This window comes from Aegilops tauschii, chromosome 2 (genome assembly GCF_002575655.3).
Source record: "Aegilops tauschii subsp. strangulata cultivar AL8/78 chromosome 2, Aet v6.0, whole genome shotgun sequence".
Lineage (NCBI taxonomy): Eukaryota > Viridiplantae > Streptophyta > Magnoliopsida > Poales > Poaceae > Aegilops > Aegilops tauschii.
In genome coordinates, this window is record NC_053036.3 from 579,864,576 (window position 1) to 579,936,664 (window position 72,089).

The 72,089-nt window shown below is 43.0% G+C and overlaps 3 protein-coding genes across 3 annotated transcripts; all 3 read right to left on the reverse strand.

Annotated features, from left to right (window-relative positions):
- Positions 1 to 34,566: 34,566 nt before the first annotated feature.
- Positions 34,567 to 35,253, reverse strand: LOC141041297 (uncharacterized). The gene has a single exon (XM_073507433.1). The coding sequence runs from the start codon at positions 35,251 to 35,253 to the stop codon at positions 34,567 to 34,569; it is 687 nt and encodes a 228-aa protein (XP_073363534.1).
- A 20,858-nt stretch (positions 35,254 to 56,111) lies between these two features.
- Positions 56,112 to 56,888, reverse strand: LOC109736833 (non-specific lipid-transfer protein 3). The gene is made up of 2 exons (XM_020296053.4): positions 56,435 to 56,888; positions 56,112 to 56,310 (listed from the first exon to the last, which is right to left on the reverse strand). Exons 1-2 carry the CDS (start codon positions 56,776 to 56,778, stop codon positions 56,301 to 56,303), a joined length of 354 nt encoding a protein of 117 aa, XP_020151642.1. The 5' UTR covers positions 56,779 to 56,888; the 3' UTR covers positions 56,112 to 56,300.
- Positions 56,889 to 60,839: 3,951 nt separating this feature from the next.
- On the reverse strand, positions 60,840 to 61,637 carry LOC109736831 (non-specific lipid-transfer protein 3). The gene is made up of 2 exons (XM_020296051.4): positions 61,158 to 61,637; positions 60,840 to 61,033 (listed from the first exon to the last, which is right to left on the reverse strand). The coding sequence occupies exons 1-2, from the start codon at positions 61,565 to 61,567 to the stop codon at positions 61,024 to 61,026; spliced, it is 420 nt and encodes a 139-aa protein (XP_020151640.1). The 5' UTR covers positions 61,568 to 61,637; the 3' UTR covers positions 60,840 to 61,023.
- Positions 61,638 to 72,089: the final 10,452 nt, after the last annotated feature.

Below are 72,089 nucleotides of genomic sequence, written 5' to 3' on the forward strand. Positions count from 1 at the left end.
TTTTAAAATAACATGCTGATTTCAAAAATATCATGGTAATTTTAAAAATAGCATGGTACTTTTAAAAATATAATGCTCTTTTCAATATGCTACTTTTAAAATAGCATGCTGTTTTCAAAAATATCATGCTAATTTTAAAAATAGCATGCTTATTTTAAAAATAGCATGCTCTTTTCAATATGCTACTTTTAAAATAGCATGCTGATTTCAAAAATAGCATGCTGATTAAAAAAAATCATGTTCTTTTGAATATGTTGTTTTTAAAAATAGCATGCTGATTTCAAAATAACAGCCTCATTCTAAAAATATAACGCTGTTTTTAAAAATAGAACGATGTTTTCAAACTGATTTAAAAATTACATGCTTTTTTAAATATGCTGTTTTTAAAAGATAGCATGTTTTTTAGTATATACTGTTTTTCAAATTAAAAAAACATCATTTTGAAAATAGCATGCCATCTCGAAAGTAACAGAAACATCATTTTTTGCATTGCATTTCGACCCGCAAGTTTTTGTTTTGCATTGCATTTTTTTGTACGACACACATACAAACCGCATTTTCAAAATAACTTGTACTGGCCAACACAAAAACCTCGTTCAAAAATGAAAGTAGTGTCTAATCCATTTGAAACCCGGTTAGATTTGATTCTAAAAATACTAGTATCACTGTGGCAAAAAAAAGGAAATATAATTGCAGTCCATAAAGGTAATTATATCAAGGAGGGTACCAGGGTGCGTTATATATATAGACTTGCATAGCAAGTACATTACGCCACATAGGGTTCATACTACCACCAAGTTACTGCCAAGTTCCACTTACTGGACGATCTTCATATCCAGTCGGAGCCAAAAGTTATACCACCAAAGTACCAGTTACTACCAAGTACCAATTACTACTAAGTTGCACTTACTGGACCCAAAAGCTGATACTAGCAACTTGCAGTTACTGGCTAGTACATACAGATTATAAAACTAGCGTCAAACTACTGCCATGGGTCAACGAATCCTCGTGCCAGTAACCATGTTCACCCTAAGCCCACCTCCACTCCTTTCCATGAACCTGAAGATAGCCATTTGATCTTCTTTCATTCTGGCGCCCTCAACGACTTCTCTCCAGTTCTTCGTCATGATCACACGGCCGTCCTTCTTGCCCATCTTGAACAAGACCTTTTTATTACCTTCAAAATGTTCGTTGGTGACACGCACAACCATGGGCTTTCGCAGATAATCTTTGAGGTAGGCCTGACTGTAATCCTTTGAGAAGCACTGATTGCACAGGGAAATAAATAATGTTACATAAAAAATGAAGTATGATTTGCACACAAAAAAGTAAGTATGATTTGCACAACCACGCCCGTCCTCCTCTTTGTCTCTACATGATGGCATTTTCACTAGTGAAGTATGATTTGCAAAAAGAAAAGTCCAAGTGTTTACCATCTTGCTCTTCCCTCTGATGACTGCCGAGCGAGTGACGGTGCTGACATAGTATGGTATGGGAGGTTGGCACTGCTTTACTATGGATTTGAGATAGTCCCACCGATCCTCATTTAGCGATACATGGTTGCCGTAGAAGATGCAATCCTCGAAAGTTCCTTTTCTCACAAGGTATCCCGGACCTGTATAAAAAAAATTAAGATGACAGAGTAGTAAATAATTTCATACGTAAGATCTAGAACATCAGCACTGGGTTAATGATCAATGCCTACTCCAATGATCAAGAAATGAAGGACAAAGATAACCCAATCACATCCACCCAGCAATATCTCATAGAAACATGGGCAAATTGAATATTTGATTTATTTAAACTAACAACTAAACACTGCTCTATGTAAGCTCTAGTTCAGTCAACGTTGATTTGGAAGGTCATCTAGAACCCAAACAGAGTAATGTGTGGTAATCAAGTGTCACTCAAACATCAACTTTCGATATTTCACGGTTCATTTAATATCTGACCAGCCAAATAGAACTTTACCCCTTAGTGCCAAGATAGGATCGCGGTCCACATCTCCATCTCCATCAGAACTATCATCAGTGTCATAGTTGCTAGAGGTGTCGTCATCACCGCTATAGCCGTCACTCCCACGTGAAGTGCCATCTGAAGCATCATCTGAGGTGGTCCGGTGATCATTCTCTTCACTGCTGATGAGGATGGTTTCCCTTACCATTCAAACCTGTTGCATGCATTGCAATGAACAAATGTTAGTTATTGATATATGAAATCAGTCTTCCATTAGGACTTGTTAGCACCATATACAATGTGAATAATCTTTTCGCATACTTCTTGCTAAGTACGTAGTTCATGTATAAACATCTACACAAAAAAGCTAGTCGACAACTATTCGCACGACTAGTCAAGACTAGTGGTTAGACTCTTAATCATTGGGCAGACATAACCAATTAGGATATTTCAAGGTTACAATTTTGTGAGCCGGACAAGAAAACTTGGTAACCAACCAATTAGTAGCCATGTAAAAATGAATCATGATTGACTGCTCTCATCGAGCAATACGTGAAACTATAACTGATCTGCCTTTGATCACTGCAAATTTCCTGATGGGCTGTTGTGTGGTACCATCAGGTAATAAATATAAAGTCTTTAAATTGTCCCAACAAGACAAATAATGCATTTGCTGCTGTACATAACATTTTTAGAGGTAGCTGTGGAGGTTAATTTTCCAATTTCCAGTGAGAATAAGGACATGATAGAATCTCTCAAGTAAGATGACAGCATAGTGAAGGCTATGAGAACGAGCAAGGTATGCTGAGCAATAGTCACCCTTTTGTATACTTTCCATACCAACAAGTAAAATCATGATTATGAAGCATAATGGCAGAAAATCCAACAGTGAGGAATTTGTTGCAATGTGTACTGCTAGCTCACAGGAAATTTTCATTGACCCCAACAAGCCCATACCATATCTTGGAGATAGGCTGACATAATTCAAGTAAGCAATAACAACAATCAACAAAAATATGCACCAACCAAAAATATTACATGTGTGCACATATCATCAAAAACATGCACCAATCAAGAGCAGTCTATACTTGACAAATCCTTCAAAATATGCACTAATCATCATACTACCATCGAGTAATACATGAAACTATAATTGATCCTCATTCCATCATTACAAATATCCTCATGGACTGCTTCTGTGCTCGCCTTTTTAGTTTTTAATAACTAAGCATCAGCAAATACATATACACAGTCTTCAAACTATCCCAACAAACCAAAACATGTGTATGCTCCTGTGAATATACTTTTTCTATATCTAGTAGTGGGGGGCCATTTTCCAGGGGAAAAAGTACTTGATAGCATCTGTCAAGCAAGATGATAGCATAGTGAAGGCTATGTCGACGAGCAAGGTATGCTAGCCAACACCCACCTTTTTCTCTTACTTGCACGAAAGTGTTTACCCATTACTACCCATACGAACAAGTAAAACCATGATTACGCAGTACATTGTCAGATTATCTTGCTGTAAAATTACTTGTTGCAATATGACCTACTAGTTGACAGTAAATCTGCGAATACCCGAAACATGCACACAAGCAAGTGTCAGATTTTAACTTGGGCGGTGCTGCTAGATCGCAAAATTAAGGTAAGATCGACATTCGAAGGGCAGGGAAGATCAATCTTACCTGCGAAGTGGTACCAGATGGGGCTGGAGTAGACTTGTTCGAAGCTGGCACCACCAGAGCTTCGGGCGACGCGACCAGGATTGGGGAGAAGAGGTGCCGTTGTCGGATCTTGCTGTCGACGAAGCAGTGGAGAATCGTGGCCGGAGCAGGGGAGTGGGTGGCCTCGCGGATCCGGCCGATTTGACGACGACGGGTGCGGCCAAGGTGACGGCTTGGCAAACCCTAGCCGTCGCCCTCCGCGTCACCTCTCTGTCTCTGCAAAGAACGAAGTGTGGTGGGATTGGGAATGGGGGTGGGGTTGGGGTTGGGGCCATCGCTTGCTTTTCTCTCTGCCTCCCACTTGTGCAGGCCCACAAAAGGAACAAAGTGTTGGGCCAGATCAGATGCAGATTTGGCAGCTTTACCAATTCTGGCCAAACAGAAAAGATCAGCATTACCACAGGTGTTCTTTTGAAGAAACCCTAAAAATACACTGATGTTCATATTGCATGTGGATGAGTCTTTTAGTACACCAATTGATCTTGAATAATTTTAAGCACTCCACAGTATATATATATATATATGAAAATAATGGTTAACCAATAAAATGGTAAACTATTAGATGCAAGGTTACAAATATTTGAAAAAATCAATAATTGAATTGTATGCATTTTTATGATTAAATTTAATAAATGTAACATTTTTGCAAAAACTATGATAATTAAAATATTCATTGGTATTTAAAAAAAACCGCAAATGACTACTTATGCCAACCAGAACTTCTTCAGGGTTTCGTTTATTCATCTATTCTTTGGCATGCTGTTTCTCATAACGCCTTCTTCGGACCTTCTCTTTGTCCGACAAATTCCTGAGATATTGGGCTAGCGCCTTGTGTTTCGCCCTCACACCATGCTTCATTTGGTATCCTTTGGCAACTCCTTCGGCGTGCTCAAGAATACTAACGAAAGCCGGGACCAGATATTTGCCACAGAACGCGCAACGATACGCCATACGCTTAAGCACGTTGCACTGTCCATTCTGCAATTCTTCAAGGGTTTTCTGAGTGTGTGCATCCATCTCTCCTTCGGAAATGTCCGCATAATCATGAGAAGAAGGCTGCAAGTTTAAATTATGTATTATATAAGCTGCACCATTGTTTACAGTACCTAATATCCCCTAAGTTTCATACTCACTAGTAGAAAACTAGGCTTTGGTCATAGGGCAATATTCACATTAGTCCCGGTTCAGTCACGAACCGGGACTAATGTGAGCATTGGTCCCGGTTCGTGCGGCCAGGGGCCTGTCGGGCCTCGCGGGGGCATTGGTCCCGGTTCGTCCGGCCCCTTTGGTCCTGGCTGGTGGGACAAACCGGGACCAATGGGCCTCGCTCCTAGCCCACCACCATTGGTCCCAGTTGGTGGCTTTGAACCGGGACCAGAGGCTCACCCTTTCGTCCCGGTTCATACCACAAACCGAGACTAAAGGGTTGGTCCTAGTAGCGGTCAGAGTTTAGTCCGACCTCGCCAACCGAAGGGCGCTCACACCGGTTTATAAGCCCGTCCCTCTCTGCCTTGTTGAGCTCTTCTCAAAGTGAAAATAGATGCCCTTATACAGGGAATTTGACCTAAATTCAGAGTAAATTTCTTTGAATTTCATAGAAATTTATTATGAATTTAGGTTGAATTTTCTCTATAGGCGCATCTATGTTCATTTTTTATAGTAAATAAAATAAATAAACCTTAGTAAAATAAATAAAAATAAATAAACCTTAATAAAATAAAATAAAATAAACTATAGTAAATAAAATAAATAAAAATAGCAGCAGTAAAATAAATAAAAATAGCAGCAGTAAAATAAATAAAAATAAAATAAATAAAGTAAAATACATAAGTAATTAGAAACAAAATGGAATAAAATAAATAAGTTTTTTGTTGTAAGTAGAAACAAAACAAAATAAATAAAGCAAAAGAGAAAACAAAAAACAGGGAAAAAAATTATGCCACCTACTGGGCCACCACGGCCTGAATACGACTTGAAACCCATCCATGGGCCAGGATTCGGGCCCGCAGAAGGCCCAGTAGGCCCCACAGGCAAAGAGAACGGTTAGGCCCAAAAGCCTGCAGTTGAGAGGAGCTCGAGAGGGTGGGCGCAGCGGCGCTTATAAACCACTCTCGAGCTCTCTCAACTAGCGAGGTGGGACTAAACTTTTGATGCGGGGCAGCACAAGGCCTTTGGTCCCAGTTGGTGCCACCAACCGGGACTAAAGGGGGCATTGGTCCCGGTTCATGGCACCAACCGGGACCACTGCCCCCCCTTTAGTCCCGGTTGGTGCCACGAACCGGGACCAATGAGTTGCCTATATATACCCCATCGCCACAGCAGAGCACTCCACAGTGCTCTGTTTTTTCTGGCCGGCGAGGGGAGGGCATTTGGGTGCTCTAGCTCACCTCCTATGCACATGAGGTGTTCCATGAAATGTCTGAGCCACACTAGTTAATCTTTCTCCTCTCGAAACTCGACCTCCGAGCTCCATTTTCCCCGAGATTTGTCTAGGTTTAGCGGTCCGTCACGTCCCGTCCCCGTCTTCACCGCCGTCGATCGCCTGCGCCGATCTCGTTGCCAGCACCACCGTGGTGAGCCTCTTGTTCTTATCTTCTTTTTGAAAGAAAAAATTCTTACTTTAGATAGATACTTGTCTAATTTTGTTACTTTTATTATTCCTTCTTATTACATAGTGCGATGGTTTTGGTATCCGCCCCCGTCGGCCCTCATCCTGTCTATGATTCGGATGCGGTATATATTATCTTTTTATAACTATTTGCTTCATTTATTGTTTATGACAAATATGCCGACCAACATGACATAGATTTTATTTATCTAGGAGGTGGTTGAACCGGAAATTCCAACCGACCCTATTGTCGAGAGGTTACATTTAGTTGAAGAAGAAAACAATTACTTGAAGAAGAAAACAATTACCTTGGTTGCGATTATGATCGCATTTGTTTTCGCATTGAAATCTTTTACATAGTTTCAATGTATGGTTTAATTAATTAGATGCTCTGGAGAGCTATATATGTTGTTAGATGAGAACTATGTATGTACTTTGGTTTTAATGTGATGATGAACTTCTATTAATTTGGTCACTTAATTATCTATTCATGATGTTCTGTAATGGTTTTTGACACTCTTAATTATATATAATGCACGCAGATGTACCGGCAATGGATGTACGGTGACAGACACACCTCCGAGTACATTAAGGGCGTGCATGATTTTCTCGAAGTGGCTGAGGCAAACAAGCAGAAAGGTTTTATGTGTTGTCCATGCCCTACATGTGGGAATACGAAGTCTTACTCTAACCGGAAAATCCTTCACACCCACTTGCTTTACAAGGGTTTCATGCCACACTATAATGTTTGGACAAGGCACGCAGAAATAGGGGTTATGATGGAAGACGAAGAAGAAGAAGAGGACGATGACAACTATGTGCCCCCTGAATACGGTGATGCTGCAACGGGGGAAGCTGCTGAAGATCAAGAGGAACCAGACATGTGCCCAATGATGCTGCAAGGGGGAAGCTGCTGAAGATCAAGAGGAACCAGTGCCCGATGATGATGATCTCCGCCGGGTCATTGTCGATGCAAGGACGCAATGTGGAAGTCAAAAGGAGAAGCCGCTCCGTCTGCTCTGCCGGCGTCTAGCAGTACAGCTGCCAGAGGCGGGAGGCAATACAGATTCGGTCCTTCTCTGAAGACTCCAGAGAAGTTACCATACGAGAGGACCGAGGAGGAGAACGCGAAGATCGTGTGAGCCGAAGTGAAGAACTTCTTTGAAGGGGTGAAAGCAAAGAAACATCCACCTCCGGAGGAGAAGGTAGATCCGGTGAAAGCGAAGCGCACTCTGGATGCCCTGACAAAACCACCACTCCGCCGAAAGGCAACTATGAGCGCATTATTGCAAAGATTTGTCGAAGCGGAGCGGTCGGGAAGTACTGTCAGTGATCAAAGGTTAAAAGAACGACGAGCTGGGAAAAAAATTGCCCAGCTCGGCGAACAAGCGAACCAATCATGCCCCCCGCTCAAGGTGTCTAAAGACATCGTTGCTAATGATCCGAGGATGGTGGCCGGTTATAGCAATCTTGGAGATTACCTGCCCGACGATGTACATTATGAAATCATGGAGGTGGACGAACACAAATACCATTACGGGAAGCCTGTCGTCAAAGATGAAAGATCTCTAACAACGAGGATGCGAATATTACATGATTGGTACATGAAAACCTGCAGAGAGTCTGATGGGATGAATACTTTAACGCTGAGAGTTAAACCGGAGCATGACCTCGTTGGAATTGAACTACTGAATGTTCCATTTGAGGAGTTCTTCCAGTTTTTCAATCAAAAGGCCCTCGATAAATCAACGATCACTTGCTACTGTCTATAAGTAGTACTACTTCTGTCATTAAGTCTTTCTATATAGGTCAGCTCTTTCATTGCATGTATTTATAATTATCCTCACTATATTATGCAGATTGAAGATCGCCGAATTGAAGAAAAGACAAATCGGTGATATTGGGTTCATTAACACAAATCTCATAGATGCATATACGGTTCAAAAACATGCCAAAGAAGCCGAGGCCAACTTGCTACGACCGTTGGTATTAAATCAAAACAAAGATATAATACTCTTTCCTTACAACTTCAAGTGAGTGTTACTGTCTTGTGCATATTCGGTTTCCCTTATTAGTCCAGGTTATGGTAATGTAATTGATGACTTATGCATGCATGCGCAGCTTCCACTATATTCTCCTAGAGATTAAGCTTGAGCAGGGAGTAGTAACCGTCTTAGACTCGAGATGAAAAGATCCCCAGGACTATGCGGACATGACTCAAATGCTCGAGAAGTAAGTTAAATCGATCATTATCCACCATATCAACAACTTTGTTCATTTCCTGATATCAAGTAATTGTTTTCTTTGTCTGGCAGGGTTTGGAGAAAATTCACCACAAAAGCTCCGGGACTGCCGAAGAAGCTGCAATTTAGACACCCGAAAGTAAGTACTATAGTAGCATGTTCCGCACATCTCCTAGTGATTCAAGCGCTAGTTTCATCAATACCATTTAGCATGCTTGCTTATCAGTTAGATTGACCTCTATTTCTTGTAAAGTGGTTGTGGCAGGAACAAGGGAATGATTTCTGTGGATACTACGTTTGCGAGTCTATCCGCCACACGACCTGTGAGCGGGGCTACTCTGACGAACAATATGAAGTGCGTAAGCAATAATATTCACAACTTTATTTTATTACCATCATTTGTGTCGAGTTTCATTTATTCATATATATATGTATTGACCCCCTTCTTCAAATTCGATGTTTCGGATGCGGGATGAACTCCTAGCAGAAGATCGTATGCGAGCAATTCAAGAGGAATTGGCGGCATTCTTCCTTGACCACGTGATCGCTGAAAACGGAGAATACTATGTGGACCCTGTGTTCTTACAATTTAATTAGGAGATTATATTGTAAGAGATAATTATTGTATATATGTAGCCGGTAGTGTCAGATAGATATACGAGAACTTGTTGTTCGACCAATCTCTCGGAGAAGGAGAGGTGGTCGATATCACTTCTCTCTGTATGCATATGTTCATGACGATCTTCTGTTTCCTTCATTTGCTTACTAGCTAGCGTGTCTAGTCCTCTCCATACGTCTATAGTACGTAGCGTCGACCAAGCACGGAGATAAGAGAGGATACTTCTCTCTATTAATTAGCTAGCTAACACAATATATGAAACACCTAAATTAACCCCCCAAAACCCCCCAACCCCCCCTTTCAAAAAAAAACCCCAGCCCCTGAAATGCTGACGCGTGGATGCCTATTGGTCCCGGTTGGTGACACCAACCGGGACAAAAGGCCCTGCCTATTGGTCCCGGTTGGTGGCACCAACCGGGACCAAAGGCCCCCCTGCCTGGGCTGGCAGCAGCGGCCACGTGGAGGACCTTCTGTCCCGGTTCGTGTAGGAACCGGGACTAAAGGGTTAGGGCTTTAGTAACGACCCTTTAGTCCTGGTTCGAAAACCGGGACAAAAGGCCCTTACCAACCGGGGTAAAAGCCCCTTTTTCTACTAGTGACTGTAGTGCCTATAAATTATTTTTAAAGTAAATATTTATTAACTTTGAAAATTTAAGGAGAAAAAAGCAATATCAAATCCATATGAAAGCATAAATCATATGATGTACTTTAAAAAATTGTCAATAAACATGCACAACCTTTATGATGTCTGACTTTTAGCATAAAACCAAAACGCACTAAATTGTGGAGTGGATGAACCATTAATTTCTCAAAGATTGATTGAATAAATAATGATCATTACGTACTGATGATCAACATTATATTTAGAGCTAGATTCCATTATGCCAATTCAAAAATGTATTGATGGTTTAATGATTAACCTCTAACCTTAAACTTGAAGACAGATCTAGGGTTAAAAAAATAAAATGACCGTAACAGAATTCCAGTCCATGCCGTGCATGTGCTGCTGCTTGTGATCAACGACGGAGTACTGCACCTCGTTGACACGATGCTTCTCTAGGTCGGGACACCGAGTAGTCCAAAGCTTTCTCGTGGGGATCCTGATCCATGCGATGGACGACGACGTCGGTGGTTAGCCCCGCAAGTCCACGATCTGTCACGACGGCGTCCATGACAGGCCCCTCACGTCCATGGCCATGATCTGTCACGATGGCCAATCGATCTCCACGAGTGGATTTCATATCCGGCGGCAGGGAGGCGGGCGTGTGAGCGGCGGCGATGGTTTTAGAGCGTACCCTAGGGGGAGAGATGCGGGGAGTAATTGGTAGTTACCTACTATAGCGGAAATACTTATGAGAAAAATTTATTGGTCGGCGTTGGGCACCTTCAATGCAGCGGTGCTTATTTAGGCGCTTAATTAGGATCCTGGAAAAAAAATCACAAGCGTAGGCGCTTGGGGCAAGAGCTAGGAACTGGATTTTGTACATCTACGTGATGCAATCCAAAGATCGTGTCCGGGGTGGATGGGTTGGGGATTGAAAATTGTGTACATAAACCCTAATGCTCAAGACTTGTGAAAACATGAGATCAAATTGTCATCAAGTGATCTAGTATTACTTGGACCGAGACTTTGTGATCATCATGTAGCCACGCCACAAACACGATGGTTCTAGTATTACTTGGATCAACACCTTAGGCAGCAAACTAGTGCATTTCCTTTTTGAGTCACCATCTTCCTTCTTGAAAACCACATGTACACACTCATCATCTATACCATAACACATCAGAATCTGTTAACGAGCGCTCACAAGCTTAACTAGCTTCAAACGAACCTAGCCAATCAGGGTTTTATGCTACTTAATCTAAATGAGCCGATGATTAATGAGCACGAGTTTAACAAGCAGAGATGCCAAACCACACACCAATTAACATAGTTCTACCTTAGTTCAACGCTTCCATATATACAAAAGCAAGCACCACTTAGTAGTACTGGTGCACATAGTTCGACCATAACGTTCACCAACAAAGTATAGCATAGGGTAGTACCTAGCATAGTTAAAACCAAAAGAGCATCAGTTCTAGCTGCGAGGGTGCGCACTTCCCTAAAGCCTCAAAGAGGCCTCATCAAGTACTCGGCATACGCGGCGTGCTTCACCCTGAAAGTGTAGCCATTCTTGATGCTGCCTTGGGATGTTCCGACTGCATGGTTGATGGTACTTCTCAGGTCGCCTTTCATCAGCTTGTTGCAGTAAGGGCATCCGTAGCCCCCCTTTCCGATTCTTGGCCTGACACGTTTCTCGAGCACACCACTGTCCAGCTCCCTCACCTTCTGCCTCCTATAGATCCTCTGGGTTTCTTGGTCGCTGTCGACGTCATCACTTAGGACCTACATGTAGTACCAAATGTTGCGTAAGTATATCTAATATGAGAATTCAGCAGGCACAGAATCTATGAAACATAATGTAATTGATGACAGCGTAAAATATCTTCAAATGATGTTGAAAAAATAAATGCATAACTTATTAGTTGGTACATAAGCAACTAAATGGGATAGTACCATATAGTAAAAAATGAAGGATCAACCATACATGTCGAAGAGAGCACTAGCATTGCCACATTTTGCCACACATTTTTCCCAAGCTTGCCTAAGGTTAGTTCATCAAAATGAGAGCCACAAGTTGGCAAGCCTAAGGGAACCTTGCCACACTTTTTGTGTGTATGCCATGTGGGACCCAAGTGTGGCTTGCCTAAGGTGTGGCTGGAACTAAACACTCACTTAAGTTGGTCAAACTTGCCTAACCTTAGGTATGGCAATCTTTGGCAAAGTTAGTCACAAACCAAACAACCTTTAGTGCAACAAAATTCACTTGTTACGTAAAAATGCATGAACTGATGATGTAACATGGCAGAGCAGCATACAGATGTACTAATGCAAAAAAAGACTTATAACTTACATGCATGACTAAATAAAATAGCTCGTGAGCTGTATCTATTTAGGGTTAGAATTTTGTGTGCTTATGATGATGGATATTGAAAGTCCACATGTTATCGTCGTGGAAGTTTCCCCTGTTGATCGATACCCCACCCATCAATGTTCCTGAACCATTCAACGTTCTAGGTAAAGTAGTTAATTATTATGAATTCTGACAATAAGTGATCCCAAATGTTGTACTTACAAAAAAGGGTTTTTATCATTTATGCCACCAGTTGTGTCCCACAACTAAGTATCACCACCAGGAATTTCTACTGCTAAAAAAAGCCATCGCTTCGTTAGACACATGCTAAAAAATGCCACTGCACATGATTATTGTGATATCAAATCTATCTTGACATGATATAATGGCATCAATACCTATGGACCAACATGCCAGCTCTCCCTCTATCTCACTACAATAAAGTGTGGGCCCACTTGATCCCAACAGCGTTCTTATTTTCCTGTAAAATTATTCGCTTACTTATTCCTCACAAGTGGGGCCACACTTATCATTGTGAGATAGAGAGAACTGAAATGTGGGCCTGGGCTTTTTTTTGTCATATTGGATGGTCAACAAGTTTTAAATGAAAATAACAATGTCTAATGGCATTATTGAGCAAACATCTAACAGAACGATGGCATTTTTGATACATCTAATGGCATTTTTGAGTAAGCATCTCACAAATCGATGGCATTTTTGAGCGGTTGTAACTTCTAAGGGAAAAACTGAGTAGTGGGATACAACTGGTGGCATAAATGATAAAAACCCTACAAAAGAACTAATTAAAACAACTCAAGTAAAACATTGATGATATCCAATTTCTTTCTAAAATAGCCATTGCTTAGAGATAATCAATGTTTAAAATCATTGGCACAACCACTTATGGAACATTTAAACCAAAGATCGATCAAGTGCAACCAAACATGTACTCAACATTTTAATACCTTATTTGCCTTGTACTGATCAGAGAAAACCTAGGATATTACAAAATAAATAAATAAAGGGGATAGATGACTAACCTCTTCTTCGTTCTCGTCGGCGACGACCATAGATGGGGGCAAGGGAGGCAACAACCGCGGCAGACGAACACCTGAGTGAGGCTGAGGAGCCACCACCTACTCCGGCAGAGGAGCCAGAGGAGCCACCTGTTCCGGATTATTAGCAGAATAATTTATATAGGTCAAAAACTGACATATACATGCCTCAATAAATGTAATCTAGCTACACAGCTGCGGATCCAGGATTTCATACTTGGGTGTTCAAAAATTTATATTGCAAACTAAAACCACAACAATATTTTCAAATGGAGGGAGTAATATCTAAAATTTTCATGTGAAAAGATTCTTAGTCCATCGTAATGACAGTACTGACATGAATGATAGAAAATGAAGATTATTTGCTTCATGACCATACAATATGACATTTTCATAAACAAGGCATGGTGTTGTTATCCTTAAGTTGCAGAAAATATTTTCACAATCACCTACGTAGGCAATTCAATTCCAAGGTCAAGCTACGTATTTGTATTAGCACAGTCAGCAAACCTAGGTGGATTTATTAGCGGAATAATTTATCTAGATCAAAATATTGCCTATGCAGGGCTCAACACATATAACCTAGCTAGTTACCTAACACATCTACAAAATATTGATATGGAGTCCATCGATCAAAGATAAAAAGAAACCCTGGCCTTCCCCAAAAATAGAGAAAAGGACTGACCAGAGCACACCTAGGATTTTACAAAAAACTAAAGGAGATAGATGACTAACGTCGTCTTTGTTGACGTCGCCGGCGACCACAGGCTCGGACACCGGAGGCGTCACCCGCGGCAGAGGAGACACCTGCTCCGTCTGAGGACCCAGAGCAGCTACCGGGGCCCACATAAATGGCTGTGCAAGGACAGTTTCATGCCGGTCAAGTACCATATATAAGAAATTTCGGCCAAAAAAATTTGGGTGCAGCACTGTACGTATGTACCGGTGCTGCTGCTATCAAAATTTGGCATCAACACATTTTGGATGCCCGAGAACCATGAGATCCGAGTGGTTGGTATATCTTAAATAAAGATAACCTATACAATGAGGAGCCGACCCCCACACCCATGGACCCATGTGGATCCGCCCTGAAACCTAACGGATCTAACGAATCTAGGTTGACACCTAGGATTGACCAGAGCACACCTAGGATTTTACAAAAAATTAAAGGAGATATATGACTAACGACTTCTTTGTTGACATCGCCGAGGACCATAGGCTCGGGCACAGGAGGCGTCACCTGCTCCGTCTGAGGAGCCAGAGCAGCTACCTGGTCCCACATAAATAGCAGAATATTTTATATAGATCAAAAAATGTCATATACATGCCTAAACTAATGCAACCTAGCAACACAGCTTCGGATCCAGGATTTCAAAGTTGGGTGTTCAAAAATTAATATTGCAAACCAAAACCACAACAATAGTTTTCAAACGGCTGAGATCAAGTTGGCTTTTGAGTCCAGAAGGCATTCTTCTGCCTCTGCTTCTGTTACTCAAGAAATTAAAGAGTTAGGAGTAATAGCTAAAATGTTCATGTGAAAATATTATTTTTCCATCATACTGACAGTACAGACATGAATGACAGAAAATGAAGATTATTTAGTATGACATTTTCATAAACAAGGCATGGTGTTCTTATCCTTTACTTGCAGAAAATATTATGCTGAAAATAAGCAACCAAATAATATATTTCAAGTAGGGATGATAACAAGTCAATAATATTACAACCTATGGTAATTGGACTCCAGGAATCAAGCAATTGGTGTTGAGCAAATTGAACGACAAAATATGTGTCTGCTGGATTAAGCATGAGAGGCTAGGTTTATACAAATTGACATGAAGTTTAGTGCATAAACTACACCACTTTTAGTCCATTTAGCAATAAAAGAACCATACATAAGAAATTTCGGGCAAATCTTTTTGGGTGGTTGGTAGATCTATCTTAAAATTTGGCATAAACACATTTTGGATGCACGAGAGCCATGGATCGGAGTGGTTGGTAGATCATAAAAACGAGATAACCTATACAATGAGGAGCCGACCCCCACACCCATGCACCCATGTGGATCCGCCCTTGAAACCTACCGGATCTAACGAATCTAGGTACGGATTTCATAGATGGAAGAAAAGCAGAAACCCTAGCCATGCCCAAAAATAGTAAGGGACTGAACAAGGAAGCCTAGGATATTTCCTAAAATAGGACTGACCTCTTCTTCGTCGTCGTCGCCGTCGACGTTGACCACAGGCTGCGGCAGAGGAGGCAGATGGCGTGGCAGAGGAGGCAGATGGTGTGGCAAAGGAGTCACCTGCTCCGGCGGAGGAGCCACCTGCTCCGGCATAGGTGACACCTGTACCGGAGCCTGGACATGGTCGACGATGTCACGGCCGCCCTGCTGCCAGCTGGACCCCTCGCCGGCAGGGAGGGGTTTCTCCATGTGCAGCTTCGCACGGCGCTTGGATGCTTCGTGTGCCATGGCGTCCGCCCTGGAGTCGGCCCTCCCTCCCATGGTGCGCTTGGGCATCTTGACGGCGGAGGTGCAGCGGCGGGAAGGGAGTAGCGGCGGGGTGGGCAGGCGAGTGGTGAGGCGTGGGAGGAGAAAACCCTCGTATTTGTGGATGGGGAAGAGGACGGGAAGAGGGGGGCGGCGATGAGATAAATGCAAATGGGGAAGCGGAGTGTGCTATGGGGAAGCGGAGCCGCCGATTTAGTCCTGGGCAGTCAAAAGGAGTTGTTGCCACGTTCACACCTCCCCGTGCGTTGTACACACCACCACGTCTTGCCATGTCAAAACGTAACTTCTCACTTCTCACTAAAATGAGCAGCCCGATCATGCACAGCCATGATTTAGGAGTAATGCAACTTCGCTTCAAAAAATTGTGTAATGTAACTGCTCCCTCATTACACAGAACAAAGTCATACATTGGGACAACTGAATTTGTAGGCTTGTTTCATCTGCACGTGTCATGTTTTATATTTGTCCTAAAATATGTCGTAAAACTTTACAAACAATGGAATGGCAAATGGATGTGACAAAACTTCGTTAGCAACCGCGCAGATTCGTCTGCCATATATCCGATGTCCGGTACCGAGGAGGGGAATGTTGATCCACGCGATGCCATGTGTTTCGTCTGGACCCATATCATGCACCCCAAGCCAACCGGGCTAAAACATGTGCCACTAGCCTTCTCGATCCAAACAACGAGCTAGTGTCCACCATGCGCAGAGATGCTCATGTGGACAGGTTTGCTAGCACTAGTGAATGACGTCGGATCTTGGTGCGCAATATGTGTAGCCGCGTGTCTCTTTGGCGTGCCTGGCATACCGAAGGGACTTGTCGAAGGTCCAAGGAACCGCGGTGGGGTCAATGCTGGATGTATGGTGTGGGTCAACTTGGCTAATGCTGCATGGTTTGAGTTTAGGTGGCTAGGTTTGCATGGCTGGGGGGCTAGATGGCTAATGAGTGCGCATGCGTCATCTGTACATTGTCAAGGTTGAATGGTGGTTGTCTACGTGGCCATGCGTGCATGCATGGTGCGGGTCCAGTTTGCGTTCGGCGCACGGGATGTGCCTTGGTGGGTAGGGCCCACAACTTGCGGCACAGAGTTCTGAAGCAGATGAAGGGGCGGGCCCCGGTCTTTGTCCACAAGCAGGACTTGTTCCCTCTCGATGGCTAGCTCCGGGATGCGTTTTGGTCTCGTTTACACACAACCTAGGTGAAGGCTTATGTGTGCCGCTCTCGATGTTCGACCACACCCACACCGCGAAAGGTCCCAAGAAATTTGGATCCCTCGTGAATTTGCACGGATTATAGCGGCGGCAGACGAGACCCGACATTTTTTGCCCTTAACAATGGCTCTGAGGCGGCCCTGCCCATTGGTCGCACATGGCACATATATGGACCAGAGCTTAGCATGGAACTGTCACCCCCAATCCCTGCTGTGATTTCATGTGGCCGCGGTATAGATCCTGAATTTCTGAGGATACTGCCCTAGAAATGCGGCAAATGTCCCGAATATGGCAAGCGCAGGCTCCGAGAAAGGCCGGGACCTTGCATGCGCTTTTGGATTGTTCTCCGTTGACCCGAGAGAGAGCATCGACGAAAATGGAGGAAAGGGCCCGCATTCATTGCACAAACCGGACACGTTACCTCAAGGTAGCTAGATCCAAACCATGCACCCCCGCCGTCTAGACCCACGTGGTGCACCACTTAGACACTAGACCCACATCACTTACACCGGCCCCCAAGCCAACCATTCCCCATGTAGACTCATATGCCGCACCCCGCAAAATAGCTTAGCACAAGACTTCCACCCCGATTCCCACAACATGCACCACTACACGTAAGTGTCGAAAAAATGGACTATCGCATTATCAACATTTTTTTGCCAAAACAAGTAAGCTGTTTTTAAATTGCTTGAAAATAGCAAGGTTTCTGTTAAATTATAATATCATTAATTACACATTATAACGTGCATTTTTTGTCCCTCAAAAAGGGGTGCATTCCTTTTTGTAAACCCACAAAATTACTTCCTTTCCCTCAAAAAAAGAATCCTTCTTCACCCTCTCACGATCACGTTCACGGTGGCCTCGCCCTATAATCTAGGAGTGGTCGATCCAATCTCCCCACGGGGGACAACTTCCACGCACTATGTATCTTGGTTGGTTGCAACAATCTCGCCATCATGGTTTTTTATGGGAAAATCACATTCTTTTGTTTTTCCTTCCAAAGATATGTGGCGAAAAAACATGGAACAAAAATTGTAGAAGGCATGGTGGGATACATGCACATGTTGTCTTTTTGTACTACAAGTGCACTTGTTGGCAAGTTGCATGTGCACGTGTCATGTTTCATTTTTTTTATTGAAAATTATGTTATACACCTTTACATAGACGCTTGAATTATTATTTTCGTATGTTAATAATTCCTAAATATTGAAATACAGCATGCACATAACACATGGCTTCCAAGCTTCGTCAGCGACCGCTTGGATTCATCTGGTATATGCCCGCTGTCTGGTATTGGGCAGGGGAATGTGGATCCATGCGATGCCATGCGTTTCATCTGGACCCATGTCATGCACCCCCAACCAATCGGGCCGACATCATGTGCCACTAGGCTTCTCGATCCTAACCATGCGCTAGTGTCCACCATGGGTAGAGATGCTCAGGTGCACAGGTTTGCTGGCACTAGTGAATGACGTCGTATCTCGGTGTGCAATATGTGTAGTCGCCTGTTGCTTTGACATACCTGAAATGCCGAGGGAAGGGACTCGTGTCGGAGGTCCAACGAACCGAGGTGGGGTCGATAATGGATGGATGGTGTGGGTGAACCTGGCAAACGGTGCATGGTTTGAGTGAAGCTGGCTAGGTGTGCATGGCTGGGGGCTAGATGGCTAATGAGTGCGCATGCGTCTTGTGTACATTGTCAAGGATGACCGGTGAGTGTCTACTTGGCCACGCGTGCATGCATGATGTCGGTCCAGTTGGCGTGCGGCGCACGGGACGAGCCTTGGTTGCTAGGGTCCACATCTTGCGGCCCGGGGTTCAGAAGCAGATGAAGGGGCAGGCCCCGCACACCGTTCATAGGCCAGACTCGTTTCCTCTCAATGGACAATGGCTCCGAGGCGGCCCTTCTCTTTGGTGGCACATGGCCCATATATATGGACCAAAGAGCTTAGCATGTGATTGTTACCCCATTCCCTGCTATGATTTCATGTGGCCGCGGTATAGATCGTGAATTCTCGATGATACTACCCTAGAAATGCGGCAACTGTCCCGAATATGGCACGCGGGACCCAAGAAAGGATGGGACCTAGCATGCGCGTTTGGATTGTTTTCCGTTGACCCGAGAGAAAGCACCGATGAAAACGGAGGAACTGGCCCGCATGATACACTGCATCACTAGTAGAAAACGAAGCTTTATCACCGGTTCGTAAGGGCCTTTAGTGTCGGTTCTGCAACCGGCACTAAAGAGTGGAGACTAAAGCCCCCCCCCTTTAGTACCGGTTTGGCACGAACCACCACTAAAGGCCCACCACGTGGCGTGAGCTCGCGCCGTGGTACGGGGGACCTTTAGTACCGGTTGGTGTTACCAACCGATACTAAAGGTTTTTTTGAAAAAAAATTCTGAAAATTTTGGAAAAAAAATTTGAACTTTTTTTTTGGATTTTCAATTTTCTGAATTATTTGATGATTTAGTCTCTAATCACCCCTCTTAACTACTCAAGTGTGGATCACTCATTCCAAATCGTCTAACTTCCCGGCCGGTCACCCATCCTCTCACTCCCCCAGCCCGAGCACGCTTAACTTCGGAGTTCTATTCCCTCTACTTTCCAAGTCTGCACTTGTTGTTTTCCTAACAAATGTAAGCTGTCAATCCTATTAACCCTCAATAGTTTAGCTTGAGCATCAGGTCACACGTTTCACCGTTTGAGTTTGAAACTATTATTCTAAAAAACAGTAATTATTTAGTAACCCTAATATTTCTTGAATAAGTTTGACCATAATTTGACCAGATTTGACCAAAATTCAAAAAATTGAAATAATTATTTAGTAACACTAATATTCTTGAATAATTATGTAGTAACATTAATACTTCTTGAATAAGTAGTTTGACCATAGTTGACCAGATTTAACCAAAAAACTGAAATTTGAGCATATCTTTTTTTCCTTTTGGAATTTGAGGATTCTAAAAAATTGCAAACAGGCCGTAGGCGGTCAAAATCGGATGCGGATTTTCGTGCTGAATTTTTTGATATATTATACGTTTTTTCTGACATCGTATGCAAAAGTTATAGCCGTTTTACATTTTCCCTACACTTTTTGCAAAACATGTCCAAAAATTGAAGTTTTCAAATTTTCGTAACTAGTAGATGTAGTAATATAACTACTTCTCGAAGGATTTTATTTTTTGAAGTTTTTACCATTTTCTTTTGATTTTTGCAAAACTGAAATGGCGATACACAGGGGGGGTAGAGTTTGAAAATTGCCCTATAGTCCCGGTTTGTGTCTCCAACCGGGACTATAGGTCAGACCCCTTGCCACGAACCGGTACTAAAGGTGATCGTGGGGCCCTGGCCTGACGCCAGCCTGCCACCACCCCTTTAGTACCGGTTCGTGGCACGAACCGGTACTAAAGGATCAACACGAACCGGCATTAATGCATAGCCGTTCGAACCGGCACTAATAGTACCATTAGTACCGGGCCAAAATCAATCCGGGACTAATGTGTCTCAAATTAGGTCCTTTTTCTACTAGTGCATGCACCTAGAGCCACCTGGGCCCATAACATGCGCCACTACACGTACGTGTCCACAAAACGAACTAACCCATAATCAACTTTTTTTTTGTCAAAACAATTTAGTTATTTTTATAATGGCTTGAAAATAGCAAGGTTTCTATTAAATAATAATGTCCTTAATTACAATAAGGTCCATTTTGTAACCACACAAAATTCCTACCTTCCCTCGAAAAAAATAATTCTTCTCTCACGATCACGATGGCCTCACCCTATAATCTAGGAGTCGATCCAATCTCCCCACGGGGGCCAAGTTGCACGCAGTAGATATTTTTGGTTGGTTTCAAATTTCTCTCCAAAACGGTTTAATATGAGAAAATCACCTTATATTTTTTTTTACTTCCAAAGAAATGTGGCGACAAAAGCATGGAACAAAATCGTAGGAGGCACGGTTGGATACGTGCACATGCTGTCTTTTTCTACTACAACTGGACCTGTTGGCAAATTGCATGTGCACGTGTCATGTTTCAATTTATTTTGAAAATTATGTTGTACACATTTACATAGGCGATCGAATTGTTGTTTTCATATGTTAATAATCCCTAAATATTGACCACGTGACACATGTGGTAAGCAATCCAAACAATTCAAAAAAAATCCCTAAATATTGAATTTAAGCATGCTCCTAGAAATTATCAGTCATAGAACCAACATCTCTTTCGTAGAGATTAAGGTACTTCCACATTAAATCTAATACAATAAATTCAAAGGATCAACTTAATACATTAATAACAAATAGGGATGTAGCCCAGGAATCCAACGAGTAGAAAGAAAAGGAGGAACAAAAGCTAGAAGAAGAAGGATCAGCCAGCAGCAGCGCCATCAGCCTCCTAGCCTCACAACTCCAGGTCTCCAGCCTTGTGAACTCCAATTTTTTTCCTGCGAAACACGAATGGCAAAGTTGCTGTTACAGGTTAGGACTTAGTGAAAATTACGGTTATGCTGAAACAGTTATAATGACAAACAGTGCTGACATGATGGTTACAACAAGCAAACAAAACCAAGCTCACAAGTGCAACTTACTTTTAACATCAAACAATTATATTAACATGACCACTTTAGAGCAAGATTTTACCATGCAACATAAACTTGTCATAGCCACAAAAGGCATGGCATGAAAGTATTGACAACATAATGCAAATAAATTTCAGGAAGCATGGCCATAGAAGTTATATTTTTAGTGGCAACCTTCAAGCAAAGTTGCATAGTTTTATAACAGAAAGGGCTGCTGTTATTGGTAGAGGCACACTGAGGTTGGCTAGCCATCGAGGATGACCAGTGGGCCGGGGGGCACATGACTGGGAGCATTTGTGTGTGCGTGACTGCTGTGGGACCCGGATGTCAGTGGCTTACTTTGAAAACAAAAGGGGGTTTTATAGTTTAGTGGGAACCATCAAGCAAATTCGCAAAGTTTTATAGCTGACAGATTTATACTTGCTGAGATGCACAGAGTAAAATGATGGCATGTTTGAGGCAATAAATAAATATGCTACATGGCTTGTCATGGCATCTAATTGCACAGAATGCTAGTACAAATCATGGAGAACAAGACATACAACATGAGCATCTCCATAAGAGCTGGTAGCTCTACCAAAAAGCAATCAACAACTCAAAAAAGGTTCAAATATAGTATCAAGCACTTAATAATAGCAAGACACATAACAAATTTTTGGAGTAGAAGTGCAGGTGAACATCAAATACTACCACTACAACAGTACAAATTTAGCCTAGGGTTCATATACATCATAATCCAGCCCCCAAAAGCATGTACTCAATCACTACCACCACAACTGTAAGCACGAGCAGTAGAAAGATTAGGAGTGGGGAAGCTTACTCTAAACAACGGTACCGCCGCCGTTCAGACGAGGGGAGCAGCGAGGGAAGCGTGGAGAACGGCGGGGAAGCGATGTCGCGACCACTGTCCTCCTCCTCTTGCGCTTCGGAGTCATCTCTGACTCGGTTGGAGGCTCCACAATCTGCAACGGCACCTCGTGCACTGTGGGTTCCTGATCCAGTGGACGCTCTACCCTGGATCTGAACGCCCACCACCTGCGCCTATCCCACGGGCTGGACGAATTGGCCTGCTCCATCGCCCACAGGAGGATCTCGATGTCGTGCCTCGGTTGTGCGGGCAGGGGAAAAGCTTTTTCTTCTCCCTGGATGTCATTTCCCTCAAAGTGGCCATTGCCGTCCAGTTCAACTGCCTTATGTTGTTAAACCAAGAACGGATCTCCATCAACCTGGCCATCTTTACCTGGTCGCCGCCGGCGATCTCCACGAAGTCGGCGTTCTCGCCGCCGGCGATCTGCTCCTCCATCGAGGTTCTTGCGTGGATGGAAGAAGGGGGTGGGATGTGGAAGAGGAGATGAGCAAAGTTGCGGCCGCGAGAAGGAGGAGAAGGAGAGGGAGGAGATGTCGCGGTTGTAATGGCGATAGGTGAGGGGAAGGACGATGGCGGCGGCGGTTCTGCATTGGATGAGAGGGGCGGCGCATGATTGTTTTCTTCCTATGACTTTTTTTGAGACAATTTTTTCCTATGACTAAAATGCCAGAGATTAAAATGGTTCCGAAAAAGCCCAACCACTGTAAAACTTTGTATAATAAATATGATAATTCGGGCCAACCAAAGCCCACAACATGAATTAATAGTACGCTTACAACTTAAATAACACCAAGACAAATATAGATGGATAGATTTTTTAGCTAAAAAAGATAGATAGATAGATAGATGGCCGCCGCTTCTCCACCAGGCTCCTCCTTGCTCCTCCTCCGGGCGCCCTTTACTGCTCCTCCGCGGTGTTGCTGATGGGGTACGGCAGAGTGTGCATGCGCTCATCGGTGGGGAAGACGTTGTCGTAGACCGTGAAGATGTTATGGGTGGTGAAAGCTATGAACTCACAGCCACACCAGAACACACGGCCGAGGAGGTAGAACGCATCGAAGGGGTTGGTGAAGTGGGCAAGGATAGCAACCACAACCCCGTTGTGGATGACCTCCTCGACTCGGTACATCCTTGGAGATCCCCGAGGGAGGTGCCCATAGCCGGCCCCAAGGAAGAAGTCGGTGAGCCCCCTTGCGCCCTCCACCTTAACATCGCCCACACACGAAGGGTGCTCTCGACGTACACCTCGGCGGGGTAGAGCATCTCCGGCACGGTGGGGGGGAAGCGGTAGGTTGGTCCGGTGTACTGCATGGCTGCGGCGGGCTGGTTCTTGGGGCTGTTTGTGGTGAAGAAGAAGAAGGGCAGGCGCAAAATGCAGGTGGGAGAGTATGGGAGATGGATGAAGGGTGTGAGAGGAAGACGAACATGATAGGTGGCTTAAATAGCCACCATGGCAGTAATGGGGTCAAATGTGAACAAATTTTTCACCCACCGCGGCATCGGGAGTGTACACGCGTGGGAAACTGTAGTGTGAATCAAAATGCGAAGTTTAAGTGCTGCCCTATCTGCCGTCGGTCGGGTCAACCGGGGACGGCTCTGCGGCCCGTGCTCCTTCGCGTATGTGCACGCATGCAACGTAGGCTGAAGCGGACGCATGCATGCAACCGCATGCAACGTAGGCTCGCTCGGGCGCATGCAACAGCGGCGGACATCGCTCGGTCCAACGGGTGGGCTTCTTTACATAGCCCAACGACACGATGCATGGCAGCCCACCCTCGAGCGCAGAAAAAAAACAGGCGCAGAAAAAAATGTAAGTATTATATGATTTATCGACGCGAAAGCCCTAGATAATCCTTACAACGTCAAAAAGCTACGAAACTTGGCAATGATGCTAGTCACGTTGGAACAAGGTTGTTGGTCCACTTCAAGGATGTCGACAAAAACATGCTTCGAGACGGACCCTTCCCGTCCCAAAAGGCCTCCCATGAAGCAGGTTCAGAATGACACCGAATTTTGCCAGGATGTAAGTCCAATGAGATCAACACTTGTTCATGTTGGCCAATGTGGGACTGACCGTCGAAGGAGATAAAGATTGATACTTGTTCATGTGGGCCCATATTTTTTTTACATTTGGTGTCAATAGAACACAAAAAACAAACATGACTATATGCTTTTAGGTCTTCACCCTCCCCAATTTGTTGGCCAACTCAGCAGGTTTCGCCTTAAGATGCCACCTCTTTCTGTAAGCTGCAATTGTTGTGGTTTTGGAATGCTGGTTCTCTTTCCTGCAGAACGGGCATTTATAGAGACCGTTACGCCGGTACACAATCTTTGCAGCCATGAGCCACTTGAAGATTTTCTTTCTGAAAGCTTCCCTCAGCTGTAGGTAGTTCTCCCATTCTTCCAATCTGCAATCTGGTATTAGAAGAAAAAAATCTCATGCCAGCGAATTGTACATTATATCAAAGGCAGGCATAAATGGATTGTTTTTTCTTTGTATTGGTTTCCTAAAACTTTGGTTATATGAAAGACATGCATAAAATGGAATACAAATGATCCATTCATCTAAATTTGCAAACCCTAGGACTGATAACCGTATGATTAGTAATAATAAAAAGGCGAACAGTACGATTGTCTATACGAATAGCGAGGAATAACAAGAGAGCAATTTCTAGGGTTAACCTCGAGAAGGCAAATTCTAGGGTTAATATCTGCAGACACTAACCAATTCGTCTTTGTTGGTGCTGTGTTGGACCAGCTGCGGCTGCGAATCGGCGGCGACGACGTCCTTGTCGACCAGTTCCTTCATGGGGTCCACATCCGCCGCACGGAGCGCACCAACCACGCACCCTCCCCCGGCAGGTAGGATCATCCTCGCCGGCAAGAATGTGGGCTTTTTGGCGGTGGCGAGTAGTGGGCGGCAACGAAGACGTGGGTGGATAGGCAGAGGCGATCGAACGCTGGAGGCGGGAGCGAGATTTGGGGAGTGAAAATTCAATTTGTTTGGGAGAGAGAGGTCAAGGCCGCGCACAATTCGTCACTTTTGAAATTTAGGTAGAAACATGCACGTATACGGCATCGTGCACACCCAGAGATTTGCCCGAACCAACCAATCAACCAACCAAGTAAAAGAAAAAGTGCACAATGTCGGTCCACAAACGTGGCAACATAAACCGAACACCAAAATAGTGTGTTAAAAAAACAACAAAATAGGAGGGACGTTTTTTTGTTTTGCGCAGTACTACTAAATACTAGAAGGGAGAACTACTGAAAAAAAATACTAGAAGGGACAGTTGGCACATTTAATTTCACATGGCATCTACTAGCTTTTTTGTTCATCGCTAGCTATGTTGTACCGATTAGGTAAAATGAATGGATAATTATTAAACCCTAGCTATTGTCAAGGTTTATCGGTGTGTGTCTACGTGGCCAAGTGTGCTTGCACGGTGTGGGTCCAGGTGAGTGTGATGCACAGGACGGGCCTTTGTGGTTAGGGCCCACATGAAGCGGCACCGAATTTTGAGGAAAGTGAAGGAACGAGCCCCACACACCGTCCGCATGCCGGACTTGTTCCCTCCCATTGGCTAGATCCAACATGCGATATGGCCTCGTTTACACTTACCCCGCGTGAGGGTTTATGCATGCCCCTCTCGATGTTTGACCATACCCTTCATGGGTCATATGATGAGACCACGCCAGGCCCCGTGATGCACCGCCTAGGCACAAACCGGGAGCGTTACCTCTCGGTAGCTAGATCCAAACCATGTACCCCCGCTGTTTAGACCCAAGTGGAGTAGCACCTAGACACATGACCCGCGACACTTGTGCCAGCCCCCGAACCATGCATCCCCGCCGTGTAGACTCATATGTGGCCATGTGTGCATGCATGTTGTGGTTCCAGCTGAGTGCGATGCACGGGACGGTCCTTGGTTACTAGGTCTAACATCACGCGGCAACGAGATTTGAGGCAAATGAAGGAACGGGCCTCGCACTCCCTTCACAGGACAGACGCATTCCCACTCTGTGGCCTGATCCAGCATGGGATATGTGGCCCCAGTTGCCCACAGCCTACATGAGGGCCTACGCATGCCGCTCTCGATGTTTTACCACACCCTCTAAGGGTCGTATGATTACACTTGCGCTAGGTCCCGTGAATTTTCGGCCCCTCGATAATTTGCATGGATTATAACGGCAGTTGATGAGCATCATAGCCTAGAGAACGGCGTCGAGGCCACCCCTCCCTTTGGTAGCATATGGTGCATATATGGACCAAAGAGCTTAACATGGGGCTTTCATCCCAATCCTTGCTATGATTTCATGTGGCCGCCGTGGATCTTCAACTTTCGATGTTACAACCCTAGAAATGCGGTAAATGTCCCGAATATGGGAGGGAGGGGGGGGAGAAAGGCCACGCAATAAACGATCCCCATAATTTTATGTTTGTTTTATCTGGCAAGACAAACAAGTTTTTTAGAATAAGGATTTTTAGCATGTTTTAATAAGGATTTTATAATTTCACATTATAAGGTGCTTATTTTTTCCTAAAACAAATGTGTTGTAAACGCACAAAGCTCCACATTGAGCCTCTCACCATCACGTTCACGTTGAACTCACCCTAAAATGAAGGAGAGGTAGATCGAATCTCCCCACGGGGGGCAACCTCCACCTAGTAGCTAAATATGGTTAGTTGAGAATTTCTCCCCAAGTTGTTTTTTGAGGCAAAATCACATTCTTTTTTTTCCTCCAATATTGTGGCGAAATACATGGAAGAAAAATCGTGGGAGGCACGGTGGAACGAGTGCACCTGTTTTTGCCCTCCAAAAGTGCACTAGTTGCCATATTGCATGTGAACGTGTCACCTGTACAAACAATTGAATTGTCGTTTTTATTTTTTTAACAATTCCTATATATTGAATTTCAGCATGCACCTACCCCATGTTAGTTAGGTCAAATTTGTTTTATCCAAGCTCCGCCAGCGACCGTGCAGATTCTTGTACCATGCACGTGCTGCTCTGGGCCTCTGGCGTCCGGTACCGGACAGGGGAATCTAGATGTGATGCAATACAATTCATGTTGACCCATATCATGCACCCTTAGCCAACCAAGCCGACAACATGCACCGCTAGCCACCTCGATCTAGACCATGCGGTAGTGTCCACGATGAGCAAAGATGCTCAGTTGGACATGTTTGCTGGCACTAGTGCATGATGCCCAATCTCGGTGAGCAAGACGGGTAGCCGTGTGTCGCTTTGACATGCTTGGCTTACGGAGGGAGGGACTGGTTGGAGAACTAACGAACCGAGGTGGGGTCAAGGGTGGATGGATGGTGTGGGTCAACTTGGGCAAAGGGGAACGGTTTGAGGCCATTTGAACAATGTATGCCATGGCTATGGTCATGAGCTACCTCACTTGCCTTACCACGAAATTTTTCATAAGGGGACAGTGTAAACCTAAAAATTTTGAGTTTATTTTTGGATATCCTATTTGTTACATTTATGGCATCGTGTACAACAAATTTGGGGTTATTTTGGAGATGGTCAAAAAAATCACTTCATTACAGACGGACCGTTTGGTCTCACTTAAGCGAGTTTTTCTAACAAGGTTGTTTTTTCGACCACATCCAAATCACCTGAAATTTTGTACACATGATCTTTTCATAAACATAGACAGAATTTGAAAGTTTTCCAATTTTTTTAGAATTTTATATAATTTATAGTGGCTCAGTGAAACTCAGGTACATACCTCTGACTTTACCCTAAGGGGACAGTGTAAACTTCATTATTGCTGAATTTTCTTTGATAATCATGTTTATTACATGGATGTGACTGTGTAAAAAAAATTGGGTGATTTGGAAAAGAAAAAGCCCACCAACTAACAGGAGATATCAAACCCCACGGCCTGCATACGACTAGAAACCCAACCATATGGGCCAGGATGCAGGCCCGTGGGATGTTCATTTCTCCTGCTAGTAGGCCCCACAGGGCATACACAGAAGTGGATAGGGAACGTGCTGTTTCAGTGAGAGAGGCTCATGCAATTGGTCTCTCAGCCGCGTATATAAGTAGGTGCGTGCGCGTCTTGCTTGGCGAGGTGGGACTAAACTCCCACCACCCGTCAGTTGCGCCTAGTGCGTCTCAGCGTTGGGCCAAATTTTGTTGGGCTGTCCCAGGCGAACCTCACCCGTGTGCTGGACCACGCGTCCCTGTACATGGTTGGGCTGGCCCATCATGTATGCATATCCTTTTTCTTTTTTGTTTTTCACATATTCTCTTTCATTTATTATTATACAGTTCTAAAACAAAGGTTGTTGTAAACACACAAAACTCCTTCAGCCTCTCACCATCACGTTCACGTTGAACTCACCCTAAAATCAAGGAGAGGTAGATCAAATCTCCCCACGGGGCACAACCTCCACGGAGTAGCTAAATATGGTTACTTCGGATTTTCTTCCCAAGTCGTTTTTTGAGGGGAAAATACATTTTTTTCCTCCAATATTTGTGGCGAAATACATGGAACAAAAATCATGGGAGGCACGGGGGCTACCTGTTTTCCCCCTCCAAAAGTGCACTTGTTGCCAAAATGCATGTGAACGTGTCATATTCCACATTTTCCTTAATACATGTTGTACACCTGCACAAACAATTGAATTGTCGTTTTCATTTTGTTATCAATTCCTAAATCTTAAATTTCAGCATGCACCTATCCCATGGCGTCTCATCCAAGATCCCACATCAACCACGCAGATTCTTCTACCATGCATGTGTGCTGCTCCGGCGTCCGGTACAAGAGAGGGGAATCTTGATCCGATGTGATGCGATTCATGTCTACCCATAGCATGCACCGCTAGGCAACCGGGCCGACAACATGCATCGCTAGCCGCCTCGATCCAGATAATGGGCAAAGATGCTCAGCTGGACATGTTTGTTGGCACTAGTGCATGATGCGCCAATCTTGCTGTGCAAGACGTGTAGCCGTGTGTCGTTTTAACATGCTTGGCATACCGAGGGAAGGGACTCGTCGGAGATCCAACGAACCGAGGTGGGTTCAAGGGTGGATGGATGGTGTGGGTCAACTTGGCTAAAGGTTTACGGTGGGTGTCTACGTGGCCAAGTGTGCATGCATAGTGTGAATCCAGCTGTGTGTGATGCACTGGACGGGCCTTTTTGGATAGGGCCCACATGAAGCAGCAACAAATTTTGAGGAAAATGAAGGAACGGGCCCCACACTCCGTCTGCATGCCGAACTCGTTCCCTTCATTGGCTAGATCCAGCATGCGATATGGCATGCCTTCCACATAGCCCGCGTTAGGCTTATGCGTGCCGCTCTCGGTGTTTGACCACACCCTTCATGGGTCATACGACGAGACCACGCCAGGCCTCGTGAAGCACCGCCTAGACACAAACCGGACGCGTTACCTCTTGGTAGCTATATCCAAAGCACATGCATACCCGCCGTCTAGACCCACGTGTGGAGCATCACGTAGACGTTTAGACTCATACATGGACATGCATCCTCTTGGTAGACGTTTAGACTCATGCGTTACCTCTTGGTAGCTAGATCCAAACTGGACTCACACCACTTACGCCAGTCCCCGAACCATGCATCCCCGCCGTTTAGACTCATACGTGGACATGTGTGCATGCATGTTGCGGGTCCAGTTAAGTGCGATGCACGAGACATGCCTTGGTTACTAGGTCTAACATCACGTGGCATCGAGATTTGAGGCAAATGAAGGAATGGGCCCCGCACTCCTTTCACAGGCCGGACCCATTCTCTCTCGATGGCTTGATCCGACATGCGATATGGCCCCGTTTGCACACAACCTATGTGAGGGCCAATGCATGCTGCTCTCGATGTTTTACCACACCCTCTAGGGGTTGTACAATGACACCACACCAGGTCCGGTGAATTTTTAGCCCCTCACGAATTTGCATTGATTATAACGACAGCAGACGGGCATCATAGCCGTAGAGAACGGCTTCGAGGCCACGCCTCCCATTGGTAGCATATGGCACATATATGGACCAAAGAGCTTAACATGGGGCACTCATCCCATTCCCTGCTATGATTTCATGGTGGCCGCATAAGATCTTGAACTTTCGAGGTTACAACCATAGAAATGCGGTAAATGGCCCGAATATGCGAGGGGGGGGCGAGAAAGGCGACGCATTTACCTACCCCCATTATTGAAGTTTGTTTTTTCTGGAAAGAAACAATTTTTTATAAATAAGGAATTTTCAGCACTTATTAATAACGATTTTATAATTTCACATTGTAAGGTGCATTTTTCTCTCTAAAACAAAGGTGTTGTAAATGCACAAAACTCCTCCTTGAGCCTCTCACCATCACGTTCACATTGAACTCACCCAAAAAGGATTTCCCTCTTTTTTTACGATTTTCCTTTGTTTTTGTTTTTTAGACAAAAGGATTTTGCTTTGTGTTTTTTTATTAGTAACATAGGGTTTTACTTTGTGACTGGTAAGCGGCCTGTGGGCCTGTTTGGTTGTTTCTTTATGAACTGGACCCACGGGCCGTTATTTTCTGTGCTTGACACGAATAGGGTCCGTGTCATCACCCCCATCGCCCACACACCCCCGCCCCCCCCCCCCCCTCACCCCACGCTCCCCACAAACCACCCCGCCGCGACCCCGCCGCCTACTCGCCTGGCCGCTCTCGACGGTTGGAGCACAAGAGCGCGGAGTGAGATTGGGAGGCCGCCAGCAAGCACCTAGCGACTACCGGCGACTAGGTGAAGTGAGAAACCCTAACTTGTAATCTTCGACTTCTTTGTTCCTTGTTGTGTTGCCGTTTCGGGAGTTGGATATGGTTTTCAAAGTCAAAGATTAGATAGTTAGGATTTTTAAATCGGAGGTTAGGTGGAAGGCGATGCAGAGATTGAAGGAAGTTTTCTACATCGGTGGCTAGCTGGGTATTTTTTCTAGGGTTTCGGTATTCCAGGGTTTTCATAACAATGAACAAGTGCAGATGCGTAACACAATAGCAGCAAATTTCAGCAAATAGTCCTTTAAAAACTTTAAAAAATATTGGCCTTGTGTAGTGGCGAATCCAGGAAGAAACCAGAGGGTGGGCTCAAAACTTATAAGCTGGGCTAGTGGATTAAATTCCTTTTTAGGCCAAAATTAGGTTGGGTTTAGTAAGGCAGTCATTAACTTGTAGTCCTCGATTGCAAGTCAACTAAACATTTCTCAGAATAATATTTACTGCAGTGTTTTTTTGCAGAATATGAAATTTGATCCAAATATTTGTATCTTTGTAGGGAAATAACAATAAACTCTTAATTCTGTTGCCCAAATTAGTTCATATTTTAAAGATTATAAATGTGAGGGCGTACAATATATCAGAGTTTTTAGGAATTATTTTAGTCTTTATTTTGTGTGGTTATGTAGTACCAGGAATAAGTGAAGTAAGTTCATTTTCTCCAACATGACAGACAAGTGGCTAATTGAGTTGGTTACCCTGACGATCCTTCGTCCGTCCAGAACAGATTTTCTTTTCTTTTTCAAGGAACATATTGTTGGATGCGGATGTATGTAGATGGGCTGTATGTTGAAGGTGTGCGTGTGTACATTCGGGTGGGCCGAGTAACAGCAGTAGTAGGATTTATGTTTTCATAGGACTTTTCTCAGAGATTACTGCTCAGTCTCAGACACTACCTCAGTTGTGCTAAAGAGGAGGAGGGGCCAATGCCGCGCGTTGACGCTCGGGGTGAGACCATGCTGCCGGTCGAGGATGAAGAGAAGGACATGTCTGAACAAGCTGTGGTGCGGCGGGCACGCGCTGCGTTGCGGGGTTATGAGGAGTGGAGGGCGAGCCACCCGCTCAGTTCAAGTGTATGATTGTTGATTACTGATGCAGTACCTTCGTTGATTATACTGTATGATTGTTGCCTAGTGTGTTTACATGCATAAGCCCTTTTCTTAAATTATCATCCTTTGCTTTTCTTCATTTTATTTTGTTTACACAGGTGGTGTGCATAACCTGTCGACAGGACTGCAACAGGCCCAATGCTGATGGGTTGACATTTACCATCAGGCTAGATGGGGACACTTCAGCTCTGGTATAAATAATCATGTCATTTTTTACTTGTATTGTGTTTGTTCCCCTCTACTTTGAAGATTAACAATATGTAGGAAATAAATAGCAATTAAATTCTACATCTACAAATCGTTCCATGCTACGCAAGGCACCAGTTCAGCGCCATCCCAGACAGTTCATTGCTTTTTCAAGCGAGAGGGAGCCGCATGTATGATTTTGGCGTGTACAAAGGGAATTCAAGGAAGATCATCTGTGGTGAAAACTGGTGCAGGTTTTTTGAAGACTTCGACCTGCGAGAAGGCGACCATGTCTCCTTCGATTTGACTGAAGACATTCCTTGGTGTACTGCTGCAACCTGCCAAGGACATGCGATCAAAACGAAGAGCGTAAAGATCCTCTAGAATTAGCTGTCATAACGAAGGGAATTAATCTTACGAAGCAAGAGGAGCGTAACCTACATGACCTTTTGGCGATGAAGAAAGGTTATATAGGTGCATTTTTTGTCCACCGCTTCACCAAGTCGAACATAGCAGGAAAGACGATGGTATGTTTTTGGTGTACTAGTATTTTCTATTTTGTATGCAATTTTCTTTGTTTTTTCATGGAGAGAAAGTTTAATGATATGCTATTGTAGCTGAAACCAGTGAATACACTGATGTGTGTTTTTGCATATCCTTTTGTTTCCCATAACTGAAGATCCTTATGTAATATATGTAGATGTAGCTGAAGATCCTTTTGTTTACTGCTCCTTCACATATTTGATAATTTTTCTTCCTATGACGGTGCATACAGAGATTACCGGTGAAAGTTGTCGACGCCCTGAAGACCCCAGGAGATGGGGAGATACTGGGAGATGGGCTTGCTGGCATTCGGCTGTGCAAGGACAGTTTCATGCCGGTCAAGTACCACAAGTGTGATGATGGCCGCATCATCTTCAGCAAGGGATGGAGTGATTTTGTTGACAGTGAAGAGCTTAAGGTTCATAAAGCCGTTCTTTTCGGTTTCAAGACCACCACCCGTGAAGATCTTCAGATCGAGGTGGTTATGAACATGCTGACCGAGGAGCCACAAATGTAGCACGACAACGCAAGAGTGTCCTTTACACTAGGTATAGTGCGAAAACTATTTTGATAGCAGTTATGTATCTATGGGGTTACGTCTTCATTATGTCTTGGGTGATGATGACTATGAGAGGAGGACATGTTGCAGTTAGAGTAAATGCTAGGATTCGGCCCTATTCAGGACTCAAAATAGGTCTTTCACAGGTGGTTGCTTTATTGGCTGCTGTTTCCCTGGCTATCCTCATGAACGATGGTAATGCAAATGGAATCGTTGAGGGGGTTTTATTAATATTTTAAATCATGGAGTTAAGATGGTAGAACTACCTATGAGTGTTTGCGTAGGAGATGCGGGAAGGGCATCAGTTGTGTTCTTGACTCTTTGGCAATGCAGGAATAATGTGAGATTACAAAATAAATGGTATAGTGATCTTATGATTCTTGTTTAGCTAATTTGCTTGTGCATCATGGGATGGTCTATATTGCAGATGAAGGTGGTAAACAAAGAGGTGCTGATGTTGGGAGCAAAGAGGTGTTGATGGTCTATATGCGCAGGCTAGAGCATGTAGCAGGTGAATTGTACAGTTCATCGCAAGTGTGGAGTCACAGGGTACTGCGGTGTCGCCTGCGCATCTCTGCCGTAGTTTTATTTTTTGGACCTTCATGTTAAGTCTGGCTGGGCTTGCTACCATGTATGATTTGTGCTGCTAGTTGATTACTTTAGTTTCTAGCTGTAGTTTGTATCAGGGGCTTGAAAGACCATGTGGTTTCTATTAATGGAAAATCAGAGAGGGCGACCCTTCTTTTGATTAAAAAATGAACTTTCTCTATGCAATTAAAAAATAAAATTTCTCTATTCAAACCCAGTTGAGAACAGTATTCATTATAAATCTGAAATAATCTTTTGGTAAAAATGGCTATCGCATTCTGTATCATAGCTAGAGAAACCGAAACAAAATAAACGTCTTAAGTATAATATCTCGTGAACGTGGATCAAATTAGGCAAGACAGCTAGAATAAAGGATGATTCAACTTGCAGGAAATTTGAACTTACGACTTACTAGCAGTATAATAAAGTTTACAGACTATCAGCTGGATAAATAGAAGAAACATTTTAGGTTGATTCATTCTTCCTTCCGGACTTCTTTGACCGCCTAGATGGTTTGGCGAGATGCTGGCGCTGACTCTCGAACCCCTTCTGGAAGTTCACCAACCGCCTGTATACGTCGTGGGTGGCATACGCGTCCATGGAAGCATAATAGATGTTCTTCAAGGGCAAGGGTGCTTCTGCCCATATATGGTGGTCATCTTCTGTGAGAGCGTCCTTCATCTTGTTGTAGTTGTGGTGGATGATGGAACCAGCGTAGTCAGCCAAGCCATACTTTGGCTTAATCGTCACTGGATCAGGCACTCTCCACATATTCTGGATATCCACAAAGTTTTGTACCACCAGACCAACATGCTTGAGTTTTTTCTCGTCATTGTTGATGTCCACCCCAACAAAGGTGTACTCCTCGTCGAGCAGGAAGGCGGCAAGCAGGCTGCAGTGCTCATCAGCAACGCTTATGGGGTACACGAGGACGTAGATGCCAACGCATAAATGGACCACGGCCGCCATCTGTGTCGGACCACGAGGCCAGGTGTACTCCACAGCTAGTGCAACCATCTTCTGGTCGTCGTTCCGCAGCCAGTATTTGAATATGCCAATGCAGTACTCAACAAAGCTAGCCTTGTTCGTGTACTTCACACAAATTTCGGTATTTCCATCTGCCCTAGCAGCATAATCATCCTCGAACACCATGTCGAAGGACTGTAATTGATGAAACCAGTATAAGACATGAAGCATGGCAATAACATGATAACAATAAGCCGAGATGAATATGACGGCAGATAGTATAGGAATTCTGGCGCTATTGAAAGTTTATGTAAACAAGTGCATGAACAATTTGAACTAAACAAGTACTCCCTCTGTAAAGAAATCACTAAAGCAGTGAACCAAAAGTTGTTATATTTCCTTGCAGAGGGAGTATATGCGAATTAACAATCAAAATTTACGCTCTTGAAATATTTATCTAAAGAACTGCATCAACAATCAAGAATAAACATGTATCTATGAATTGTTCATCGCCCATGCAGATGAAAGTGTGTGTACAAACTAAAGAAGCAGGAGAAAAACAAGAAATTGACAAGACAACGGACTAGACGTTGCATGCAGATGAATCTGTGTGCAAAATTTCATAAGGCAACGGACTACATCTTGCAGGCAGATGAATCTGTGCGCACAAAATAAAGAAGCAGGAGAACAAGAAATTGACAAGAAGAAGGCCATCATATGTGCTGCTACTGGAGAACTACTAACAAAATTGACAGGAAGGAGAACTCACCGTTCCAGAAGCCAGATTGTTGGGAGAGTGGGCGACACAGAGGAAGATGGAATCGAGAGGACGCAGAGGCAGAGGAACCGTTTTTGGAGAGTCGTGGCAGTGAGGACGAAGCGCCCTCGCGCATGCCCGTCCTAAATAATTGGGACGGGGCTCGTCCCGCCTGTTGGAGTCCTCGCTTCCTTTGTCATGTTCACATTTAAAATGGGCTCATCCCATAGGCCCGTATAAGAAAGCACATGAAGCCCAAACGCTTCACGGTTGAGATTACTGATCTAAACTTGCTAAAAAATTCTCAAAATAAAAAAACTAGCTAAAAAAACATTACGTGATCTAAAACTACCTCTTCGTGAGATCCCAAATTCCCAATATTTCCTTGTGGTGGGTTGTTAGAGAATCCCCTATAAATAAACATTACGTGATCTAAAACTACCTCTTCCTGAGATCCCAAATTCCCAATATTTCCTTGTGATTGGTTGTTAGAGAATCCCCTATAAATACGAAGCTTTTCACGGCATAGATCGTATACTTCCACCCCACGCCTCCGATACCTAGCCTTGCATGACTACACCGAATTACCACCCCACGCCACCCAAAGTAGCTCCCAGGTCGGTGAAGCCGACGGAGCCGTCATCTTCAAAGCCTGCGTCGGCGAATCCTGAGATGAAAGAGAAGGGCACATCAGAGAAGCCAACGAAAGAGAAGGGCACGTCGGAGAAGCCGGCGAATCAAAAGATGAAAGCGAACGGCAATGGAGCCGGTCGCCATCGAGAGAACCCTCCGGTAACGATCGAGATCCTTGTATTCAGTATACACCCTCCTTCCCAAGTCTGCATGCAATCCCATTATTTACGGCGCACTTCTTTTTGATCTCATTTAGTTACAGCCATAACGAACTATCCCTATTTTACCGAAGGGAGATGGGTGTCTAGAAAGGCTTGCACGAATCTTAGCGTAGAATCAATGACATAGGACTTAGATAAGCAATACTTAGAGCACATCTAGATGTGCTTTAGCAAAACTTAAGGGAGATCGTGGATACCTTCCTCTCTTAGTTTTTAGTCGTGAATGCCTCTCTCTGTAATGAAACTTGGGCTAATTTTCGTGCTGGAAAGTTCTACGTGCAACGATATGGGAAGGAAGGACTAGTAATTCAACTTTGTTTAAAACCAGCAACCGAATCAACAAAATAATCGTAGTACTCCTAAATGCCTAATCAAATACGCAGTAGACAGAATACAAAGTAGTTTTGTACGTAAGTTGCACGCCTCACTTATTTGGCATTGAGAACATCAAATGTATGTACTATATTAAATTTTAGGTTGACGAGAAAGAAAGGAGAAAACTAAAGAGAAAGATGGACAGTAGGATCACATGTTACATTCCTAATGTGGTGATTATCTATAAACTATTGATCTTGTGTTCATGTATGCAATTATTTTCGTAAGCGTGACGCCTGAAACTTTAGTAGTGTACATAGACCAAAGTCTGCTCTTTCTACTAAAAATCTATACTATTGTCAGTCAATTTGCCGACAGAGATAGCTTGTTTTTCTATGTCTGGTGTTCATTATATGGCCTAGAAGCTCTATAATTTCATGCAGTACTGTAGAGCACAATTTTGATATTGGCATAGATTAGATCTAGTCGGTTCTATGCGTGTTTAAATGAATACCATACAGAATCTAATCACACTATTTGTACATTCAGGGAACTCAGGTTGCTTCATTGCTGCAATACGAGAAGTTCATAAAAGAATTAAACACAGCAACTGACGTACATCGAGTTGATTGGACTGGGTGAACTTCTCAAGACTCCTGGCATGAGAATGAGACGTCTACTATGCCAGGCCATCGCTTATTCATATGATGCAGAGCAGGATGCCTTTATAATTAATGGGAGACCATGTAGGATCACACTAAAAGATGTGGAGCATATAACAGGCCTGCCCTGCATGGGGAAGAATCACGTCTCTTCAAATCACAATGATACTTTGGAGTTGTGGAAGGAACTGAAAGACCCCAATGACACAAAAGTAACTTTGAAAGGATTGCTAGCCAAGATGAAAGGCAACAACACACCTAATTTTGTCGGGCCATTTGTCTTGTACACCATAGGCAAATATGTATGCCCGACAACATAGCAGTATGTGGACAACAGATACCTTGGGATTGTTAGAAACGTTGAGACAATAAAGAGCGCCAATTTTGGACAGCTTACACTTGACCATCTTATGACTAGCGTCAGGAAATTTGTAAATAGTGGAGCAAATCTGGAGGGCAACCTACCACTGTTGCAAGTAATACAATCATTATTAACATACAATACATTTAATTTTATGAAAAAAATTCTAAGTTGTTTTTGTTGTAATGCAGACGTGGTACTACGAGAAGTGGAGGGTGCACCAATTGGACTCTACCATCTCGTATGCATCAAGGTTAAGGCCGCTGATCCAAAACTGGAGTGACAAGAAGGCACAGAAGGTTGACAACATAATCAACAAAAATTATATAGGGGTTGGAGAGGTAAAGTGTTAGTACTGTGTGCCTGGATTATCTACCATATGTTTTGAATGATACTAACGACACTAACATACAGTATGTCGATGACCTACTGCGGCCTTTCAATCCGCCACCAGTTGGGACGCCGGTGAAACCAAAGACTGACGGTTAGGTAAATGTTGAACATCAGGCACAAATATATATTGTAACTTTGCAAGTACAATCGAAGTCATATGCTTCTAACTGCTTGTAATTTGCAGGATAAGGCACTCATGGGCCGTGTATTGGCTTATTTGAAAGAAGTTGCCTCCATTGTGCGGGAAGCCAGTGCACAACAATTTGATAGGATGAGCACCCTTGAAAAAAAAATGGACGAGTGCCTTAGGTGTACACTTGCGAACGACAGACGCACGGACGACCTCATCACAGAATTCAATGTAAGTATACCATTATGAGTATCTATAATTTTTTTTACTATCAATACTCTCCACACTAACACATTTTTTTAAAGAACCACCGCTATGGAATATTTGATGCTGATCGCCCAGGAGTAGAGGACATACAGCTATCTGACCTGGGAGTACCTGCGGACCCAATGGAGGTCCCAGGAGAGAATACTACTCACCAGCAAAAACAAAAAAAAGACACGGAGGTCATTGCCAAAGGCATATCTGCTAAGGGAATACAAAAAGATAACGATGCCCCCATGAAGAATGTAGCTGAAGATTTGCAGCCTGCTCCTAATTTGCAATCGCGAAAGCATTCAAAAACCACCACAAGCCTTGAAGCTTTCATGATGATACACATTTCACATCTAACTGATTTTGTTTTAAGTTAATGCAGATTCGTAGTTAACATATGATCTTCCACGTTCAGGACGAAGAAGACAGAGTTGTTGCTGCAGCTTGCAAGGAGAGTCTCAAGAATGTTTCACAGCTTTATAAAGAGCTGGATGCTTCGCAGGGTGCTCCGAGTTTGGATTCGCGAAAGCATTCCAAAGCCACCACAAGCCTTGAAGCTTTCCTGGTGATGCACATTTTAAAGTTAACTGGGTTTTTTCGCGCAGATTGCAAGCTAACAAGTGCTTTATTTCAAATCACAGGATCCTCTGAATTTGAGGCACAATGAGAATGTGCGAAAGGCTGAAGAAAGAATAGATCAATATGATGAAGATGTCAGTATTGAGGTGGGGGGAGAGGCAGGTACCAAAAGCAAACACCAGTCTGCCAAGGCTAAGACAATAAGGGAGCCGGAAGAGACCCATGTCTTCCTAGTTTATGAGGAAAACTATGATGATTCGTTAGCAAAGCAATGACAAGATAGTGTGGTTGATTCCATGCTACCAACTCGTACGAGCATCCGGAAAAGAGTGGCATCTTCATTATTGTGCAATGAAGATTATGTTCTGTACGATAGTGATAAGAAGAGAAAGAAAAACAGGACTCCATCGGAGTCTACCAACGAAGGACACAAAGAATACAAAGAGGAAAAACCGTGCAAGCATTTTTAAAGATACAGACACAGGTGCTTCGAGGCTGGAGACTGGCCTTGACAAGTTTCGACAGAAATCCCTGGCCAAAATTGTCAACACCTCAGATCTTGATAAACAATTGGTGGTAATTGATGACATTGTTCTGCTACAGCAGCATTTGCAATGCCTCACCATGACAGATGGAGTTTTAGATGACAAATGGTTGGGTGACGAAGTAAGATATTTGCCAAATTATTTTATCAATTTTCTTTTGCACAGTACAATTCACTTGAATTTTGTTTTAGTTGGTTGATGCTGTGATTCAGATCATGCGTCATGATCATCCTAAGGACATAAGGGACGGGCAACTGGTTTACATTGAGAGGGTGGCCAGCGTCGCTATGCTCGAAAGAGATGGTAAGGTAGAGAACTGCCACGAGGCCGCTTTGGCAGGCATTCATGGAACAACAAAAGGAGACAACTACCTCAGACATGATCTGGTACCATCTAACCATGACATAAACACATTTATTTTTGTAATCATTATGCATGTTGATGTAATCTTTGCTATCCAGGTTTTTCTACCTACGAACATGGCGAACACCCACTGGTTCCTTGTGGTCGTAAACCCCAGAAGGAGGGAGATTCAGATTCTTGATTCGCTTTTCAGCTACGTAGGAACACAAGTGGTTCACGTGGTGAGATTTTAAACGTCTTTCAATATAACACAGCATTTAGCATCATACCTAACCTTGAACTGTGAGCAACTTCTCATACCATGTACTTTGGCAGATACGTGGGGTGGAAGCACATCTGAGAGCATCGTTGCGAATCAATGGACCACAAAGCCATGCATGGCAAGACATTAACGTGACCCAGTGGACAGTAAAGCATGTTCCTGTGCCAAGACAAGATGACAAGTCAGTTAATAGTATTAGCTTCTAAATATGTTTTTCATTGTTAATACGTGAAATGGTGCTAACAGAATTAATTGTTGTAGTTCTTCTTGTGCACTCTACATGCTGAAGAACATCGAATTCTTTACGGGAGAAGATCTTACGCTGCGTTATGACCAAGTACGTAGAGTAACACCTAAAATTCCGTCAATTTTGTAAACATATGGAAAAACATATGGAACGATACTAACATATCCTCCCATGCAGGCATACATTGACAATTATGGAAGAGAGCTGCTTGTTGTCCTTCTTAATTCGCCCTACAACAAATTTAAGTCCATGAAAAGGCTGAAGACGTACAACGCTATCCTATCGGATGCAGCTGCGATTGAAGATCATGAAGATGCAAGCAGTTAGTCCAGCAGTGGTTGATTCTTAGATCTGGAGTGTACACTTGGTTATGAAGCAGTAGAGTAGGGTGTGGTTTGGTTATAGTCCCAAAGAAGGTTTCCTAGCCATGTTCATAGTCCAGTGCGGATTAATCAAGTTGTAATATTTCACAGTACTGGTTCCAAATACTATTCTTGAAATAAATTTGGTCTGCATGGGAGACGCTGAAACATATATTTGCTTTTTACAACCAGAACTTTTAAAGCTTAGGAAGGTTAACTGAATTCTTAAATTTATATTTAAGTGTCATCGGAGTCTGGACAAGATTCAGAACAATTACATCGCTAGTTAGAAGTTTCAGAATTTTTTTAACATCGCTAGTTAGAAGTTTCAGAAAAATTTCAGCGAGTGCCGAAATATTTTGGCTGAAAGGCAAATATTGCAGTGAGTGCTGAAATGAATGAAGTTCAGTTATTTCATCGAAATCCCACCGAAGGGAAAACCATGGTGTCGTGCCATCTTGAGCAGCACCAGAAATGATTCAGTGTTATTAACAAAATTTGGTCTCACAGATACGAGGAAAAAAGGTATGATTTTGAGCATGCAAGATCGGATGGGCAATAAAATAGCTTCACAAGAGAGTAAAATACTTCACAAATAATTGGGATGGGGCTCGTCGCAGCCGTTGGAGTCCTCGCTTCTTTTCTCATGTTCACATTTCAAATGGGCTCATCCCATTATAATAGGCCAGTATAAGAAAGCACAAGAAGCCCAAACGCTTCACGGTTGAGATTACTGATCTAAACTTGCTAAAAAATTCGCAAAATAAAAAACTAGCTAAAAAAACATTACGTGATCTAAAACTACCTCTTCGTGAGATCCCAAATTCCCAATATTTCCTTGTGGTGGGTTGTTAGAGAATCCCCTATAAATAAACATTACGTGATCTAAAACTACCTCTTCGTCAGATCCCAAATTCCCAATATTTCCTTGTGATCGGTTGTTAGAGAATCCCCTATAAATACGAAGCTTTTCACGGCATAGATCATATACTTCCACCCCACACCTAGCCTTCCATGACTACACCGAATTACAACCGCACGCCGCCCAAAGTAGCTCCCAGGTTGGTGACGTCGGAGAACCGGCGAAGCAAAAGATGAAATCGAACGGCAATGGAGCCGGTCGCCATCGACAGAATCCTCCGGTAACGATGGAGATCCTTGTATTCTGTATACTCCCTCCTTCCCAAGTCTGCATGCAATCCCATTCTACCAAAGGGATATGGGTGTTTCTAGAAAGAAAAGAAAAAAGGACAAAAAAGGCTTGCATGAATCTTAGCATAAAATCAATGACATAGGACTTAGATAAGCAATACTTAGAGCACATCCAGATGTGCTTTAGCAAAACTTAAGGGAGATCGTGCATGCCTTCAGTTTTTAGTCATGAATGCCTCTCTTTGTAATGAAACTTGCGCTAATTTTCGTGCTGGAAAGTTCTACGTGCAACGATATGGGAAGGAAGGACTAGTAAATGGTGGAGCAAATCTGGAGGGCAACCTAGCACTGTTGCAAGTAATACAATCATTATTAACATACCATACATTTAATTTTATGGAGAATTTTCTAAGTTGTTTTTGTTGTAATGCAGACGTGGTACTACGAGAAGTGGAGGGTGCACCAATTGGACTATACCATCTCGTATGCATCAAGGTTAAGGACGCTGATCCAAAACTGCCACGAGGCCGCTTTGGCGGGCAGTCATGGAACAACAAAAGGAGACAACTACCTCAGACATGATCTGGTACCATCTAACTATGACATAAACACATTTATTTTTCTAATTATTATGCATGTTGATGTAATCATCTTTGTTGTCCAGGTTTTTCTACCTATGAACATGGCGAACACCCACTGGTTCCTTGTGGTTGTAAACCCGTGAAGGAGGGAGATTCAGATTTTTTATTCACTTTTCAGCTACGTAGTAAGCACACAAGTGGTTCACGTGGTGAGATTATAAACGTCTTTCAATATAACACAACATTTAGCATCATACCTAACCTTGAACCGTGAGCAACTTCTCATACCATGGACTTTGGCAGATACGTGGGGTGGAAGCACATCTGAGAGCATCGCTGCGAATCAATGGACCACAAAGCCATGCATGGCAAGACATTAACGTGACCCAATGCACAGTAAAGCATGTTCCTGTGCCAAGACAAGATGACAAGTCAGTCAACAGTATTAGCTTCTAAATATGTTTTTCATTGTTAATACGTGAAATGGTGCTAACATAATTAATTGTTGTAGTTCTTCTTGTGCACTCTACATGCTGAAGAACATCAAATTCTTTACGGGAGAAGATCTTACGCTGCGTTATGACCAAGTACATAGAGTAACACCTAAAATTCTGTCAATTTTGTAAACATATGGAATGATACTAACATATCCTCCCATGCAGGCATACATTGACAATTATAGAAGAGAGCTGCCTGTTGTCCTTCTTAATTCGCCCTACAACAAATTTAAGTCCATGAAAAGGCCGAAGAAGTACAATGCTAGCCTATCGGCTGCAGCTGCGATTGAAGATCATGAAGATGCAAGCAGTTAGTCCAGCAGTGGTTGATTCTTAGATCTGGAGTGTACACTTGGTTATGAAGTGGTAGAGTAGGGTGTGGTTTGGTTTTAGTCCCGAAGAAGGTTTCCTAGCCATGTTCATAGGCCAGTGCGGATTAATCAAGTTGTAATATTTCACAGTACTGGTTCCAAATACTATTCTTGAAATAAATTTGGTCTGCATGGGAGACGCTGAAACATATATTTGCTTTTTACAACCAGAACTTTTGAAGCTTAGGAAGTTTAACTGAATTCTTAAATTTATATTTAAGTGTCGTCGGAGTCTGGACAAGATTCAGAACAATTACATCGCTAGTTAGAAGTTACAGAATTTTTGTAACATCGCTAGTTAGAAGTTTCAGAATTCTTTTAACATCGCTAGTTAGAAGTTTCAGAAAAAATTCAGCGAGTGCTGAAATATTTTGGCATTGCTAGTTAGAAGTTTCAGAATTTTTTTAACATCGCTAGTTAGAAGTTTTAGAAAAATTTCAGCGAGTGCTGAAATATTTTGGCCGAAATTCAGTGAGGCTGAAATATTTTGGCTAAAAGGCAAATATTGTAGTGAGTGCTGAAATGAATGAAGTTAAGTTATTTCATCGAAATCTCACCGAAGTAAAAACCATGGTGTCGTGCCATCTTGAGCAGCACCAGACATGATTCAGTATTATTAACAAAATTTGGTCTCACATATACGAGGAAAAAAGGTATGCGCATGAGCATGCAAGATCGGATGGGCAATAAAATAGCTTCACAAGAGAGTAAAATACTTCACGTGTGAAGACTCAATCTTAGTTGACTTTAGAACCAGTTTTCATCCTAAAAGAGGTCCAGTGAACTACTTATAAGCAATAATAAAAGCGGTCCAGTTCTTTTGGCTGATTTTCAAAGAAACGGGAACGATATCTTTTTGATGATCGTGATTCTCAGGAGACCTACGTGTTGTTACGCAACTTACCTTGGTTTTTTTTAAACCATAACTTACCTTTGCTAAACTCTCCACGCCCCCCCCCCTAATATTCAACCAGGTGGGTCCCCTCCCTTGATTTTCTCCAACCAAAGAAATCTATACATAGATATATGCCCGGGTTGTTACTATCCCTATAAACAGGGATCCTTTGAAACCTCGTAGATCATAGTTCATCCTTCTGCGCCGCCCAAACCAGCAAGACAGAAGGACGGAGCAACCCAGGAATCCAGCAAGACCGAACGACGGAGCCAAACATGAATCCTCTGGTAACTCCCCACGATCTCAGCCGCTGCTATTTTTCGTGCCACGATCTTCCTCCCATTATCTCTTGCTGCGACCCCACTCGTTGTTTGCATATTCATGTAACTCAGCATGTTTTTAAACAAATAAAGTTGGGGGCGTTAGGGGAGGGCGCTAGGATTTGTTTCCTACCAGATTGGCAGTTCATTGATTAATTCCAGGCTAAATCTTAGCGTCTGGTCTTGTCGATGCCAATTAGTGCAGCGGGCGCTTGCCTTCTTTTTTTCCTTCCGCACGAGTTATGGAAGGCATCGATGGCCCATGTTTTAATTCCATACTACTGACCATGATTAGCGCCTAGAGTTGAGGAGACCACGGTTGGATAGTTTTTTATTTTCCAATATTTATTTTATTTCAGATAAGTGCCTTGCAATGGAGATTACCTTAGATGACCGTTCAAACGTAACCAAGCTGAATCACATGATAGTATTTGCACATACATGGAACTCAGCATGCTTGTACCTCATGCAGTAGCGTAGAGCACAATTTTCATGTTGGTATATATAAGCTATATCGTCTGTATGAGTGTTTAAATTGTATACCATGCTGAATCTAATCACACTTGCACATCCATTGAACCCAGGATGCTTCTTTGCCGCCATATGAGGAGTTCATAAACGGATTAAACACGCAGCAAAGGATGTATATCGAGTTCATAGGACAGGGTGGACTTCTCAAGACACCTAGCATCAAAATTAGACGTGTACTCTGCCTGGCCATCGCTAATTCATATGATGCAGAGCAGGATGCCTTTATCATCAATGGGAGACCATGTAGGATCACACTAGAAGATGTAGCGCATATAACAGGCATGCCCTGCCATGGGAAGAAGCACGTCCCTTCAAATCTTGATGATAATATGGAGTTGTGGAAGAAACTGAACGACCGTAATGACACCAAAATAACTTTCAAAGGATTGCTAGCCAAGATGAAAGTCGACAGCACACCAAATTTTGTCAGGCCATTTGTCTTGTACACCATAGGCAAATATGTATGCCGAACAAAAGAGGAGTATGTGGATAAAAAATATATTGGGTTTGTTAGAAACATTGAGACGATAAAGGGCACAAATCTTGGATAGCGTGAAGAATTTTGTAAATGGTGAGGCAATTCTGGAGGGGAATCTCCCACTGCTATAGGTAATTCGTAGTAGTACAATTATCAGTTACCTAACATACATTACATAATGTACGGAAATGTTTGTAAACTGCTTTTGTTGTCATGCAGACATGGTACTACGAGAAGTTCAGAGTGCACCAATTGGACTCTAGCATCTCGTATGAATCAAGGTTAAGGCCGCTGATCCAGAACTGGAGCAAGGAGAAGGCAAAAAAGGTTGACAATATAATCCAGAATAGTTATCTGGGAGTTGGAGAGGTAAAATGTCAGCACATTGCCTAGATTATGTAACATATATATATTCTAAATCATAACGACACTAAACTGCAGCATGTTGAAGACCTGATGAGGCCTTTCATTCCAGCACGAGATGGTACGCTGGCCAAACCGAAGACTGGCGCTCAGGTAAATGAGTTACATCAGGCACAAATATATATTGTAACATTCCAACTAGTATGAAGTTATATGATTCTAACTGTTTCAAAGTCTCAGATTAAGGTACTCGTCAGACGTGTATTGACTGATTTGCAAGAAGTTGCCTCCCTCGTGCGGGAGTCTGGTACAGAACAAACCCATAGGATGTGCACCCTTGAAAAGAAAATGGATGAGTGCCTTAGGCGTACCTGTACAAATGGCAAGCTCACGGAGGACCTCACCAAAGAATTGAAGGTAAGCCTAGAATTATGAGATTAGTATATATAATCGGAAATTTACGTGTACAAGTTTTTTTCTAATTTAGTTTACTATCAAAACACCCCAGACTAACATGTATTTTTTAAAGAAAAAACACGATGGAATATTTCCAGGAGTGGAGGACATACATCTATCTGACATCGGGACACCTTCACACCCAATGGAGGCCTCTGTTGAGAATGCTGAGCAGGCTTCTGACCAGGGGAAACAAAAGGATCTCACGGAGGTCGCTGCTAAGCATGATTGTAAGCAGGGAATAAAAAATGATGACATGGAGCCCCCCATGAAGAACCTTGATGAAGATTTTGACATACGCATGTTAACTTAATTATGAAACAATCATTGTCGTTTCAGAAATAACATTTGATCTTCCACGTACAGGATGAAGCATTCGAAAGAGCTGCTGCAAAAATCAAACAGGATCTCAGTGTTGTTCATAAGCTTTTGAAAGAGGTGTCCAGGGGGCTCCTAGTTTTGATAAGCAAACGCATTCCAAAGCCACCACAAGCCTTGAAGATTTCTAGGTGATGCACATTTCACCTATAGTTGAGCAAGAATCTGCTAAAGGCTAACACGCGGTTTATTTCGTCTGACAGAATCCGTTCAACAGACGGAGTAAGCAGCACTCTGTGAAGGCTACGGGATCGCGAGATCCTGAAGAGCCCCATGCCTTCATAGATGATGACAGCCATGATGAATCCTTTCAAAAGCAGCAACAAGTAAGTGTGGTTGAATTGACGCCACCAAATCATGGGGGCGAAAAGAAAAGGGTGGTATTGCAATTATTTAAGAATGATGAGTATGCTTCGTACGACACTGAGAAGAAGAAAAAAGGAAAAACAAGACTCCATCAGAGTGTACAAATGATTCCGAGGACACGAACAGTAAAAAGAGGAAAATCGGCTCTAGCAACTTAAAAAAGAGGTCAGAAGTTCCTGAAACCCAGAGGGACCAGCTAGACGTGGTTCGACAGGATTTCGTGGCGTCACTGATCAACACTACAAATCGTGAAAAACAAATGGTCTTAGTTGATGACATTGTCGTGCTATCAAAGCATTTGCAATGCCTCACCCATAAAGATGAATCTGAAGATGGCGTATGGTTGGGTGACGAAGTAAGATAGTATTTCACAAATTAGTTTATGAAGTTTCATTTTTGTACAATACAATTAACTTGATTATTGTTGTAGGTGGTTGATGCTGCGATCCAGCTCATGCGTCATGATCAACCAATTGACACAAGGGACGGCCAACTGGTTTACATTGAGAGGGTGGCCGGTGTCGCTAAGCTCGAAAGAGATGGTAGGATAGAGGAGTGCTACGAGGACGCTTTGGCAGGCATTCCTGGAACAACACAAGGCACCACCTACCTGAAACATGATATGGTATTTTATGCTGACGTAGAACAGATTTTTTTATTACTATGCACGTTGATCTAATTATCTGTGCACTCCAGGTTTTCCTACCTACGAATAGTTTAAACACCCACTGGTTCCTTGTGGTTGTAAACCCCAGAAGGAAGGAGATTCAGGTTCTTGATTCACTTTTCCACTGTATGATACCCAGAGAAGTAAATAACGTGGTGAGAATTTCAATATATTTAATTATAAGAAAGGATTTAACATCGTATGTAAGTATTAGTCGTAGGCAACTTCTCAGCCCATTAGGCTTGCAGGTACGTGGGGGATGGAAGCACATCTTAGAGCAGCGATGCGAGTCAATGGGATTGAAAGCAATGCATGGGAAGACATTAACGTGACGCAATGGCCAGTACGGAATATTAATGTGCCAAAATCCGATGAGACGCCAGTCAACAATATTAGCTTTTGTTTTTGTTTTAGATTGTTAATATCTGAAATGCTGATCTAACAACATAAAATGTTGCAGTTCTTGTTGTGCACTGTACATGCTGAAGAACATCGAATTATTTACGGGAGTAAAACTGAGGTTGCAATATGACGAAGTACGTAGAGTAACACCTAAAATTCTGTCATTTTCTGAAACATATGGAACGATACTAACATATCCTCGCATGCAGGCCTACATCAAAAAATTCAGAAGAGAGCTACCTGTTGTGCTTGTCGATTCACCTTACAACAAAATGAAATACAGGACTAGGTTCAAGCAGTACCATGCTAGGCAATCGGATGCAGCTGCGGTTGAAGACGACGAGGATGCAAGCAGTTAGTCCAGCATTGTGGTTCATTCTTACATGTGGAGTGTACACTTGGCCATAAAGCGATAGAGTAGGGTGTGGTTGGGTTTTAGTCCCGAAGAAGGTTTCCTAGCCGTGTTCTTAGTCCATTGCACATGAGTCAAGTTGTAAAACTTCAATAATATTGGTTACTATATTTTGCTTGAAATAAATTTGGTCTCTACGGGATCTCGTAGAAATCTATATTTGCTTTTTACTACCATGTGACAGTAATGGTGCCTGGGGCAACCCTAGAAGAATAATGGATTATGATATGTCTATTTTCATACGAGAGAAAAATTTATTAAAGCATGAGCATAGCCTCACAACAGAAGTCAAAAATACTGCCAGATTCAACACGCAGTCCTAGCTATGTCTCGTAGGCAGGCCGCAAAGCCAAAAAATAGAGCATAGGATAACAAGAGTAACAGCACGTACCATAGGGGGCCTCCGCAGGTGCTGCAACGCTGAATTGAAGCGATCACCTTTAGGAGCACAGTGGTGTGGCCATGGTACATCCATCCTGCCTCAGGGAATCACATAGCATGTTCTGTCATAGCCCTGCAAAACAGAGGAAAATTACTACTTGTACTAACCTTGTCAAATGTGTGCATGTAACAAATGTTGGACATAACTAAACACGGAAGAATGAAATGCAACATATGGAAGAATCGAATGCTCATTCCTTTCTGTCTGCTTTTTGCGAGGACCATTACTCCCCCTTTAACAAGGCTAAAACATCATAATAAGACTTAACAACAATCTTGAAAAGGTGGATATCCCATGTGAATCTAAATTTTCATATAAAGCACATGTCAAGTCTGTTGATCCCAGTCCAGCAATTGCACAAGAAGAAGCGAGCATCATAAATATTGAGCAACACAAGCTATTAATTGTTTATAGTACATTCCAAAATTAATAGCTTATCATCTCTATTGATCTCCAAATCTCACCTATCAGCCAAATTGAAAGAATACACGTTGAATGCAACGATTGAACGTTCGTAGATCAAGCAATCGGGGTTGGACAAATGGGGCTGTCCATCAAGGCCGGCGGCCAGCTTCATCTAGTCCCACAGAACATGATCCATACCCAACCACCTTGCCATCGGACGAAATGCATGGACAGATCAAAGCTGCAGCCATGGCTGAGAAATGATATGTAGAGGACGCAAACAACCAATTGGGGTGTGGGAAACAGGTTGCCTATAACCTTGTGGCTATAGGCACCCGCATGGAGGACTGGGAGGTGGGATGGCGCCGACTCTTCGCCGGCGGCCGCCGCGGGGAGGGCAGTGGGCCTCCTCTCGTGTTCGTTGAAAAGATGGTGCGAGATCGCGAGGGAATTGGGGTGGAGGAAGGGAGGGGCCGCGACGCGCGCCTAGATCCTGCCGGCGACGAGGGAGGGAGGGGCCGCGACGCGCGCCTAGATCCTGCCGGCGACGAGGGAGGGAGGGGCCGCGATGAGTGGCTAGATCCTGCCGGCGAGGATTAAAACCGTAGCGGCGGCGAGGAATAAACCCTAGCGAACGGGATAAATATCGAACCAAAAATAGCCCTGAAATTCGTACCGAGAATACCCTCGAAATATTTGGGAGGGAAAATCATATCAGTTCGAAATATTTTTTTCTCCCGAAAATGCCCCTCGGGGTCTGATATAATACACGTGACATCAGTGTATTGCATCGGATCTGGACCGTCGAATTCGCTCCGACAGACGGTCCATATCGTCCGGATGCACTGTAAAATGACTCCTAAAAAATTACAAATGTGCCATGTTGGTATCAAAGACGTTCATAAAACTTGCTAAAATTTTCAGCAGCAACATGCAGGCAAGAAACTACTCCCTCCGTAAAGAAATATAAAAGCGTTTAGATCACATTCTTATATTTATTTTACAGAGGGAATGTTGATGATATAATTTGGCTGCTAGGTATTTTATGGGCCAAATTAATTTAAATGACTATGGTTAGATTAATGGCTGACACAAATATTTTGCACTTGCTATTTAGTTTTAAATGCAGGCTTGGATCATAGTACAATACATATACTAAAGAGGCAGATCAGGCTAGCAAAGCTATTTACTCCGGACAAATATATGAGGTTTTGCCTGGATTAGGGGCTAGCCAGGAGAAGTATTGGGCATGAGCAAAAGTCATGGACGTGAAGGTGCAACAACACAAGGGAGAATTATTAATCATAATTATCTGGTGTGATAGCGACATGGCCGAAATATTTTATTATTGATCAGGCAAGGAGCGCATATGGCCAGGAGAGGTCGCCATGCAGGTTAGATGGCTAATTCAACACGTCAAGTACTATACATGGTAGTTCAAAGGATGACCTAATTAGATTCTAATCGGTTTAGATTTTGCAATTCTATTCGTATACGCCAAGTACTGCCTTGTATACGTCGAAGTCCAGCGTGCCTTATATATAAGGTCACGGCCGATTGGAAAAGCCCCCAACAATCGATCTATCAACAAATACATTACTTTTTTACGTATGTCTTTTTCTCTATCGTTCTTCTTTGCCAAGCCCTAGCAGCCCTAGGGTTTGGTAATCTTTGCCGTTTTGCGCTGGAAAACGGCCGATTCTCCTCCACGAAAGCGAGGAAATCATTGTTTCTTTGCTCGTAAAGCAATCGTTTGTCGTCACGAAAGCACGACAAATATCCTGGTGTTGTGCGGCGATTTCGCATACCAACACAATTGGCGACTCCGTTGGGGACGGGAAGAAGAAGAGGCGCACGATGAGTACCGAGTCCAGGAACAGGAGCGACATCTACCCGGGGAACGTCATCGCCGTCACACTCGACGATCTATCAGAAGATGATCGCCAGGAGCTTGAAAAAGAGCTTAAGAAAGAGATGGCCGAGCGACTAAAATTGAAGTTGACTGGATACTGCAAGACAAGGATCGGCATCGTCAAGAAGGTACACGTGCCGAACCCTTCAGATTTGATCAACACCGAGATAAAAAAGTCAACCGAAGAAATTTCTCATCTTATTGATGTGTGCGTAGCTACCAAGTATGATTCTGATGTGAAAACTACGACACACACAATTACTCAATCAGTAGCTAATAGAATTGAAGAATTTAAGGAGCAGCTTCACAAAGATCTTGAAAATATTTTACCTAGTCATGTTCGGTCGTTAGTGCTGCAAATCAACGATGATTATTCTGAGAAAAGACCGATTGAGAATAGTGGCTTCATTAACTTTCCTAGTAATATTCATACACCTAGAGCATCAACTAATAACATTGTGCAGCCCCATGTTCCTTTAAATAGCGATCAAGGTGGCCGGAACTATGTGAGCAGTTCGGCTAATAATTTTATGCCTAGCGTAGTTGCTCCTACTGTCTCAACTTTGGTTCCACAAAATCACAACAACAATAACCGAAGTGCTAGTTCTAATTCTAGTTTGCAACAATTTTTTATCCAACTGTAGAATATAGTACACCACCGTTGTTGACTGTTAGTACCGGGATTCCGTGCGGGCCGGTACCCGATTCATATTTTAATGGGTCTCCGTTGCAAGCATCACAAGCTCAAATTTATTTGCCGGAGTTTCCATCACGTGCTAGCGTTCCATCTGCTCCACAAACTAGTTCTCTACAGCCGAATGATAATTTTAAGGATAAGCTTGCTAGTATACTAAGAGAATTCAGTTTAGAACCTAAGAGTAAAGCATGTGCATATCAAAAACCATACCCTGATTACTTCGATTCGATGGCTTATCCTGGCGATTTTAGAATTCCTGACTTTGTTAGGTTTACAGGGGAAGATGGTAGATCCAGTTTCGAGCATATCGGACAATTTTTAGCCCAATGTTGTGATATCGGCACATCGGGTGTTTATAGGATTAAATTATTTCCGTTGTCTTTGTCCGGTATTGCATTTACTTGGTTTACATCGCTTGCTCCTAATTCTATTTCAACATGGGCACAATTGGAGCAAAAATTTCATGAGTACTTTTATAGCGGTGAAACAGAACTTCGGCTTTCAGATTTAACTATGGTTAGGCAGAAATATAATGAGCACGTTCATGATTATATTAGGAGGTTTAGGGATGTCAAAAACCGATGTTTCAGCTTGACCATAGCCGAAAAGGATTTAGCCGATCTTGCCTTTTCGGGTCTTCTCGCTCATATTAAGGATAAACTAGAAGGGCAAGAATTTTTAGATGTTAATCAAGTTTTGCAGAAGGCTTTGGTGCAAGAAAACCAGACTAAAGAGATTAAACAATATAGCCAGTTTGAAGATAATATTGATAATGAGAAGGATAATCATGTAGGTAATGCCTTCGATTATGATAGTAATTCGACTAGTGAAGTTGACGTTAATATATGTGTAGCCGAATGGATTCCAGCGTCAAAGTCAAAGCCCTTTGCATGTTCTGCTTTGAAACCCACACCTGCTAGAAGAGATGAAACTAAATACACTTTTGATGTTAGTAAGTGTGATAGAATTTTTGATATGTTACTGCAAAATAAATTAATTAGAGTGAGAGAGGGTCATGTAATTCCACCTACAGAAGAGTTGGGTAGGAGAGCTTATTGCAAGTGGCACAATTCTTTCTCTCATGCTACTAATGATTGTAACATGCTTCGTCAACAGGTGCAATCGGCCATTAATGAAGGACGATTGACGTTTACAGAAAGTTCTAAGATGAAGCTCGATAGTGACGCTTTTCCTATCAATGTGGTCGTGCTTGAGAGTAAAAAAATGCTTATTCGGTCGGATCAGACCGAATCCGCAAGAAAGAAAAATGTTGTTGATGATAATGCTTGTCCAAGGATAATCAAACAAAAAAATCCAGAAGTAGGAGTTTGGAAAGTCAATGGAAGAAGGAAACAAGCTCCAAGAGCAAAGCCGTCAGTTAGCATGTTGTTGGAAAAGTACACCTCACGCAGGACCAGCAATGTGTTTAGATCTCCTTCTGGACCTGGCGGTCATGAGCAATGGCAAAGAGATTTATATGACCAACAGCCCAATACTGCAATGGAGCCGACATGTTGGGGCTGTGCACCTCCTATGTGCCCACAATTTCCTACATGGGGTATTAATCCTTGGGCGCCATATCCTACAGGGCCAGTTTATTTTCACCCAGGATTGGTTCCACCGAGGCATATGTTCAGACCAAACATGCATGAGAAAAAGGCCTGGTTCGGTGAGGCGGCTAGATCACATGATACAATTGTTGTCCAAAGGAAACGGTCATTGGTACACATTGCAGATGGCGAAGTTCATATAGGTGGTCAAAAGTTTAAGTGGGTGCCGATCAATTGTAAAAGTGATGCAAAAGCACATGATGAAACTGAGCGTGGCTACAACCAGAGTAGTGCAATAAAAGATATTAGTTTACATGATGATTTGGAGTCTTGTGTGCAGACACGTGTAGACAAGAAAATTGTACATACTAGTGAGTTGGTTGATGAATTTACTAGAGACAATGGGAAAATTGAAGCCATAGGTACAGAGGAGAATAGTGATGGTGTGAAGTTGCAGCAAACCGGCCGATGTAATCAGTTTGGAAAGGAAATTAATTTTGGACAGAGCATGCATGCACGGTCAGACAAAGAATTCGTTGTATCCTCAGGTACTAATCAACGGTCTAAATCGGCAAGCTCATATGCTGATTTATTTATGGGAGGTTGTGGCCCAGGAGCGTCCAGAAATTTCAAGTCTAGCACTGATTGGGATTTAGGCAATGTACGCGGCCAGAAATTTAAAGCTAGTAATGCACATGATCACCAGAGAGGTGTTTCGGCCAGAGATAAAATATTTGCCATAAAAGCAGAAGTACGTCAGTACATGCCGAGAGACTCGGGGGTAACGGAATTAAGTCAGCTGCACCAGAGACTAACAAGACCTCGGTGGTGTCCAACGGGACTCACACACACTCAGAAACTGCGTGTCCAGCGACTACGAGCATTTGAAATGAAGGAAGAGATAGCCGGGAAGAAGCGATTATTCGATCCAGAAAAATCAATGATGCTGAAGACGACATGCAGAGGAGAAGTTGCCAAAGGCTCCCAATGGAAAATATTAAAAAAACTACTATTCTAGCATGACCAAGCAGGCTTGAGGTAATGTGGCCGGTATATTATTCCAAGTATCGTCCTAAGCAAATTTGGCCGACATATTATTTCAAATATCGCCCTAAAGAAAAATAATTTCCCAATATGCTCTTTGGACATTGAGCAATTATATAGCCGGTAAAGTTAACGACATCATTCTCAGGTATTATAATAGTGTTTTTAGTCAATGCAATTGTACCAAAAACAGGGGGGCATGTGTTGATGATATAATTTGGCTACTAGGTATTTTATGGGCCAAATTAATTTAAATGACTATGGTTAGATTAATGGCTAACGCAAATATTTTGCACTTGCTATTTAGTTTTAAATGCAGGCTTGGATCATAGTACAATACATATACTAAAGAGGCAGATCAGGCTAGCAAAGCTATTTACTCCGCACAAATATATGAAGTTTTGCCTGGATTAGGGGCTAGCCAGGAGAAGTATTGGGCATGAGCAAAAGTCATGGACGTGAAGGTGCAACAACACAAGGGAGAATTATTAATCATAATTATCTGGTGTGATAGCGACGTGGCTGAAATATTTTATTATTGATAAGGCAAGGAGCGCATATGGCCACGAGAGGTCGCCATGCAGGTTAGATGGCTAATTCAACACGTCAAGTACTATACATGGTAGTCTAAAGGATGACCTGATTAGATTCTAATGGGTTTAGATTTTGCAATTCTATTCGTATACGCCAAGTACTGCCTTGTATACGTCGAAGTCCAGCGTGCCTTATATATAAGATCACGGCCGATTGGAAAAGCCCCCAACAATCGATCTATCAACAAATACATTATTTTTTTACGTATGTCTTTTTCTGTATCGTTCTTCTCTGCCGAGCCCTAGCAGCCCTAGGGTTTGGTAATCTTTGCCGTTTTGCGCTGAAAAGCGGCCGGTTCTCCTCCACAAAAGCGAGGAAATCATTGTTGCTTTGCTCGTAAAGCAATCGTTCGTCGTCACGAAAGCACGACAAATATCCTGGTGTTGTGCGGCGATTTCGCGTGCCAACAGAGAATAGTTTATAATGATTATGGATAACAGCGAATGTGATAAAACTTAATTGCTCAACACATTATTTTATTGATGATTCGATCAGTAATTTGCTCGATCTGTAACAAGGGCAACAAATGGAGGTCGAACACATGCAGAAAACAACAACGAACACACGCAGAGAGCAGCAACCGTAGACACCGAGTCGGCCAGCCAGCCTGCTGTATGATGATGCTGGTAGATAACTTAGTGAAGGCTGCAAACGCACAGACACAAAACTCAACGATTAGTCTTACTGTTTATACTTACTAATTAAGATTAAATGGCCAATGAGTACTTAGAATATAATCTTTCAAGTTAGGAGTGGAGGATGTACGTACGTGTCGCAGTTGACGTTGTTGTTGATGGGGAAAGAGACGGAGACGCCGCACTCGCCGGGGATGTTGGCGGCGTTGCCCATGCTGATGCCCTTGAACGACCCCGCCAGGTTCTTGAGGCAGCGGCACGCCGCCTGCCGGTCGGCCGAGGTGGACGCCTTGCCATTCAGGGTCCTCACCCCGCTGCAGCACCCCGCCGAGGGTGACGACGCTTGCCCCGTCGCGTAGGACATGCACGGCGCGATGGCGGACGTCACGTCGCCGCAGGTCACCGCCCCGGACGCCATCTCCGCCACCGCCAGTGCCGCGAGCACGGCGAACACGGCTAGCAGTGCCACGCGAGCCATCGAGGATCTAGTGCTCCGGCTTGCTTGCTAGCAACTTTGGAGCTAGGAAGGAGCCGAGAGTTTTAGAAAGGTAGCTTGATTAGCTTGTGTGGTGGTGGAGATGGAAATCCATGGCCATGGAGCGGGGGTATAAATAGCCAGCGAGCGAGAGAGATGGCAAGAAGGAATGATAGGTGTTCTTGCAGCATTGCACTGCAGGGTGGCGGACGGTGGTGCGTGCATGCACGTGTCCATGCACGTAGTACGTCGTACGTAGCTAGTGGGGCATGCATATATGATGATGCAAAAGCTTCTGCATGCAAATAATTTCGATGTGATTTTCTTCTTGTGAACACGTATGGAGTCCGTGTGCGAGCTAGAACAGTGTAGTGTACGGATCTGCAAGAAGGGCCAGTGGTATAAGTAGGTGAACCGTCATTGTCAAACACAAACACAAAAAAGGAGATGGACATGAACATGATATGGAGTAAATTCAGAGTACGGTCGATATATCCAACTACCATGCCATGCATTGTTAAAAGAAAAGTTAGGAGTTATGACTAATGAAGTAGTATTAATTTCCACCGGCATATCTACTGATCAGGCGGTGCAGAGTGATCAATGCCAGCAACATGTGGTGCTTTATTTCTTAACTCCAACCAAGCGGAGTGTATATCAAGCATATACTCCTACGGCAGAATATCATTTGAAAACGAACACTAAGAAAACTTCGTGGAAACCATCTTTAAAAGTTTTGAAAAAATATGAAAAAAAAATAGATGGGATGTTAGAGGGTGATGTTCTACCAAAAAGATAAAACGCCAATTTTCAGAGGCAAAATACCCTATTTTTTGAATCTCAGCCATCCCCCAAAAAAAGTCTTCACAAACTAGTCAAGGCTGGGGGGTTATGGCCCCTGCAGCATTGGACATAGCTCCGCAGTGTTCTATTGCTATGCAAAATTCCAGGTTGCAAAACATTACGGGATGCGAGCTACGGAAAATCAAATTCAGCAGTGAATAGGGACGTTACTTATGACACTATTCAATGTTGATTTTGTTATTTTTATAGCTCACATCCAGTAATATGTTTGAACTTGGAATTCCACATGTCAATAGGACGTTACCCTCTCCCTTTTTTTTTAGATTTTTCCGAAACATCAAACCATCATTTTCGCATGGTTTAATTTTCATCAGTTTTCACCAAATGTTAGTTTTCATGAGAATATCACATGAAAACCAACATTCAATGAAAACTCCGTAGAAACCACCTTTGAAAGTTTTGACAAAATCTAAACAAATGGGATGTTAAGAGGGTGATGTTCTATTGATATGCGAAATTTCAAGTTGAAAAACATTTGTAGTTAAGTCATGTTTTTCTTTTAATTATACTAGCAAAAAAGCCCGTGCATTGCAACGGGAAAGAAAATAACACACGCTCTTAACCCAATAATCATGACTCAAGACCTTAATAGGCCCGCATCTTTTAGTTTCACATGGCATCACATTTGTGTTGCCGGCAGTAACCTCGGTGCTCACACAATGAAAACGTGTTTGAATGTGGTCAGTCCTAAGGTCTCTCTCTCGCGCGCACGCGTGCACACTCGCTCGAAATAAGATGAAAAATATGTTGTTTTTTCCCGCAAGATTTTTCATAGGTGTGCATGCCTGGTTCTTAATGTTTTTTTCTCTCACACTGGTTTTAATAGATGTTTATTTGCAATTAGAATCGCCGACGGTACGAAAGAAAAACGGACGATGCACTATAGATTAAGTTTGCACCAAACATAATATTTTAGAAAATACTTAACAGCTAAACATAATATCATATTTAGATTCTACATGTTTTTCTAATCAAATTTCATATATAACATGTTAAAATCAAAGTTACGGTTTAAAAGATATGGATAGTATTGTTTTACATAAACTGTGGATTGATTAACCGAAACATCAAGGTTTTTTTTGTGAAAACGGAAAAAACGTTTCGGCTGACTTAAAACTGGACGGAGGGTTGATTATCTAAAATATCAGGGGGTTTTCTGGGAAAATAAAAAAAACGGTTCGTTTGTAACTTAAATGTGTACTGCGGGTTGATTTAGAGAAAACTGGGTGGTTTATTTGTAAAATGCACGACGGACGACCAGAAACAGTTCGTGCTTTATTAGTAGGTAAGATATAAAAAATAGGATCTATCATTTATATTTCCTTTAATTCAAAAGTAGCGTCTATGATTTATATTTTTAATTATAGAATATTCCCTACCTATCAAACAAGTGATGTTTCCGATATGTCTTAAGTTACACTTTTAAAACATTGAATAAAATGTTTTTCAAATGTTTTGATTGAGAACAAGTAAATCATATTACATTTAAATTTATCTCAAAACGCATATTCATAACATAATTTGAGTGAATTCAAATTTTTACCCGTTATTTGGCATTTTATACACTAATTAGCCATTCACACTTTTCATCCAAACTAGATGACCCGTTACGTCCTTGGCACAGAAACCAAATCCAACCAAGAAGTTAGGTGAAATATTAGATTTTTTTGGCTGAAATACATGCAAAATATGATGATCTGTTGCGTCCTTGGTGCTCAAACAAATGCAATTGAAATGTTAGGTGAACTCTTTTCTATTAATTTTGGCTGCCCATAAGAAGGTTTGAATTGAATGTATGGCGAAATGTTAACCGTCCTGCCCAGTTTTTCAAGAAGATGCGCCGAGTACACTCAACTGGGTTCAATAGATAGTCAAGTTTGACAGACTGGCCAGTACCAAGTCAGTTGCCCTTTTGAACTTAAAGCCGCCCTCGGCCTTGAGGACGAATAACGACCGAGTCGGTCGTTCCCAAGGAGTCAGCGCTGAAAGGGTGCAATGCCGCATGGGGCCCACACGGATGTTGTGGAAAATTAGTTCAAATGTGATATAAAGTTTGCAAAACGAAGTGATAAATAGTGAAGGATTTTGTTTGAGAACTAAGTTCTTGGGATGGGTTAGATGTTAACCCCCCAATGCCTATGAATTTTTGGGAATTAAGTTTGGGATCTGTGAGATGCCAATCTCCCAATGCCTATGAATTTTGGGAATTAAGTTTGGGATGGGCTTTTGGCCACTAAGTTTTGAGGATGAATCACAGGTGCCAGATGCCCAACATTCGTTGCTGGTGGGGGTGCTGCGATGGCACCCCATGGGTGGTTGTTCTTTGTAGAACCTCATAAAGCATCATCTTCTGCTTTTGCGCCTTTGGTGCACTTGATCTTGATAATTTTACAACTACAGTTGACAAAATTGAATAGCAAAAGCATATGAATTATTAAGACTTATGGTAGACCTGCACATGGGAGATAGAACAAATGCACCAAGACAATGGAATAAAACTCACGGGGTTGCTTTGGTTGCACCATGGGACACTATTCACGTCTAGATTTATCTTTTCATTTCTATTTAGATAGAATTTGGATTTGGAATTTTTAGAGATTGTAGATATGTGAGCATTCACAATTTTTCATACTTTTTTAAACTTCCGAATTTTAATTTTATGCAGTGGGATCATCGTATCACCAATAGTATGGTATTACATGATACTCTCCTGGCCCAGAGGGCAGGACGATAGACCACATACATTGTCGTCTGCACAATTTTCACCCCACAACAAGCATATGTATGAGAAGTAGTAAGATCCCGATGGTTAACATCACAACCCAGAACAAGTCTCTTTTCTCCATTGTTTCCCTTTGTTTTAAGTGAGATGTCATCAATTTTCCTTTCCGTATCCATTCTTGGGAGCCTAACCATAGATTTTTTTTTTGGGAGGGGATGAACGCCACATCTTTATTTGGTCTCGTATAAGAATCATATGTAAGTTAGTTATGTTGTCTTTGCCGGCGGTTAGAAAATCATCGCTTGATTTATCAAGTGGACATCGTCAAGTTTTTTTCCCTTGCATTTAGTTACAAAATTACGAATGTGCCGTGTTGGTATCAAACACGTGAATAACAGTTGCTAAAATTTCCAGCATCAACATGCGGGCATGAAACTACTTTATAATCATTATTGATAACAGCGAATATCATAAAAACTTAAGCTCAACACATTATTTTATTGATGATTCGATCAGTAATCTGCTCGATCTGTAACAAGGGCAACAGATGGAGGTTGAACACATGCAGAAAAACAACAACGAACACATGCAGAGAGCGGGCAGCAACAGTAGACACCGAGTGGGCTAGGTAGCCTGGTGTGATGATGATGCTGGCACATAACTTAGTGAAGGCTGCAAACAAACAGACACAAAAGCTCAACGATTAGTCTTACTATTTATAGTACTTACGAACTAAGATTAAATGGCTAACGAGTACTTAAAATATAATATTTCAAGTTAGGATTTGAGGATGTACTTATTGCAGTTGGTTTTGGTGTTGATGGGGAAAGAGACGGAGACGCCGCACTTGCCGGGGATGTTGGCGGCGTTACCCATGCTGATGCCCGACCCCGCCAGGTTCTTGAGGCAGTTGCACGCCGCCTTCCGGTCGGCCGGGGTGGACGCCTTGGCGTTCAGGGTCCTCACCCCGCTGCAGCACGCACCCGAGGGTGCCGACGCCTTCCCCGTCGCGTAGGACATGCACGGCGCGACGGCGGACGTCACGTCGCCGCAGGTCACCGCCCCGGACGCCATCTCCGCCACCGCCAGTGCCGCGAGCACGGCGAACACGGCGACCAGTGCCACGCGAGCCATCGAGGATCTAGTGCTTCGGCTTGCTTGCTGGAAACCGTGGAGCTGGGAAGGAGCTGAGAGCTTGATTAGCATGTGTGGTGGTGGTGGAGATGGAACTCTGTGGAGCGGGGTATAAATAGGGAAAATAATTCTATGAGACCAGGTCTCACGGGTTAGCAGGGGAGACCCATCCTGATGGATGACACGTGGCATTCATAAATCACAAAGCATCTACCCCACACCCCACCTGAAATCAGAGGGAGAGATCAGATGATTTGTGATTTGTGAATGCCACGTGTCATTTATCAGGATGGATTTCACCTACTAAGAGACATGGTCTCATATAATTTTTTTCCGTATAAATAGCCGGCTGGCGATAGATGGCTGGGGAGAAGAAGATAGGTGTTGCGGCATTGCCATTGCAGGGTGGCGGACGGACGGTGGTGCGTGCATGCACGTGTCCATGCGCGTACGCCGTGCGTAGCCAGTGGGGCATGCATGCATGCATGCGCATGCGGGTGGTTGGGCGCTGGGGACCGTACGATGGACCATGGATCGATCGGTCGCGTCCACTCCACTGCACGCATGTGACGCTTCTTTGTTCACATCTACTACTCCTACCATTTTTTCCTCGAAAAGTGTTCACACCTACTACATTAGTATGAGCAGAAGCTTCTGCAAATAACTCCGACGTGATTTTCTTCGCGTGTGAACGTATGGAACCGCTGTGCGAGCTACCACAGTCCACAGTGTAGTGTGCAGATCTGGAAGAAGGGCCAGTGGTGAGTAGGTAGACCGTCGTTGTCAAACAAGAAAGAGGGGCGGACATGGACACGATGTGGAGTAAATTTTGAGTACGACCGATCTATGCATCTACCATGCCATGCATCGTTAAAAGCAAAGTTAGGATCTATGACTAGTCAAGTATTAATTTCCACCGGCATATGTACTGATCAGGCGGTGCGGTGATCAATGCCAGCAACATGTGCGGTGCTCTCTTAACTCCAACCAAGTGAAGTGTATATCAAGCATATACTCCTGCCGTAGTTAAAGAACAACTCCAACGAGACCACACATTTCGTCCGCCGGCGTCCGTTTGGGTCGGCGAGGACATAAAAGGCGGCCCAACGTGTCGATCCAAATGGACGCGCGTCCGCGGGCGACCCATCCCCGGCCCATTTTTGAGCCGGATTTGCGTCGGCGCGGACATGAGACGGACGCGCGCTCTCGCCTTCTCCTTTCCTGGGCCTGCTGGTCGGTGGCACATTGGCCTCCCTCATCCCACAGCAACCCTCGCCCACCTCCTTCGTCGCCGAGCTGCCGTCCATTTTTGCCGGCGACTCTGCCAGCTGCCGGGGCCTCCACATCCGTCCAGCAACGCCGCCAACTCCCACGTCGCCCCCACCGCCGTCTTGCCGTCGGGGAGCCGACTGCTTCCCACCCCGGCTCCCCCCCCCCCACACAGCCGCCCGCGACCAAGAAGCCGCCTTGCCGCCCCGGCCAGATCCTCACCGGCACGCTCGTATGACGCCAGCCCACTCGTCGGATGCCAACAGGGCAGCTAGCTGGTCTGTGCGCGCCGCGACTCCCTTCGCCGGCCGTCTCCTTCGTCGACGCCCGTAAGCTGTTCAACAGTTTGCCAAGGTACAAAATGGACTCCGCCGACGAGTTTTTTTCACAATTTCCTTTGCGACTCCGACGATTCGTCGTCCGATGACGAGGAGGAGATATTGGCTGCCGTGTTGGTCCATCACCACCTCAACAGCCAGCGGCCGTTGTTTCGTGGCTCCATTCCGGGCCACCTTCCGGAGTTGAATCGCAACCGAGAGAGCAGGCATTTCCTTCTTTGGAAGGACTACTTTGATACAACAAACCCGTTGTTCAAACATCAAAAATTCCACCGTCGTTTCCGTATGAGTAGGCATCTTTTCAACCGTATTAGAGAGGGGGTGGTCGGCTATGATGACTATTTCGAGTGCAAAGAGGATGCCGTTGGCAAGATTGGTTTCTCCTCTTATCAGAAATGCACTGCCACCATCCGAATGCTTGCATACGGAGTGCCCGATAATCCCATTGACGAGTACGTCCGTATGAGCGAGTCTACATGCCTTGAGTCCCTGTATAAGTTCTGCAAGGTTGTTATTGTTGTGTTTGGCCCTGAGTACTTGAGAGAGGCGACTCCTGAAGGTACAACCCGTTTGTTGGCGATGAATGCCAGCAGGGGCTTCCCAGGGATGCTTGGCAGCATAGACTGCATGCACTGGGAGTGGAAGAACTGCCCTTCTGCTTGGCAAGGGCGGTATAAGGGCCATGTCAGGGCTTGCACTGTCATACTAGAGGCCGTGGCGTCTCAAGATCTCTGGATCTGGCACTCTTTCTTTGGCATGCCTGGATCACACAATGATATCAACGTGCTTCAGCGCTCGCTGGTGTTTGCTAGGCTTGCCGAAGGCAACAGCCCACCGGTGAACTTTACTATCAACAGCCACAACTACGACAAATGATACTACCTGGGTGACGGTATCTATCCTCAGTGGACCACTATTGTCAAGACAATCCCCAACTCTGTCGGAGAGAAGAGGAAAAGATTTGCCCAAGAGCAAGAGAGTGCTAGGAAGGATGTCGAGTGTGCCTTTGGTGTTTTGCAATCTCGATGGGGCATCGTTCGGTATCCTGCTAATACCTGGAGCACGCAGAAACTGTGAGAGGTGATGATTGCTTGTGTGATCATGCACAATATGATCGTAGAAGACGAGCGCCCGGAATGTCTGTATGATCAAGGGTTTCAGTTTCAGGGTGAGAATGTTGTGCCTGAGCATAGAGGAGCGGCAACGTTTGAACAGTTCACCCAATTTCATCATGACATGCGTGATTGGGAAACTCACGTGCAACTGCAAAATGATTTGGTTGAGTATATGTGGGCTCATGTTGGCAACCAATAGATGTATCTTCTTTTATTCGGCTTGCAAAACTATGTGAGACATTTTTATTTTTATTCGGCTTGTAAAACTATGCTATTTTATATTCGGTTCAAACTATGTTATTTGACTATACGTTTAAATGCAAATTCATCAATGCAAATTTATCAATGCAAAATTTAGCTATTTGTTGAAATAGGGCGGCCAGCCGGCCACGCCGGCACATATGGGTCGGCGCGTTGGGTGCGCTTTCGACCCATATCTAAAACAGGGCGGACGCCGGGCGGGCGGCCGACCCAAACGGATAAAAAGCAGACGAAATCACCGCCCATTTGGGTCGCCCCATTGGAGTTGCTCTAAGTTCTATTTCTTTTAATTATATTATCAAGCATAAGTTGTGCCTGAAAAAATTGTAACTTTGCATAGTGTTGTTATCTGATCACTTAAATAAGTGATTAAATTTCAAATTTTTACTCGCTAGTTTTGATATGTTGCTTCCAGACCGAAGGGATCGATATCCACGGGGAAGATTCGTAGTTTCGAAGGGGTAAAGTGTCCGGTTTGAGAGAGACATAGTAGTCCTGTTATTGTCGTGACTTCAAACATTTGTATACATGTAACGTACACAATTCACAATTACATCTCCAATCTTGAGATTCATATGAGGTTGTTTTGCTATTTTAAAGCAATTTAATGTAATTTTGTTATTTGCAGAGTTTGAGTAAAAGCAGAGGACACTAGCTTGTATTCTAGCAGTGCACATGTTAGCATTTCAGAATTTCAAACATGATTATGGGGCTTTATGTTCAAAAAAAATAACATACATTTAGTTGTTTTCGATGAAATTAATTGAAAAGTTCAAGCATACCAACTATTTGAATTTTGGTTTGGAATATTAAAATAGTTACATCAATGGTTGTTAGCAGCGTCCCTACTCGTCGTCGCGCTGCTAGTGCTTCTACTAGCAGCTTGAGCTTGTGCGTGGATGCCGCTAGTAATATTTTAACATTTGGATTTTAAGCACAGTTATGGGATTTTTGTGTACCAAAGTTATGCTATAAAAGTGTTATATTGTATATTTAGTCGTGCTTGATGAAATTAATCAAAAATCCAAATATTTGTACAGGATTATTCAAGCACATCATTTTTTGAAATAGTTTTTGAATTTTAAAAATGTAAATGGTATCTAGAAAAATTGAAACTTTGCATGGTGTCGTTATGTGCCCACTTGAATAACAGGTTAAAATTTCAAAGTGTTACACAAAAGTTTTCCGGTGTTGAAGGAGACATGTTAATATTGTCATTTTCGTGACCTAAAAAAACCACATACATGCATGTAATGTACATAGTTCGCAGTTACATCTCCAATCGTGTGATTTATATGAGGTTGTTTTGCTATATAAAGGCAATTTAATATAATCTTTGTCACTAGCAGTGTTTGAGTAGACACAGACGCTGCTAGTTTGTATGCTAGCAGCGCGCATACCATATGGGCGCACGATGCTAGTAGCATTTTAGCATTTCAGGATTTCATACATAACTATGGGTTTTTATGTTCCAAAATTTTAATATACATTTAGGTGTTTTTGATGAAAGTAATTGAATAGTGCAAACACACCAACTCTTTGAATTTTGGTTTTCATACACCGTCCTCACTGTTTCACTTTTTTCTGAATTTTGAAAGAGCTACAACAATTTTTATTAGCAACTCCCAGCTCCCATGCACGCTGCTACTACAATACTTAGTACCACGGTGCGTTGATTGTGAGCACCGCTAGTCTATATATATACCTACTAATACCTCTATATCTATACCTACTAATAAAGCAAGATGCGTTTCTTCGATTTTTTCATCCTTTCATCGCCGAATTTTTTTCCCTATTCAAGGTGGTACTAAATTTGTGTGCGTCCGTTTGCTAGAAAAGAAAAATCAATTTTCGTTGATGGGCTGTGCATGTTGTGGCCCGTCGAAGCCAGCCCACTTATTCCCTGCGCACACAGCAACGGAAACCCTATTTACCACACAAGGCCACAAATAGTCTGACCATTGCACAGGGCGCAAGGCTGTGCCAGCCTGTTTTATTTTTTATATGTTTTATTTCTATTTTATTTTTTCTTCCTTTCTCTATTTCTTTTTTATTTTTTACCTGCAAAAAGTTTGATTTGTGTTTTCAATTTTTAGAAAATAAATACTAATTCCAAATTTCATTCCTATTTTAAAAAATGTTCGAAACTTGTAATTTTTGTTCTCATTTCCAAATTTATCAAAATTTTAAAAAACATATTTTTTTTAATGTTTCTGTTTTAAAACAAAATCGAGATATTCAAAATAAAATTGCATTTAAAAAATGTTCTATTTTTCTACAAAAAATGTGTTCTCCAAAACAAATTGGGATTTTAAAATCAAATTGGATTTTAAAATATGTTCCAGATTCTATAAATATTCTTGTTTAGTGAAATGTTCACAAATTCAAAATAATGATTGTGGTTAAAATAAACACATTTTCAAAAACTATTATAAAAGTTCAAAACATGTTCCTCTCTTAAAAATGTGTTCTCAAATTCAAAAAAAGTAGTGCTTTTTCAAAGGTTCATGTTTTCAATAAATGTTTGTGAATTTTAGGAAATTCTCCCTATTTCAAATGTTGTTCATCTTTTTTCCAAAATGAACGAAATTTTCGAAAAAAATCAGGATTTCTAATATTGCCCATGTTTTAAAAATATTTTGCAATTCATAAATATTAATTTATTTTTGGAAAATTTCCAAAATATCAAAAAATGTTTTGAATATGGTGATGCAGTATGTTCTTAAACGTTCGCACTGGTCATTGGTAAGCAAGACCTGTTTATTCGAGTGGCCAGCACCCAGTGGTCGAGTTTTTAGTTTGTGAGGTCGATCCTTCAACTTGTCGTTTTTTTATTTATACTCGTGCCTTACAAACACAAGTCGTTTAGGTGCCTGCCAGATGCGAACTATTGTGCGTCTCATGCACTATTTGACGATAAAAGAGTATGCTTTTTTTACTATAGTTGAAAGAAATTGTGGGGACAAGCCAATAAAAGAGAATATGTTGAATTGGCTCTAATGAAAAGAACTGTAGGCACGTGACCGCTAAAATAATCAAAGAGAATAAACCCTGATAAAGAAGGGACTGCCTGGTTATGCGTGGATTATGCTAATGAAACTTGATTTATGCACTGCAATTAGTAATCCATCCGGTTACATCATAGTAGGAGAAAGTGACGAAGCAACCGTGCCCTGAAGGTCGCCGCGCAGCCACCAAATGAGGAGGGAGGCACAACCCCGACACGAGGGCGAACCCAAAGGAAGAAAAGGCACGAGTTGGTTGGTCGTCGCCACGCCGACTAACTCCACCACTATCAAGATCTCGCAGGCCAAACATGATCCGAGAGAAGACCACAACTCCTCGCTCCGTCGCCCCACTACTCTGCAAACCATTTTTGGTGCACACATCAATTATCTCCCCCGTTGCTTCTTAAAAGAATATCTCTACCGTTGCAATGCACGGGCATATGTGCTAGTACTAATAAAGTAACATGCGTTTCTCCGATTGTTTTCATCTGTTCACCTCCGAAAAGCTTTTTTCTATTCGAGGTGGTACTAAATTTTTGTGCGTTCGCTAGGTAGAAAAGAAAAACTATTTTTCATACATGGGCTGCGCGTGTTGTGGCCCGGTATAGCCAGCCCACTAATTTTCCTGCCCACACAGCTGGAAAACCCTATTTACCGCACACGGCAGTAAATAGTCTGAGCTTCACACGGAGCACGCAAAACTGGGCAGGTCCATTTTCTTTTTTGCTCTGTTCTGTTTCTTTTTTTTCTGTTCCATTCTCAATTATTATTTTTCTTTTTTACTTCAATTTAGATTATCTTTCCTTTTACATAAATTCATAATTTTCAAAAAAGTTCAGAATTTCAATTTTTGTACAAATTTAGGAAAAAAAATCTAAATTCCAAAAATTTTGTTCCCGTTTTGAAAATTGGTCGAAACTTTAGTTTTTTTTCTCATTCCAAAATTTATTTAAAATTACAAATGTATTACCATTGTTTCTAAAAATGTTTCTGTTTTTCAAAAAAATCAAGAGTTTCAAAATAAAATTGCATTGAAAAAAATCCAGGTTCTAAAATATTCTTGTTTTACTGAAATGTTCACAAGTTCGAAATATTGTTCGTGGATAAAATATACACATTTTCAAACAAAATCTAAAATTTTAAAACATGTTCCTTTTTTAAAAATAATAATAACTAAAAAAATATTCATGTTTTTTAAAAATATTTGTGAATTTTAAAAAATAATTCCTGCTTCAAATGGCGTCCCTCTTTTTCCCCAAGTGAACAGAATTTTTAAAAAGCTATTCATATTTTGGAAAACTGTTCGGGACTTCAGAAATTGTTCATGTTACGAAAAATATTTGGAAATTTATAAATATTATTATTTTGGAAAATAAAAAAAAATTTGTCTTTGAATATGACGCTGCAATATGTTCTTCAACGTTTGCGCTGGCCATTGTTAACAGGACCCGTTTATTCGAGTGGCTAGCAGCCCGTGGCCGACTTTTTGAGATCGTGAGTTCGATCCTTCAACTCGTCATTTTTTTGGATTTATACTCGTGCCTTACAAGCATAGGTCCTTTTGGTGCTCGCCAGTGGGCTGGATGCACTATTTGACGATAACAGAGACTATACTTGTTGGCTATAACTGAAAGAAATTATGGAAACGTGCCAATAAAAGAGGATATGCTGGTTTGGCTCTAATTAAAAAGAACTATGAGCACGTGACCACTACAATAAAAATGGAATAAACCCTTACAAAGAAGGGACCGCCTGGATATGTGTGGATTATACTAATAAAACTGGATTTATGCGCTGCAATTAGTAATACATTCGGCAACGACATCGTAGGAGAGAGTGGTCGAAACAACCGTGCCCCGATGGTCGCCGCGTAGCCACCAAATGAGGAGGCAGCCACAACCCCGACACGGAGGCGAACCCAAAGGAAAAAAGGCACGAGTTGGATGGTCGGCACCATGCTGACTAAACCCACCACTATCTGTTGGGAATGTAGCATGCAATTTCAAAAAAAAAATCCTACGCTCACGCAAGATCTATCTAGGAGATGCATAGTAACGAGAGGGGGAGAGTGTGTGTACGTACCCTCGTAGACCGAAAGCGAAAGCGTTTGCCAACGCGGTTGATGTAGTCGAACTTCTTCTTGTTCCAACCGATCAAGTACCGAACGTACGACACCTCCGAGTTCTGCACACGTTCAGCTCGATGACGACCCTCGAACCCTAAGCACTACGTGAATATGATTGGAGGCGTAAACTGTGAAAGGGGGCGCCGCACACGGCTAACAAATGTCGGTATGTGTTCTAGCGGTGCCCCCCCCCCACATATATATATATATATATATATATATATAGGTTGGAGCGGAGGAGAGGCAGCCAAGGGGGCGCCCAAATAGGAGGAATCCTACTTGGGCACCTCCCAATTCGGCCTCCCCCCTTTCCTATTCCTATTCGGAGTAGGAAGGGAAGAGGGGGAAGGGGGAATCATATTCCCTTTTTCCTTTCCTCCTTCCCCTTTCCTTCTCCAATTTGGCCAGCCCATATGAGGGGGGGGGGGGGGCGCACCAGCCCCTTTGTGGCTGGCGTGTTTTCCCTGTTGGCCCATGAGGCCCGTACCATTTGCCGGGGTGCCCGGAACCCCTTCCGGTGACCCGATAAGTACCCGGTGCTTTCCGGAACACTTCCGGTGCCGAATACCATCGTCGTATATATCAATCTTTACCTCTCGACCATTTTGAGACTCCTCGTCATGTCTGTGATCTCATGCGGGACTCCGAACAACATTCGGTCACCAAATCACATAACTCATATAATAACAAACCGTCATCGAACGCTAAGCGTGCGGACCCTACGGGTTCGAGAACTATGTAGACATGACCGAGACACTTCTCCGGTCAATAACCAATAGCGGAACCTGGATGCTCATATTGGCTCCTACGTATTCTACGAAGATCTTTATCGGTCGAATCGTTATGACAGCATACGTTATTCCCTTTGTCATCGGTATGTTACTTGCCCGAGATTCGATCGTCGGTATCTTCATACCTAGTTCAATCTCGTTACCGGCAAGTCTCTTTACTCGTTCCGTAATACCTCATCCCGCAACTAACTCATTAGTCACTTTGCTTGCAAGGCTTCTTATGATGTGCATTACCGAGAGGGCCCAGAGATACCTCTCTGATACTCGGAGTGACAAATCCTAATCTCGATTCACGCCAACCCAACAAGACACCTTCGAAGATACCTGTAGAGCATGTTTATAATCACCCAGTTACGTTGTGATATTTGATAGCACACAAGGCATTCCTCCGGTATCCAGGAGTTGCATGATCTCATAGTCAAAGGAATATGTATTTGACATACATGAAAGCAATAGCAATATAACTGAACGATCAACATGCTAAGCTAACGGATGGGTATTGTCCATCACATCATTCTCCTAATGATGTGATCCCATTATCAAATGACAACTCATGTCCATGGTTAGGAAACCTTAACCATCTTTGATCAACGAGCTAGTCAAGTAGAGGCTCACTACGGACTCAGGGCTAGTTTGGTTGCCGTCCTCACATTCATGCCTGGAGAAAATCAGCGCATGGGCAGTGCCTGAGAAATCGATGGATCTTTCCTGGTCAGGCTTGCCTGTCGTAGAGACGTTTGGTTGGTGGCCTGAGCCTGGTAAGTAATACGAAGTGGATAAGCCCCATCAGCAGCCCATAATGCCCCAGCCATGACGCCCCAGCCCATTAAAATAATGCATGTGATGCTCCCGATTAATGCCAGACATATTCTTTTGCGCGCCAGGCGTCCGATGTCGTTCGCCTGGGAGGCTAATCACCTTGCCTGGGTGTTCCAGGCCAGGCCAGCGAAGGATTATTCAGGTCACCAACCAAACAACTCCCAGGCAGGTTTCAGGCATGGTTCAGGCCAGGTAAAACATCTCCAGGAAACGATCCAAACATGCCCTCAGTGTTTTGTCTATGTATTCACACATGTATTAAGGTTTCCGGTCAATACAATTCTAGTATGCATAATAAACATTTATCATGAATAAGGAAATATAAAATAACAACTTTATTATTGCCTCTATGGCATATTTCCGTCAGTCTCCCACTTGCACTAGAGTCAATAATCTAGTTCACATCGCCATGTGATTTAACACCAATAGTTCACATCTTTATATGTGATTAACACCCATAGTTCACATCACCATGTGACCAAAATCCAAAGGGTTTACTAGAGTCAATAATCTAGTTTACATCGCAATGTGATTAACACCCAAATAGTACTAAGGTGTGATCATGTTTTGCTTGTGAGAGAAGTTTAGTCAACGGGTCTGCCACATTCAGATCCGTATGTATTTTGCAAATTTCTATGTCTACAATGCTCTGCATGGAGCTACTCTAGCTAATTGCTTCCACTTTCAATATGTATCCAGATCAAGACTTAGAGTCATCCAGATCGGTGTCAAAGCTTGCATAGACGTAACTCTTTACGACGAACTCTTTATCACCTCCATAACCGAGAAACATTTCCTTAGTCCTCTTTAGGTACCTAAGGATAATTTTGACCGCTGTTCAATGATCTACTCTTGGTTCACTATTGTA

Coding starts and splice junctions, on each gene's coding strand:
- LOC109736831 (XM_020296051.4), bottom strand. CDS start 61,567: ATGCTAATCAAGCTCTCAGCTCCTTCCCAGCTCCACGGTTTCCAGCAA.
- LOC141041297 (XM_073507433.1), bottom strand. CDS start 35,253: ATGGTGTTCGAGGATGATTATGCTGCTAGGGCAGATGGAAATACCGAA.
- LOC109736833 (XM_020296053.4), bottom strand. CDS start 56,778: ATGGCTCGCGTGGCACTGCTAGCCGTGTTCGCCGTGCTCGCGGCACTG.